This window comes from Babylonia areolata, chromosome 13 (assembly GCF_041734735.1).
Source record: "Babylonia areolata isolate BAREFJ2019XMU chromosome 13, ASM4173473v1, whole genome shotgun sequence".
NCBI lineage: Eukaryota > Metazoa > Mollusca > Gastropoda > Neogastropoda > Buccinidae > Babylonia > Babylonia areolata.
The window spans coordinates 15,964,069-16,036,157 of record NC_134888.1 but is presented as its reverse complement, the minus strand read 5'-3'; the positions used below and the strand labels follow the sequence as shown (position 1 = coordinate 16,036,157).

Sequence of the window (72,089 nt, the reverse complement as noted above, 5' to 3'; positions counted from 1 at the left end):
TAATGAAGTTTATGAAACCCTTGTTTTCGATTGTTGACAACACACCTTTAACATTTTTGTTTAGAAAATTAATCTGAAGGGAATTTGAGTCATGTACATAGCATTGTCTGTCGGTTATCTGGAGTTGATATATCATGCACTTCACCAGACCCACCCTTTTCAAAGGACCGACAAACAGACCCTGAAGCCCAACCGAATCCCTATTTCTTGGTGCCTGGGGCACCACCAGACTTAGAAAACACTCGTTTTACTTTGAGGATCTTTTCTTCTACGCTGTTGTCTGACTTGAACTTAAAACGAGTCTGTAATGCTGCTCTGGCTGTCTGACCTTGCCGGTACTTTCCGAGTTTTCCTGTCTGGACATACTGGTCTAGGAAGCTGTACGTCTGTGTCGTAGGGTGTGGGCTGCAGACACGGACTGTCTGTCCTGATGGGTGGTTTCTCCATGAATGTGGTTTCTGTCATGTGGGTCATTCGGCTCGTCAGCACTACTGCCGTGTTTCGTGATATCAGGACTGTCAGTATTTGGTTCGATTTCAGTGTGTTCATAATTTTTTTTCTGGGATTTCAGTTTCGTCATTGCTGCCGACAACGTCCGCTTCTTTGTCATTTGCGTTTGTATTTACTGTCATCAGCTTCATGGTTGTTGCGGTCTTTTTTTTCTTTCTTTTCTTTTTAACCATTTTGTCATATTTAGCTTTGTCAGGTGTGGTATCTTCACCGTCTTCACTTTCATCATCTCTAGTCTCTTGTCTTGTGCTGTAACAATCTGTAAGTGGATCGCATCATTGTCGTTTCCACTTGTTTGAATGGGTATGTCAAGCCTGTCCTCTGTCGTGGTCAGTGAAGTGAAGTGCCCCAGGACACAGACTGTCATTCTTTGATTGTTGGCCACCTGTTTGGTTGGGGTCCTTCCTGTTTTGACCAGATGGTTCACGGGACGTTCTTTGGGTGCTAACCTTTGTAAAGACAGTTATGTCGCCGGCTGCAGGCTTTCCCCCATGCCTTACCACATCACCAGGCTGTTTTCTATACCGACAGAATGCTGGAAGAACCCCTGTTGAATTTGAGAAAACCGCCAGTCAATGAGCTGCCTTTGGGACGACATCGCATCATGATGAGACATCTTTTCACTTTTCGTGGTCAGACCTGTTAAACATGTACTGCAAATTGGATGTAAACCAGAGTGTCACGTGAAAACCGAATGCTGGTTTGAACATGTTCAAGTGCCGACATTAAGAGGGGCCAACAAGGCGTAGTGTGAATGTCCTCAAACACTAAGCGAAATGCACGTGCTACCGACAGCGATAAGACCAGTACGTTTGCCTTGAACAGAGTTAATATTTTACGCCTTTGAAAATGCTCTTCTATACTACTAGTAATTAATATTTTTTTTAAAGTTAATTTCGGTCCAGCCACTAACCTGTTCGACCATCACATAACACAGAGTCCGTGTAAACGTCTGCAAAACACCACAATGAACGGTGCACTGTAACTGTCTGTACTATAAAATAATGAAATGTACAGTTGACACACGTCCGTCTCACACCGCCACCGCTGAGAGAGCCAGAGACAGCAAGAGAGAGAGAGAGAGAGAGATGTATATATATATATATGGGTGGATGGGCATACGGACGGCAAAGTCAGTCACATTTATGGAGGGAGAGAGAGAGAGAGAGAATTTGAGAAAGTTGGGGAGGGGGGGGGAGAGGCAGTGGATAGATGGATGGAAAAGTAAGTATCAACTTTTGAATATATTCAGTCATGGAGAGAGAGAGAAAAGAGTGGGGGAGGGGGTGGGGGTAGTGAAGAAGGTGATGGATAGATGGATGGGTGTATGGACGGGTAGATGGGTGTATCAAGGACAGTGAAAGGGGCGACAAAGATGAAAGGGAAACAGGTGGTGTGGTATACCTGATGGTGACCAGGTTAAAAAAAAAAAAAAGAAGGAAAAGTCTGGATGGAACTTGGAACTGCACTTGAATGTGGATACCTTTTTTTCCGTCTGCTTTCTTGAGGGTTTTGACCAAAGTGAATACCACCTCGTCCAGCTAAAGTGAATACCACATCGTCCAGCTAAAGTGAATACCACCTCCTCTAGCTAAAGTGAATACCACCTCATTCAGCTAAAGTGAATACCACCTTCTCTAGTTAAAGTGAATACCACCTCGTCCAGCTAAAGTGAATACCACCACCTCGTCCAGCTAAAGTGAATACCACCTCGTTCAGCTAAAGTGAATACCACCTCGTCCAGCTAAAGTGAATACCACCACCTCGTCCAGCTAAAGTGAATACCACCTCGTCCAGCTAAAGTGAATACCACCTCCTCTAGCTAAAGTGAATACCACCTCCTCTAGCTAAAGTGAATACCACCTCATTCAGCTAAAGTGAATACCACCTCGTTCAGCTAAAGTGAATACCACCTCGTTCAACTAAAGTGAATACCACCTCCTCTAGCTAAAGTGAATACCACCTCGTCCAGCTAAAGTGAATACCACCTCCTCTAGTTAAAGTGAATACCACCTCGTTCAGCTAAAGTGAATACCACCTCCTCTAGCTAAAGTGAATACCACCTCCTCTAGCTAAAGTGAATACCATCTCGTTCAGCTAAAGTGAATACCACCTTGTTCAGCTAAAGTGAATACCACCTCCTCTAGCTAAAGTGAATACCACCTCGTCCAGCTAAAGTGAATACCACCTCGTTCAGCTAAAGTGAATACCACCTCCTCTAGCTAAAGTGAATACCACCTCGTCCAGTTAAAGTGAATACCACCACCTCGTTCCGCTAAAGTGAATACCACCACCTCGTTCAGCTAAAGTGAATACCACCACCTCGTTCAGCTAAAGTGAATACCATCTCGTTCAGCTAAAGTGAATACCACCTCGTGCAGCTAAAGTGAATATCACCTCCTCTAGTTAAAGTGAATACCCACCTCGTCAGCTAAAGTGAATACCACCTCCTCTAGCTAAAGTGAATACCACCTTGTTCAGCTAAAGTGAATACCACCTCCTCTAGCTAAAGTGAATACCACCACCTCGTCCAGCTAAAGTGAATACCACCTCATTCAGCTAAAGTGAATACCACCTCGTTCAGCTAAAGTGAATACCACCTCCTCTAGCTAAAGTGAATACCACCTCCTCTAGCTAAAGTGAATACCATCTCGTTCAGCTAAAGTGAATACCACCTCGTTCAGCTAAAGTGAACACCACCTCGTTCAGCTAAAGTGAACACCACCTCGTTCAGCTAAAGTGAATACCACCTCCTCTAGCTAAAGTGAATACCACCTCGTCCAGCGAAAGTGAATACCACCTCGTCCAGCTAAAGTGAATACCACCTCGTTCAGCTAAAGTGAATACCACCTCGTCCAGCTAAAGTGAATACCACCTCGTTCAGCTAAAGTGAATACCACCTCGTTCAGCTAAAGTGAATACCACCTCGTCCAGCTAAAGTGAATACCACCTTGTCCAGCTAAAGTGAATACCACCTCGTCCAGCTAAAGTGAATACCACCTCGTTCAGCTAACAAACAAGGCTCATGAGCATGAACTGCCAGCGAAATCTTCACCGTGCATGATTTATTTTGGCCTTCAGTGAGTGTACACAAAGAGGGCTCTGGCACCCTGAGGTCAGAATTCTTGGATGAGAGATCAACTACATCATGAATAAAGGGCAACTCCAACACGTTTCGTTTCTTTCTGGTTTTGCTTTCTGGGGAATTATATGACTTCAGCAATCGACATTCCGGATTGATGAGAATCTCATAAAAACACCTTGAATATCACCTTCTCTTACACTCACATCTATTCCCCTGTTCTTATTTTGATTTGAGGATAGGACAATTATGTTTCATGCATTCAGGCGTAGTTTATTGAACATAATGATCTTTTTTTTGCGGACAAGAGGACAAAAGTCTGTCTGGTGGCAAATGGTACCCCCCGGTGGTGTGTGTGTGAGAGAGGTGGGGGGGGGGGGTGATTTTTCATAGTAAATTTCTTGTGTGTTTTTATGTCTGAATTCATAATTCGCCTGTCTGTCAAGTTAAAATTACAGTATAATTGTAGGGGGTGGGGACGGCGGGGGGTTAGATGTAGGCCATTTTTCCTTATTTGGGCCTTATAAATGACATTTGGGGGGGGTTTGCGCATGAAACGGCACTACATCCGAATATTTCATCACATGTTTACAGAAAGGAATTAGAGTGACCCATTCCATGAATGACTTCAAAGTTGGATCAGTGCAGTAATAGCTTGTCGTGTAATCAAATATTTCCAGTGTACTGAAAATGCTCAAAGGCCAGCAACTTTGCTACTCAGTGTAGGATTTCTTTTATCAGCGTGAGGTACTTGCTGACATGATTAGGCACTGCACTAGAATACATGAGTGTTATATTTGTAGTATTGCATTTAATCAGTCTAATTAACAATGTTTTTGGCCCAGCCGGCCGCAAGGGCCATATTTTAAATGAAACGGGATGGGTTTTCTTTCCTCTTTTTGCAACGCATTTTATATGAATGAAATCTTGCTGTCAGTATGATTGGGGTTATTTTCTGGTTTGAATGCAGGGGGAGCATATATATATATATATATATATATATATGTATATGTATATATATGTATATACATATATGTATATACATATATATATTATTGTGTGTGTGTGTGTGTGTGTGTGTATTTCCTTCTTCCAACTATATAGATGAAATCTGGGGTTTTCCTCGTTTCAGCGGCACAGTACCCACGTAATCCATTTTCTTTGTGTTAGGCAGGAAAGGTAGAAGCGTGGACAAACAAATTCTGCATCATTCACAACAAAAACAACTTCGAGACATACATACGATTGGTGACCGAACACAACCAGGCTCAGACTGAGAAACATAAAATTTGATCACAAAACCTGTACAAATTTTGAAGATCACGCAAAGTTTGCAAAGAGTCTAGATGATACAATGGAAACATTTCACAGAGTGTTCCAAAAACTTTACAAATGTCGACATATTCTTAAATGCAAACAGTGAAACATTGACATTGTGACAGAAAGCCGAAGAGAAGGGAGATACCACAGCCGTACCATCAACTCCCATGGGAAAAAAAAGACAACTTGCGCTGCAAGCTTCAAGTATTGTGGAACCCAGAGCTGTCAAAAGAGGGGAAATGTAGCAAAATTGCTGAAGAATCGATCAAAAAGGCAGCTACTGTAACCGAGAGCATTATTGTTAGCGTCTAAATATATGAAAGATCTTGTGGCATGGGAAGCACACCAACACAAAATCTTTCGGGATTCTGAGGAATGTGGATAGACACGGAAGTAGAGATGAATTATTTACAGAGCAAAAGGAAGCCCACACGGACAATTCTAACCGTGTGTGCGAGTTAAATGGAATAGAGCATCATTGGCGAAGACGAAGGAGAACGTGTATCAATGCTGACAGACGCATCATGCATGCAGAAGAAACACCCCCAGTTTCACAATCCAAACGACAGGACTGAACATTTTCGGACAAACAGGTTTCGTACCTCCAAATATCGAAGTGAGTTACTATACTCATCAGATTGACACACAGGTCGAACCATTAAAAGTGCTTTTGATGCTTCTGCATCAGAGTATAGCCGGTTGGGAGAGGCAGCCCTCACTCTCCGCTGGCCCATTCGGAGTTAAGAGAAGCTCCGGTGAGTCTTTGGCCACCATCAATGGCGTCTTTTTTGATTGAATTCTTAAGACATTGGTTCAACCTGTTACAAATTTTAAAAAATGCCACGCAAAACGTATCAAATTTTACTTGATTTAGACAGAGCTGTGAAATCTTGTTGGGTGTATAAAGTTAAAGAGAAACATGCGCAACAGGATTTAATTTTGTTTGTAGCAACAAGGCGTTAGAGATACGAAAATGTTCATGAACCTATTTAAGCAAAGATTTGGTGATTTCTTTATCCAGGAATGGTCTGGTACACATAGAGATCGTGACAGATACGGAATTCTCATGTCATTAAAAAAACATGTTAATGATATATAGGTACATACTGTTTAAAGAGTTGTTGTGTCGCAATTACGATTCAATGTACTTCCATTTTGTATTTGTATTTGTATTTCTTTTTATCACAACAGATTTATCTGTGTGAAATTCGGGCTGCTCTCCCCTGCGTGCAGTTTTATTTGTTTTTCCTATCGAAGTGGATTTTTCTACAGAATTTTGCCAGGAACAAGCCTTTTGTTGCCGTGGCTTTTACGTGCACTTAATGGGAATGTTCACCGATATGGTGACAGTGTCGTTCAAGACAGAAACTGCCCTTTTTGTTGGTCAGCAACTGAAGACGAAAGCCATTTTCTCTTTGACTGTCTCATTTCCTCAGATATTATGAGCAAATTTCTAAAGAGTTCGGTCCAAACTCCTTCGCCTGTGTTACTCCAAGTAGCAAATGCCAGTCAGATGCCCAGTTTGTCTGTTTTCGTTTTCCATTCACTCTCTGCCCGGACTAGTATTTATCAAATTTAATCATTCAAGAAAGCGGTCATTTGAAGCCTTCTGTTACTAAACGTCTGTAAGTATACAGAATCTACCTTCCTAATTAATGGTGAAACCGTCATGTCATGAATGATCATGTATTTTATCTACAAATGATCGAAGTAGCCATTGATGCAAGCACCAAACGGAATAATACATATAATTCACTTTATAATACCATTTGATGTTATGATAGTACTGGTAACTGGTTGGAATGTTTTTGAATTCCACCACGTCAAAATAACGGCTCCCCCTCTCCCCATCCCCCCCCCACCACACGTTGCCTTTGTATTGTGGCCCAAGGCCGATGTGCAATAAATTTTCGAGTTCGAGTCCTCTCTTTATCTGACTGTACATACACAAAAGTTGATATTTTCTGACTGACTTTCCCGTCCGTACAGCTATGTGTCCATTTATCGATTCACCTCTCTCTCTCTCTCTCTCTCTCTCTCTCTCTCTCACTGACTACATAGACAAAATTTCACACGTAGGTCTACGGATTTTCCCGTACACACACCCATCTATCTACCCATCACCCTCCCCCCTCACACACTCTCCCTCTCTCTCTCTCTCTCTCTCTTTCTCTCTCTCAATGCTTTGTTTGAAAAGCGAATGTATCCAGCAAATTGCTGTCTGAATGGCCAAAATATTTGTTGCAATATTATTCAAATCTATGTTAGCGTTTGTTTATTTTTTGTTGACAATGCCAATGACATTGTGTACCCCCATGTCACAAAAGCATTCTTGCCAATGACACAAGAGTTTCAGTGCTCTCTCTCTCTCTCTCTCTCTCTCTCTCTCTCGGTTCTGCTTTGGGGCCAATCCTTTTCTGCATATACATGACTTACCTTTGTACTTAACACCATTCTGTCAGATGTTTGTCGATGACACCACCATTCATACTAACCACACTAAATTGGATAAAGTAACTTTATCTTTACAAGAGAGTATTGGCCAACTGCTTAAATGGTCTGAATTAAATCAGATAAGAATCCACCCGGAAAAAAAAACCCTAAAAATGTAATAACACCACTAGACTAAAGCGCCAGAATTTCTCTTCATCTCCCCCATCTCTTTATGTCAACAATGAAATAACTGAAGAAGCAGATTGTCATAATATTTTTATTTTATGTTACAATAAATAATTATCCTGCATGGTCTGATCATATAATGATGCTGTGCAAAAATAGACCCCACCCCACCCCCCCCCCCCCCCGCCCCCACCCCCGCCTCCAAAAAAAAAAAAAAATGCCAACTATCTAAAGCAAACCATTTCTTAAACTTACATCGTAGAGAATTACTCTTCTATGCACACACTGAACTGCAAGTCAATTACGCATTAAGTATTTGGGAATCAGCGAGTGACAATGTTCTCAAACCACTACGGAGTCTACATAGGCGAGCCATAAAATTAATCCTTCTTAAATCATCATTATTGTAAACTGATTACACAAATTAAATATTCTTCCAACAAGGTTCTTATGCTTAAAATTATGTTTGGTACTGCTGATCCTTATTTAAGAAGCAAACGTGTAACCAACGCAATCCGTCATCCACCCAAGATAATGGTGCCACTCCCAATAGTCGATATTATCAGAGTTAGTCTAATTCATTCTGGAGGATGCTTACGGAATATGATATCTGCTATTAAAATTATGTAATAAAAAAAAAACCCACAAAAAATGCATGCATAAAGAAAGTTACACGTGAACATCTCATGAAGAACTTAAATACACTGAATGTTGTTAATGATAGTAATCCATTCCCTGTATTGTTAATGATGCTATTAATATAAGATATGCCTCTCTCCTTCTCCCCATTTTACCCACATTTTCTTTCATGTATCTCACACTTGTTTGCATATGTACTGTATTATTGTTCTTGCCTTTCTGTGATAACTTTTGTAATGTAACTTTTGCACCCACGCCCCACCCCCACCTCCGCACCCCCTCCCATATCTGTCTCCTCTGTCTGTCTGTCTCTCATTTCATCTTTCTTCTTTATTCCCTTCACTCTCCCCACCCCCTCTCTCTCCCTCCCTCTCTTCTTATTTCAGTTTTCTCTCTTTATATTTTCATACGCTTTTCTTTTTTTAATTGTGTACCCCACAGGGCTTGTTGGGGGGGCGGGGGGGGGAAGCATTCTTGTCTTGTGCTTTATCTCAATACCCTGGAAAAAAAAAAAATTTCGTTCCTTCGTTCGTACGTTCGTTCGTCCACCCGGACCCCTCTCTCTTTCTCTCTATGACTTGTGTTTCACCCTGTCTATATAACTAATTGTTCCTGTACTCCCAACGTCCCACTCCCCGACCCGCAACCCACCCCAATGACACGGGCAAAATAGAGTTCTCTCTCTCTCTCTCTCTCTCTCTCTCTCTCTCTCTAACTCTCTCTCTCTCTCTCTGACTTTACGGATCTGTCCGATACGTACCGGCGGGCCGCCATCAACGGGTGACTCCCCCCTGGGGAGATCACTCTCCTCGGTGACAACGATCGCCTCCATGGCCACGGGTTCACTGGACTCGCCGATCATCGGGCAGCCGCCTCCCTCGGCCTCGGTGGTGCCAGCGGCATCGGCGCTCTCGGGATTTTGCTCATCATTCTTTCCCTTTTTGCAACAACATATACCTACAGGGGAAGACAATGGTACAGGAGTCATAGTGAAGTATATGCTCTGACAAAAATGTCAACGTAATATTTCCGTGATCCACGCATGGAAAGGGGGGGAGGGTGGGGGGGGGGGGGGAGTCATCACAATCAAATTTATGTGTGACTCGACTCCACTCGATTTCATATATTTATTGTCATGAAATCCTAAAGGGTTAATAGACACAAGAAAAGTACAAAAAGGAACAGAGAAAGAAACGGTCATCTGAGTCGCATGCAATCGAATGCATATTATGCGAGTGGTTTTGTCTTTGTTGTGGTTTTTTTGTTTGTTTGTTTTTGTTTTTGTTTTGTTTTGCTGTTGGTTTTTTTCTTGTTGACAATTATCCCGATCGAATAAGTCATTTGGTTTCTAGATTGTTGTCGCCGCGTATATTTCGATTGATCACATCTGTTATTTGATTCTGTGTGTGTGTGTGTGTGTGTGTGTGTGTGTGTGTTCTAAAAATATTTGATATTTCAAAAACACGTTTCGTCATAATTCTATTTTAACGATTTGATTTTTTCATACAAATTTCTCCTCATGCTTTAAAAAGAATTAAACATGTTTCGTCATATTTTCTATTTTAACGATTTAATCTGTTTCATGCAAATTACCGCTCAGGCTATTTTTTCTGTCATTCGAACGCTTGTTGAGTCAGACTCCTTCACATTATTTTAGCTCAGTCGTGCTTCTTTTGTCAATCAAAATCAGTGCTCTTCTGTGTTTCGTTTTTTTCATAGCTTTTTTTCCTTCTTTTTTTTTTCTTTTCTTTTTTTTTTTTTTTTTTCTTCCTTTTTCTTTTTTTCTTTCTTTTTTCTTTTTTCTTTTTTTCTTTTTCTTTTTTTTCTTTTCTTTCTCTTTTTCTTTCTTTTTCTTTTTTCTTTTCTTTATCTTTTTTTTTTTTTAACATGCGTTCATTTAGGATAAAACGCACGGCTGGCAGCCCGTCCCAAATTTCTGTATCGGTTAGAGATTCCTATAGGATCTTTCGTAACGGATCTGTATAGTTTATGTTGATGTATGTTTTGTTCATTGATTTTTTTGATTTTTTTTTTTTTCACTTGAGGGAAGGTACTGTATTAATTGTTGTATCAAAGCGTGATGATTTGAATATGTCTCGAATTCCTCAGGACCTCTGAAGATCTCCTTAACATAATAATGACACTATGTGTGGTTCGTCCGTCGGGATCGACGAGGACCATCTAGTCATCCTGGGGGTGGGTGGGTTGGGATCTGTGGGTGCGCAGATGACTGGTCAGGCCAATCCGCGCCCGGAAGGTTCTGACGCAGTGTGGACAGGGGATGGTGGCGGCTGTCGGGGACTTGCTGGCACTGCTTTTCCTGGCCTGTCTGCGTTGCTCTGCTGCAGCGATTCTGTTGGCCTCACAGGATTTGGCGCCTTTGTGGACAGCTGAACGCCACTTTGGTCTGTCCACTGCATTCAGCTCCCATGTGTCGTGGCTGATGTTGAAGGCCTTCAGAGAAGCTTTCAGAGTGTCTTTGAAGCGCTTCTTTTGGCCTCCATGGGAGCGCTTGCCATGTTGGAGTTCGCCGTACAGCAGTTTCTTGGGGAGCCGGTGGTCTGGCATGCGAACTACATGGCCTGCCCAGCGCAGCTGGGCCTGCATCAAGATGGTGTAGATGCTGGGCAAGTTTGCACGAGTGAGCACCTCTGTGTCAGGGATCTTCTCTTGCCACTTTATGCCGAGAAGTTTTCTGAGGCCGGTGGTGTGGAAGTGGTTCAGCTTTTTGGCGTGGCGTTTGTAGACCGTCCATGATTCACATCCATACAGCAGTGTGGTGAGAACTATGGCCTTGTATACTTTGAGCTTCGTCTCCAGGGTGATGCCTCTCCTGTTCCAAACGTTCTTATGGAGTCTGCCGAAGGCAGCGCTGGCTTTGGCGAGTCTGGCATTCACCTCGTCGTCGATGACAACTGTGCGAGAGAGTGTACTGCCCAGGTATGTGAACTTGTCCACCGCGTTCAGTCGTTGCCCGTTGATGAAGATGTTTGGTTCAATGTAAGGCTTTCCTGGAGCTGGCTGGTGCATCACCTCAGTCTTCTTTGTGCTGATTGTGAGGCCAAAGTTGTCACAGGCAGCAGAGAACTTGTCGACACTGTGTTGCATGTCAGCTTCGGAGGCAGCGTTGAGAGCGCAGTCATCAGCAAACAGGAAGTCGTTGACGGTGTCTGTCCTCACCTTGGTTTTTGCTTGAAGCCTCCTGAGGTTGAAGAGTGAGCCATCTGTGCGGTACCTGATGCCAATGCCTACGTCAGCGTCTCTGAAGGCATCTGTCAGCATGGCTGAAAACATCAGACTGAACAGTGTGGGGGCAAGAACACACCCTTGCTTGACTCCGTTGGAGACAGGGAATGGTTCTGAAGTCTCTCCGTTGTCTTGGACTCGGGCCAGCATCCCATCGTGTAGTTGCCGTATGATGGTGATGAACTTTCTGGGACATCCGTACTTCGCCATGATTCTCCAAAGGCCATCTCTGCTAACAGTATCGAAGGCCTTGGTCAGATCGACATAGGTGGAGTAAAGGTTGGCGTTCTGTTCCTGACACTTCTGGAGCTGCCTGGCAGCAAACACCATGTCGATAGTCCCGCGTTCTTTCCGGAAGCCACACTGGCTCTCTGGTAGGAGACCTTGCTCAAGGTGCGCTATGAGACGGCTGAGTAGCACTCTGGCCAGAGTCTTGCCTGCGACGGACAGCAGGGATATTCCACGATGGTTGTCACAGGCCTGACGATTTCCTTTGCGCTTGTACAGGTGTATGATGGAAGCGTCTTTGAAGTCCTGTGGAAATGCCTCATGCTGCCAGACGAGCTGGAACAGCTGATGAAGCTTCTCAGTCAGCGCCATACCACCTTCTTTGTAGACCTCAGCTGGAATGGAGTCTGAGCCAGGGGCTTTGCCATTGGATAGCAGACGGATAGCTTTCTGGGTCTCCTCCAAAGTTGGAATGGCATCCAACGACTCACTGACTGGCACCTGGGGGAGTCGGTCGATGGCTTCATCATTGATGGTGGAGGGGCGGTTCAGTACACTGTCAAAGTGTTCAGCCCATCTCTCAAGGATCCCGTCCTTGTCAGTGATCAGAGTAGAACCATCAGCACTGAGGAGTGGAGCAGATCCGGAGGTGGTGGGACCGTAGACTTCTTTCAGGCCGTTATAGAAGTTCTTCATGTCGTTCCTGTCTGCAAAGCCCTGGATCTCATCAGCTTTGTTGCTCAACCAGGAATCCTGCATCTGCCGCAGCTTCAGCTGGATGGTGCTGCGTGCGCTCTTCAGTATGTCTTTCTTTGACTCTGACTTGGGATCTTCAATGTGGGCTCTGAAGGCTTGGCATTTGTCTTCTAGCAGCTGCTTGATCTCAGTGCAGTTCTCATCAAACCAGTCTTTGTGCTTCCTGACAGAAGGCCCCAGGCACTCCATGGCAGTGTTGTACACCGTCTCATGCAGTGCGCCCCATGCTGCCTCCACATTCTGGTTGTCCAGCACGGTGGACTCAAGGCGTTCCTCCAGGATGTCAGCAAAGCTCTGCTTGATGTTGCCTAGCTCCAGCTTGTTGACATTCAGGCGTTTGAGTGCTTTCATGCCCTGAGGCCGTCTCTTGGGCTGGATGCGGAGGTTGAGCTTGGAGACGATAAGGCGGTGGTCTGTCCAGCACTCGGCGCCGCACATGGCCCTCGTGACTCGTACGTCCTGCCTGTCCCTCTTCCTGACGATGACAAAGTCGATGAGATGCCAATGCCCAGAGCGAGGATGCATCCATGACGTCCTGTTACGGGTAGGGAGGCAGAAGATGGTGTTTGTGATAAGAAGGTCGTGCTCAGCACATGTCTGGAGAAGTAGTTGGCCATTGCTGTTACAGTTACCAACCCCATGCTTCCCAATCACTCCTTCCCAGGAGGTGCTGTCACAACCAACTCTCGCGTTAAAGTCACCAAGAATGATGAGTTTGTCTGCGTTGAGAACAGTGGTGATGACAGCGTTCAGGTCCTCGTAGAACTTGTCCTTGATCTCATCTGGGTTGGTCATGGTGGGCGCGTAGGCGCTGACAATGGTGGTAAACTTCTTCCCGTTGCATATAGGGAGTTTCATCGTCATCAGGCGATCGTTCACTCCTTTCGGGGGGCCAGCCAGCTTGCCAACGAGGGTTGTCTTCACTGCAAAGCCAACTCCAGCCTCACGTCTCTCTTCAGGTCCGCGACCACTCCAAAAGAAGGTGTAGCCTGCGCCTCGCTCACAGAGTTCGCCTTCTTCTGCCAGTCTGGTCTCACTTAAGGCAGCGATGTCGATGTTGTACCTGGCTAATTCACTCGCAATTAGTGCTGTGCGTCTCTGTGGTCTGGCTGAGTCGCCTCTGTCCAGAAGCGTACGCACGTTCCATGTGACAATGGTCAGTGGGGTGCTCCTTGTTTTCTTCTTTCTTTCCTTTGTGTGTCGACCGCTTGAGTAGGGTCCCCGTCAGCCGCGGTATGCTGACTAGGGTGGTGTGGAGCAGGCAATGTTTAGGGCACCTTTTCTAGCCCCTTCCTCATGCCATGGAGGTGAGCAGTGCTGTCCTGAAGAGGGCTGCTCAGTCGCTCAGGGGGCTGCCGATCTCCACCGCTGCTCCAGTCGGTGAAAAACGACCCTATGGCCTGAGCCGTCTGTGTGCAGGTCCGCGGCTACGACTGCCAGTGTACCCACACCTGTCGCTTCGTCGCTCGCCTGTCGCCACAGGGCTTGGGGAAAATGATGGTATGGGATGAAGGATGACTGATGACTTGCGCGATGACTTTGTTTATAGTGAGGAGGAGTTGCGCACCGTCGACCTCACTCTCTTGTCCGAGACCATCTGTATCCAGTGGCAAGACGAGGTCAAGACGACTGGAGATGGAAACGGATGCAGTGGATGACCAGGATGTCCTATGTGCCTCATCCTGCCCTCAGCACTCCACAGTGCTCTGCTGCAACCGCCTTCCTCTCCGTTGAACCATGAAGGTTTCTTCCGCAGAGTCCGCCGGATCCAGTCTTCACATGCTTGGGTAGACAAGCCCTAACTCACCGAGGGTTTGAGACCCATCGGCTACCCTCACCTAGTTTAGCCAACCTGTCAAAGCCATTGCCCGGGGGTTGGGCGCTGCCGCATGCTAGCAGCTTCTAGGACCCATAGGTGAGAGCTGGGTGCCGGTGGGGACCAACAGAGGACGAACCACTCCCGGAAGAGCGTGACAAGCCCCCCCCCCCGAGGTACTACCCCTCCCGTGCACCCCCTAACCCCCCTAATGACACTATAATATTATGATAACATACTAATGATAACATCATTTGAATTTTTCTTCTTCTTCTTCTTTTCTTTTTACTATGTACCAGGAATGTCAGTTTATTGAATACTTTATTCAGAGAGCATGTTGTACCTTTGTTGAGGCATTAGACAATTACAGCTCCGTCATCTGTCGCAGGTCCATTGTCGTCTTGTATGTTTGTAGTATTTGTGACACTATCTATCTCTCTGTCACACACACACACACACACACACACACACACACACACACACACACACACACACACAGACTTTTATTTGTGGCTTTCGTGTCTGTGAGACTTATTTTTCCCTCTTGAAAGGGTTGACAAAGCGCGTTGGGTTACGCTGCTGCTCTGGCAATCTGCTTAGCAGATTTGGTCCAGCGTGCATGGATCATTCCGAACGCAGTAAAGCCTCCCAGAGAAACTGAACTCTCTCTCTCTCTCTCTCTCTCTCTCTCTCTCTCCGAATTGAAAAGGAAGCTCTCAACTTTCCAATCGTGGAACTGGTGTTGGTTTTTCCCTCGAATCATAACTTGCTTTCCCTCTTTTCCAAACACTAACGGAAAATAATAATGCTTGTCTGATAATGGGCAAACGGGGGTTGGAATTTTGAACTCAACTCACCAGCGACAATGCATGCTACGCCGACGCCGACAGCGATGGCAGTGCCGATAGTGGCACGGTTGTCTTCATCATGATCATCAGACGTCTGTGGCTTTTCTGAAACATCACGTCACTGACAGCTGTGTATCTGTATGTGTAGATTTGTTTGTTCGTTTTTCTGTGTGTGTGTGTGTGTGTGTGTGTGTGTGTGTGTGTGTGTGTGTTTCTCTGTGTGTGTGTGTGTGTGTGTGTGTGTGTGTGTGTGTGTGTGTGTGTGTGTGTGTGATAGACACAGAGAGTTCGCACGTTTCTCAGATCATGTGTGAAATTAGCAAACTAAATCGCTTTTTCTCACACACACAAACACACACAAGCAAGCAAGCGCGCTGATTTAAAAACCACAGGAATGAAACCGAAAACACAGGTGTGGGGGGCAACTGAAGGCGGGGGGACTGGGCGGGAGTTTCTATTTTGTGAATAAAAATTGTAAACTTGACTGCTGTCAATCAACGTATCAACGTTAGATAAAAGTGTTGTCTTGTGAAAAAGAAATGACATGTAACAGGAACATAACTCATGAAATATTTTTGACTTCTTCAGAATGTTTTGTGCTATTCCCAAAAGTACACTCCCATTAAGATTCTGCCCACAGATGATTTGAATCTTCTGTTTGTGTTTGAGAACAACAAAATTCCACACTATATGACGCACGAAAACCAAGAGGGTACAAACTGTCCCCCCAGACGGGAGTTTGAATTCAATCGATACATTTGGACAATCTGTGATGGGCATATAAGAACATGTGGACAAGTCTGCGTCAGTGTTGTGCCTGTTGATGCTATTTTCAAGTATGTGTCATTTCCACTGTAAATAGCTTTCAGGGAAAAAAAATGAAGTAAAATTTCCTTATTGAAATCAACATTTAATTCACGAACTCTTACAAAAGAGGCTCTCACATAACCTTTTGCTGGATTCCTTTTCACTGCGGTTTTTTTTTCTACAATGGAAAAAGTTGACATTTCGGCTAAAAAAAATAAATTATGGAGCTCCAAGTTCAATGAAGGTGTTTGATTTTAATATTCCGCTTTCACTACAGGAATCTTACACTATGGTAGAAAAAGTTCAATTGTCAAAATTTCAGCTTGAAGGGGGGAAAAAAGACCGGCCACGTGAAGTTACATAAAGATATAAAGAAAATGTATGGTTTCATGGGAAAACATTGCCAAAATGATTTCCATAAGCAGCAAATTATTTCTGTGAAATATGGACGATGAATTTTTTCCAGACCAACGATGTCAGTAATGCTTTTTGCATCTGCGGTGCTCACATAACAGCCGATCATATCCTAATTTGTCATATGTTAAAGTGCTACATCCCTGACCTGAAATCATATTCAGTGCTGAGAATTTTTTGTAGTCGTTTCCTAATGTGCGATTCTATTTTCATTATCTAACACACACACACACACACACACACACACACACACACACACACACACACCTAATGTGCGATTCTATTTTCATTATCTAACACACACACACACACACACACACACACACACACACACACACACACCTAATGTGCGATTCTATTTTCATTATCTAACACACACACACACACACACACACACACACACACACACACACACATTCTCATACTTGTCAGCGTATAGTTTCTTTTCCCTCCTTCGATTTTTCTCTACCCTCGTCTAATATAACTAAGTGAAAAGACGTTAAACTAAAGAACGAACACACACACACACACACACACACACACACACACACACACAACGTCAATGCGTTTGCTGCGATTCCTATAATACTGATTTATAACAATTATGATGAATAGTGTACAGACTATTTCGACCCACTTGATGCCATTGACTCTTAAGTTACTACATGTTTCGCCAGTTCTAGATCTAAATAACGGCATATTTTTTCCGATTTTGAAAATAATTATGTTCATGGTGCGAGGCTTTTCATAACATCCAAAATGACTGGCAGAACCTTATATGTTCTGTTAATAAATCTTCACAGATTGTTACACTGGTCTCTATTTTGTGTTGCTCAAAGTGACTAATGTACAGTGACTGACTTATTCCTAGCTTTTTAATGAATGAACAGTGATTCGTGTTTCGCCCGTTCTTTATTCCCAAAGACATAAATATATGTTAAATAGATCTGGAAACGAAAAATGTCGTCTTGATCAAAACGCGCTTGCTGTGAAAAGAATATGTTTTGGTTTGATCGAAACAATGTATTTCGCTCCCAGATCTAAATAATCATAGATCTAATATTTCGAATAGAAATTATAACACAGTTAGTGGTATTAGCCGGGGGGAGAAAACAATATGTGATACCGATAACAACATTTATTTGCATCGAGATGATGGTAACAAAACAACAATGAGAGGGGAGAGGTGGGGGGGAGACCATGAGATTTTTTTTGTTTTTTTTAATCCTTACTTTTATTATACCGGTATGCTCAGCGAATGAAAACTTTTTGCTTGTCGATCTCAATATGCAAAAGCTCTCGATAGTCCTGAATTCGAGAACCAATTTTACCGGCAACTGTTGTGCATTTATGAAACGATATTACTATTGGTTGATGTTGTAACCCATTTTCAGTTAATTTCGACTTATTTTTTACGTTATTTTACTCAGTTTTGATGCGGATTCAGCCACTAACGTGCCACCATCTTGCTTTTTCCGGTTTTTTTGTCCTACAAACCATGAAAATGTTACCAATGTGTGTAATAATTTAGGACGCTAAAACAGGATTATGTACTTAACATGTATGTTAATGAGAAATGGTCCAAATTTATTATTAAGAAAAATGAAATCGCGACTGTTAGAAGAGTTCGTCTGCTACGGTCGACGTCAGCTCTCGCAGGACTAAAGCTAAGCGGATGACGCAAAACGGCTATTGTGATCGCACCGCGTCAGCCTTGTAAACTGGTTAAAGTAGTACATTTTTAAAAACCAAGTAACGCGATTTTGCAGAAACCTTCATCATTCGAATTTTGGTCGACATATTAACCACTATTTATTTTGTTTGCCTACCTTTTATTATTAGTTTTACCAATTCATTCTGTGTGCACTTATGTATTATGAGTTTCGCCAACTTACCCAAGTAAGCAGCACTAACGCCGGCCAGCAGACAGATTGCAAACTTGAATCGACTCATATTCAGTGCAGAACACAACTTATCCCCAAACAACAACCCATCTAAATGCTTTAGCATTTGACGTAGCCAGATAAGTTCTTTTGTTTGGTTGTTGTGGCTGCGTGATCACAAGCTTGCAAGTTTGGCGACGAGACTTGCGTTTCGCCGTTTTATGATGTCATTAATGTGACTTTAGAACATGGTTCTCCAAAATGGTCAAGTTTACGTCACAATAAAGTTCGTCTGCATAACGTGAAACAGGTTTGCAGAATGTCAAACCTAACTTGTAGACTCGAGTTCCAGATCTAAGAGCCTGAAGCCACAATGTGGAAGGGAACATGTAGAATGGTTCTTAGTTGCTTGTAGGCCAGGGAATTTAGATTGAAATTTGCGTTAGGTCAAAACGTGTGCAACAAAACCGTTCTTTTTACGATAAAATAGAATAAATCATACTGATCACACTGATATAAAGTTGACCACTATAGGGGGGCGAGAACAGAAGTAGATTTTGATTTTTAATGTCCGGAATCGAACGTTTTGTATTACTTCTGCATGTGTGAGAGCGCCTTTCAAAGAGTCGCAAGGCAAGAACATGCGAAGGTTACGCAAGCGCGGTGTAAGGGGTCGCCATGCAGAGGATAGCGTTCAGCGCGGTACAGTACATGTGACTGACTGCTGCCTTCTTGATATGTCATGAATGGTAAGAAACTGGAAAACGTTCATAAAAGCTGATTTGTGTCTTCTACCAATTTTGTATAAAATACATGAAATTGAAAATGTTGACCCCAAAGAGCTCTGTTCCTAGCTTTCTGTTCAGAATCAGTTGTCTGCCGCAGTGACCTGCTCATTGATCAGCATCAGCATGGCAGCAGGCAGTCACATGTGCTGTACCGCGCTGAACGCTTTCCTATGGCGACCCGCTTGCGTAACCTTCGCATGTTCTTGCCTTGCGACTTTGTTTTTTTGTGGGACCTCCAACCTCCTTTGTCCTAGGTAATTTGTCCCACTTTTTTTTCCTGTCACACACACACACACACACACACACACACGCTGACGCTGTGTGTTGTTTTTTTGTGTGTCTGTTGTGGGGCCTCCAAACTATTTTTCCGACTTTTTTTTTTCCTCAACTTTGTTTTCTGTTTTTCTTTTTCTTCTTTAATTTCGTTTTCTTTTCTTTTCTTTTTTCCTTTTCTTTTCTGGCTTTTTTTCTTCTTTAAGTCTTCTTTTATTTTCCTTCCTCCTACACCCATTCATGCTCAGTTCTTTGTCTGCTTGTCTTTCTATTAATGGACAACATTTGTGGACTAAAGTGTACGATTTGCTACATGAACTTCATCTAAGACAAAGGTCACACACACACACACACACACACACACACACACACGTGTGTGTGGGTGTGTGAGGTGGTTTTTTTCGGTTTTGTTGTTGTTGTTTGTTTTGTTTTGTTTTGTTTTTTAATTCTTTCATCTATTTATTTCATTTCATTCTATTTCATCCTTAGTTGTTGTTGTTGTTTTTTTATTATCATCATTATTATTATTATTATGTTCCATTTCATTTTCATTTTTATTTGCTATTTTCTGTTTCTTTTTCTTTTTCTTTCTTTTTTTTTTAATATTCATTTACTTCTCTCTCTTTTTTCTCAAGGCCTGACTAAGCGCGTTTGGTTACGGTGCTGGTCAGGCATCAGCTCAGCAGGTGTGATGTAGCCTATATGAATTTGTCCGAACGCAGTGACGCCTCCTTGAGCTACTGATACTATGTATTTGTTGCTTTATTCATCATCATCATCATTATTATTATTAGCATCATTATTATCTTCTTTTCTGTTACTATGATTATTATCAGTAGTAGTAGAAGTAGTATCAATTGTTGTTTTTATCATTATCACCATCGTTAATATTACTGATGATTAGTATTATCATGGAGAGAGATGTCAAAAATAAAAGATCGATTGTCTGCTCTTTTTTTTTCTTTTTCTTTTTTTTTCTTCTTTTTTTGTTGCTTTTTTTTTTTTTTTTTTGTTTGTTTTGTTTTAAACAAATAGTACTGTTTCTCATACCTATTGTCGCAGTTTACTGCCGAACAATCATCAGGTGTTTTGCTGAAAATGTCTACACTCTACTAATGTCCAGCAGTGAAATGTACACGAGTAAGAGGGAGAGCCGGCTGCCGCGTGCGGCGGCCCGTTTATTATACCGTGGCTGCCTCTCCGTCCAGCACGGTGCTTTGAAGCGACGAGAATATCGACCATTTGCGTAATACATTATTCTTGGGGTCAAGATCCAACCCTGAATACTGAAATGTTAATGAAAGGTAATGACATTAAAAAATTTCAGTGTTAAAAAAAAAAGAAAAAAAGGGGGGGGTCCAACTCTGGCGGAACAGTTTCATTGGCCAATCGTTACATGCATGTCATCATTATTTTTAGACCAGTGGTCATCACATGTTCTCTCCACAGAGTGGTTCTCTCTCATTACTGTGTTTCGACCAGTAGCTCTCAGAACCGTATGCACTTGTGATCAGTTTTCATGTGAGAAAGTACTAGAAGTTTACAAACACATACCCTTGCTATCCATTGTTCCGTGGACTACCGTATCAAGCTTGTCACAGGTAAGTATAACAAATCTTTATTTTCAGGTAGTAGTCGTGCAGGGACTGGCATGTCATCTGCCTAGACCTCTCGGCCTTTTTTATGTCCCCCATCGAAATCTTCATCTTCACTACTTTCTTTTTATTTATTTATTTTCTTCTTTGTTTGTTGTTGTTCGGAGGGATACGCAAGTACGCTTCTGCAAGAACTTTGTTTTCATTCATCCTTTTTTTTTTCTTCTTTTATCATAAGATGGTATTGGTTCAAGGAGATTTTTGAACGTGTTAGTATTTTGTGCAAGTTTAACTTCGGTTGGTAGTGCATCCCATATTTGTGCATGAATGTTTTCTAGGGTTGGTGTTGCAGTGTTCTATACAAATTTTCATGACTGAGTTTCTTGTACTATGATAATCTGACATTCTAAAGATATGGTTTGCATTTACATCATTTATGTTATTTGATATCTTAAGTTTCGATCAAATCTCCTCGTTATCTTCTACCTTTTAGTGAGCGTAGACTTAAGTATGTAAGTCTTTGTTGATAACTCATTTTGTTGCATTCTTTTAATAATTGCCCCTCTTTGGACCCTTTCTGTTGGTATAGATTGTCTCTTAAGGTATAAGTGCCACACAGTATTACCATATTCTACATGTGATCTAACTAATGCTTTATATAGTTTGAGAAATATATCTTTGTAGAGGAAATTGAAGGTTCTCTTGATTACACCAGTCATTTGATTGGCTTTATCTATAATATTATCTATATATGTATCAAAGGATAGCTTATTGTCAGACACTATTCCTAGGTCTTTCTCACTACTCTGGCATTTCTCAGTATTCTGTGTCATGTTTTCTATGTTCATATGGTAATTCTTATTTGGATTTTGTCTTCATATGCATTATTAAAATAAAGGTTCCTTTTGTCAGACCATTCTTGTAGTTTATATGAATTTGTTTGCAATGTGAGATTGTTGTGTGCAATACCATATATTTTAGTGTCATCTGCAAACATTTTACACATACTTTGTATACCATACAATCAGGAAGGCCATTTATATATATTGTGAAAAGTACTGGTTCAAGAATACTGCCCCGTGGAATTACCTTTGCACAAGTTGACTTATTTTCTCCTGTTTTAACTAATTGTGTTCTATCTGTTAAGAAGCTTCTTGTCCAGTTCAGTAAATTACCAGTAATACCATATGATGCTAACTTTGATAAGTCTTTTGTGTGGGACAGAATCAAATGTGTTTGTTTTTTTTAACTCTAAATAAATTATGTGGATAGGTTTACCGCTACCTGTCATTTTAGTCAGATCTTCAATTACTTCTAGTAGTAGTTGTATTATGTGTCATCTACTGTCGAAAGCCATGTTGGCATTCTACATAAAGGTTATTTACTTTCATATGTGAAACTATTGCATCTCTAATAAAAGATTCTAAAATTTTGCACACAATACACGTTAGGCTCACTGGTCTATAATTGCCTGGTTCTTGTTTTGACCCTTTTTGTAAACTGCTGTTATTTCAGCCATCTTCCAGTCATTTGGTATGGAAGCACTTTAAAGTGACTTATTACAGATGATACTCAGTGGAATAGCCAACTCTCTGCTCAATTCTTTTAGAATCCTTGAAGGTATTTGGTCTGCTTCTTGTGCTTTATATGGGTCTAAGGCTTTTAGTTTATTTTCTACTGCCATAGGGGTGACCCTTATATCGCATACATTAATGTTTCCTGATCTGGAGCTTTCTCCAAGGTTAGGTAAATTTGTTACAGTCTCTTTTGTAAAAACATTTGCAAAGAATTTATTTAACTTTCTGCTTTTCCTGTATATCTGTTTCTGCTAAACTGCCATCTTCTTTTTTCAGTACCTCCTATTCCCTTCTTAGTTTTGTTTTTTCCTGTACATTCTTCCAAAACATTCTTGGGCTATATTTACAGTTGTTGTTGTTTTTTTGCTACATTTCTTTCGTACTGTTATATATATATATATATATATATATATATATATATATATATAGCGTTTTTAATGAATTTTCAGCATTTATTCCTTTCTGTTACATAACATAAATAGGAGTAACCTGTTTTTGTTCTTGAGAAACGCTTATATTTTTTTTTGTTCATCCGTAAGGGTTTTAATTTCTTTTCATGTTTACCTGTAATTTTAGATGTAAATGTACCCATAGATTTAAGTATTAGTGTCTTTAAATCATTCCAGTATTTGTTAACATCTTGTTCATCCATTAGTGTCTTTAAATCATTCCAGTATTTGTTAACATCTTGTTCATCCATGTAAGTCCGATCCATTTTATTTGGTGTTTCTCTTTTTTTCTTTTCTTTTTTTTTATAGTTCCCCTTCTTTAGTTCAAATTTATACTTAAATTCTGCTTCTGTATTATCCAAAATATAGTCTTAAAGTTCACTTTCTAATTGACTCGATGTTGTTTCCTTGTCTGTCTGTGTCTCAAGAGTTTTGAATTATTATTTTGTTTCTTTGTAATTGTATAGATATTATTTTTGCAGGTGTGCAAGCATAGTTCTAAGTGTGTGCATTGTATATGCAAATGTGACAGTGATGAGCAGTGTGTATTTTTGTGCAGGAGTGGTGGATTGGGCAGTAACGTATCAACCATCTGGTATTCCTGCAGAACAAAGTTTGACTGGGGATCCTTATTTTGAGTCAGCAAGACACCCAAGCATGTCCCAGCAGCAGATGCCGTTATCTTCAGAAGCTTTGACCCAGTTAGGGTACCCTCAAGAACTGGTCCAGCAGACCTCTTTGGACCTTAATGGCTCAGAAGGAAGTGGCACATCCTCATCCGCATCAACAACCCTGCCCACACCTGTTTCAAGTACCTCTGCCACTTTGGTTCCAGGGAATCTGGTAACCACAGCTACGCTGTCTGGACAGGAAGGGCACCTTCATGTTACCCTGGACCTTTCTGCATCACGATCAGCAGTGGGCACCACCAACGCTCCACAGCTCCCTCAAACTGCTTCTGCTACACCATCAGCAGCAGCAGCACCAAGTGCCCAAGGTGATGTGGAAAGGGACAGAAGTTCACTTCATGAACAATCAAGTCAGAGAAGTGAGCTGCTGCAAAGATTGCAAGCTTTGAGAGAGGAGAACCAACGGCTGAAAAGGCGACAAAGGTGTCAGAAATGTGGCCTGGCACCACCTGGTCATGTCTTCCTTCCATGTGGTCATTTCATTGCCTGTAAGGAGTGTAGCAGGACTTTCGTCAATTGCCCTCTGTGTGGTAAAGTAATTCTTGCTGATCTGAAGACTTTCCTTGCATAGATAGTCAATCATTGATCAATCTTTCAGAAATATAAAGAATATCCATCTTTTTTGTTACAGAATAGTAGTGGCTTGTGCCCAAGCTGAAGATTTTTTTTCCCCATAGGACTGAGATAAGTAAATGCTTTCTGGTTGTATGTTCTGTTCATCCGAACTGATAGTGATAGTGCTTTACACTTTGCTTTATCTTATGGCGATTCCTTCAGTTTCCTTTAGTGGTTTGGATGGTTTGGTATTCCCTATGTTACTATCAATGGCTCAATTTAAAAGGTAAATAGAAAATGTTCTTCAGCTTAAATGTTTCGGAGATCTCTCATTTTTATTCAGTTTAACAAAACACCTCTTTAAAATAATATGTGGATTCCGTGCATTCCAACTGCCAGATTTTAGAAAAAGGCAGAGAGGTGGAGAAATTAGGATGGTGGGATATGACAGTCACTTGTAATAAGCAAAGGAGGGTTGGGGTTGGGTGTCGGGGACCAACCTCAACTCATATTTATTCAAGTTATTAAACAGCGCTGGGGGAAAAAAAACAGCTGTTTGATTTTTTCTTCAGGACAATGTGTGTGTATAAATTGCCATGTGCATTTTAAGATAATGAATATGACAAATAGTTTCGTATTCTTGTTTTCAAGTTCAGTTGTGCATAACATTACATGTTAATCAAAGATGGACAGGACAACAATGCACAGAGACAGAACAGAGGGAAATTGAGTGTAGATTTCAAGACACATGACAGACAGAAGTGGGATCATCCTCCAGAACAAACAGTGGAAACGTGACGAGTGTGTTCATTTTATTAGGCAATGGAACTGTTACACTCTTTGCCAGAGCTCAGCCCAGCAGAGCAGACCTGTACACAGTGGCTGTCCTGGCAACAGAGAATGAAATTGCCATGTACATGTATGGGATAATGCTCTGCAACAGCACCATCCTCTTCAATAGAATTTATTTTGTAGTTTATTCCCCTCTTCTGCTATAACACCGAGTGGAGGTTATTCCAACATTGAGTTAGCTAATCACAGATTGGGCACGCCTGATGCTAAGCTCCTTAGGCTTAGCTGGGCGCTTTGAGGATACATGATAAAAATGACAAATCCATTTTGCATTACATTGCTTTATCTTACAGTGTGTGCACAAAATCGCACTTTCGAACTTGTTGGAATAACCTCCACTGTGAAAGAAATGAATATCAAACACAGGAAGAAATACAAACAGGGGTGTGTGGGTGGCACGATGCCAACCACACACATACATATTACACGACATGTGGACCACTTCAAGGCAATGTGAGCCAGTCTGCCCTAACCAAGCCAACTGGTCTGGCACCAAAGAACCCTCACAATGGGGCCTTCAATTTCTACAGACATTTTCTCAAATAAACCCTTCCAGTTCCACTCTGTGGAATTCATTTATGCATAGCTAGAAGTGAGTTGAAGTTGATCAGCCTGGGTTCAAACTGTACATGTGTTCATATCCGCAGTACAACATGTACATCTTGTTTCTCCTGGAAGTGGCTTCAACTTTTAACCAGGACCAGTTGTAGTCCTGTCATCAATACAACTTGGTAGTGGCTCAGTTTGTCCTTGAAATGGCCCTGTTCATTGATCAATTATAAAATAATCAAGAGTGACAAGGGGGCATATGGTCAAATGCAAATCAATGACAGTATGAAATCGGAACAGTTTAGTCATCATCCTCCCTACAAACATGCCCTGCAACCTAACTTGACTGGAAGCAGCAACTCGGTTCCAGGGCTAAGGACAACACATTAGCATCATTTCGCTTGGACATATTTTGTTTTATCTACTATGGGACTTACAAGAATGATAATCCTAACAACGATGAAGGCGAAAATAAAAAGCTAACTGTGGTTGCATAGAATCATGAACAGTTTCCCCTTTGACAGCTATTGATGTGGAATAATTACTTGGGAGCAGGAAGCTGAAATGGAATAAAATAAAAGTAGGCAAGCGGGCGAAGAGAATGGGCAGTCACATACTTCAGCGATCTGAAAGGAACTACAAAGTTACATATTCATGTTACCCTGGTTTTATTTAATGTGTTTTACTAATAATAAAAACAAATATGAGCAAAATCTGAGGCTGAACACCAAGAAAAATAATTTTTAAAATTTGTGGCCTTTCATGCCCTGCTCTCAAGGTGACCTGTGTTTCGATCCCCTCCAATTCTGTGCTTGGGGCACGTCCTTTCAAGGTCTTTGGTGTTGACAGATTCATGGGGGACTTGTTAGAGGTACATGGTGGCATTCTCCACTCTCGGAGGGCGCACACTCGGTCTGGCTCCATGACTAAAGTAATTGTCATTAGTAAGGGGCATTGAAGGTGTAGTCCTAAATCTGTTAGAACAGGCAATACTGAACATAATCGAAGTGACTCAGCAGTAGTGCAATCTCCTCTGGTGTTTGGCCTCCTAGCAACCAAACATCAATAGTACCCTTGGATTGCCCATGCTGGGTCAGCAACAGGCAACCCAGGTATGGCTGTGCATAGGAAACTGGGAATGAGCAGTGCGGGAGTAATGCCACTAGGACAGTGAAAATAACAGAGCAGCCAAAAACAACAAAAAATTGGCTAAAACTGGCTTTTGACGTACCACTCATCCCAGAAAATATATAAAATAGTCCTTGAAATTGAAAATGTTCACATGTTAAGAATGACAAAATAACCCAGTACAAAAAGGATACCATAGGAATGTGAACTGATTTTTCATGAAGCATTTTTTTGGAGAAGGGAGCGCAACTTTTTTTTAGCATTTGTTACTGTGCTCAGCTGTTAGAAAAAAGGAAAATTTAGAGCATAGCAAAGACTGAGCAATACAGGCCCACTACAATAAATCTGGTTTTGACTTCTAAAAAATTCTAAGAACTGTTATACAGCAGTATAAATACATAACATACCCCATACATGTACACCAAGTATACATATTCTGTGAGGTGTGTAATGTGTGAACCACTACCTTCCTCAACAGCCAACCTCCAGTAGTGAGCACAACTTGTGGAAGAAAAGCTGAACTGTGAACACAACAAAATGGCAATGAATTTTTTAATATTTAAAAAAAATCACCAGGTGCTCATGCTCTGACAAGTCAACAAGATATTCATGTTTGTGGGGTTATTTTCAGCTGTTACCACTCTGGTTTGTGTCTGAACTTGGCTGCAGAAAAATATTGCTCAGCATGCCACCTTCCCCTTTTCTGAACTTAAACGGCTCAGTACAGAACAGTGCGATATTTGAATGGGTTGAAGTCCTGCAACTTAGCGTTATGTAACTAGCCCTACCCAAGCAGTTGTGCCTCCATTACTCAAGACATACAATCAAGACTGGGTGATTACATAACCCACTGTGTTCACCCTTTTCAAGTCAATAAAATGTTGAGATGTTTCTACACTCTATTTTGGTTCCCCCTAATAAAGAACATGCTGGTTTACTACTGATCAAATACTAACTGACCAACTATAAATTGTATAGTTTAAAAACAAATTTTTTTTGTTTAGTTCCTCTGGTGTATTAAGTCCGAAGCCACTGTGGTATTCACGGAGTTTTGCTCAGCGCAAATTCCAGAGACAAGGGAAATCTGTAGTTGTAACAAATACTTGTATTCAGAAAAAATCAAACGCAAAACATCTGCATAAACCAGGTTACTGTTTTGTCCACACCTGTGTTAACTGGACTTCACTAATTATTACCAAATCGTACTAGAACCATGGATGAGCTCACACTGGTGCAAGTGCTGCCACTGAACAAGACACCCTGAATCCAAAAACGTAAAACCAAAATCACACAAGACCACTGATCCAAACGTGTGTCATTTTTCATTCACAACGCAGGGGCTTGAGAGGCTGCTGACTGACCAGTCCAGTACACTTAACACAAGCTGCTTTCAATTATGTCTACCTCACACCACTCTACAGGCAAACAGGCTGCCTACACCATGTCCTGGATTCCATGCAATACTAAAACAGACTTCCCAAAAACTTCCTTGTCCTCTTCAGATGGCTGACGTTACACACTTCTGGAGGTGAGGTACTATTTTATACTTGGATGACTGAGACTGGTTCATACCCAATATCATTATTCAAAGCTCAAATCACAGCATTAATTATTAATAAGTTCCAGGTTTTGTAATCCAACACTAATCAATCCTCACTCATAAGACACCTGTGCTGCATTTACATTAGGTCCAACATTGAATTGCAACCTATTTCCCCCCTTCAATTTCAAAAAGAAAATGCAATTAGAAAACTCACATTACTGTGATAATGGCAGGTATACTTGATAAAAGGAGGGTTTAACAAACTTGCGACAATCTGAACACATAAGCAAAAGACAATGTATTCTTTCATAAACATAATTACAGTAAGTAGTACAAATACCATTAAACATTTTGCTTTTGAATTCCATTAAAATTTATAATGAAGATAACGGTGCTGAATACTTTCAACAACTTGTCATCTCACCCATTATATAGCATGGCACAGGACTGCCTATTTATGATAATGGCATGAGAGGAGCCACCTCCAATCCAACTCACACAATTGTCTTTCATTGATTCAGCAAGTACAGAACTTGTGCATGTAACTTGTAAGTTGAATCAAAGCATACTGCAGAAGCTATTAAAAATTGTGAAGAAAGTTGAGAACTGTTCACTGAACAATGAATTAGATCCATTTTAACTATACAAAAAACTACTCTAAGAAATTATTATGCCTGATGCAAACAAGCCTGGACGCAGGAATCCACGGACAAAACCCAAGATTTGAAGGCAACTCACTCCAGTCTTTGTACCTTAAAGTGCATTTGCATGTGGTACCATACTATTAGCTTCCAGTCATGTTCAAGTTCAAAAGGGGATTTTCAGAAACAAAAAAAGTTACTGGCCAAAGAAAAAAAGACAATAAAATGTAATGTCCTAGAGTAAGGGAAAGGTGCTTCGCTCCTAATCTTTACTGACATAAAAAGGCAAATTTTCACAAACATTACTATCAAATCCTCTGTGTATGTTGAGGTATTTCTTCTACCAATACTTCGTGATAAGTATTAAGCATTAACACTTCAAAAATGAAATGACAAGGGGGAAAAATCCACATAACATGGAGAGGTAGGGCATGTATTGCAATTCCGTAACACCACAGCAGATAGTTCGTGCCTCCTGAACTTTCCTGTATACAATTTCAGACACGAGACAGTGTCTTGTACTGATACACCTCAAGTTTATTTTATGAAGCATGGAACATGGCCTGAATCTGTGTTTTACACCTTGTGACTGGAAAATGACCAGCTGTTCATCTGATCATCACCAGAAAATAGATGATTTTTCTTTCATCCCCACCACTTTTTCTCTTCTATTGGTGATGAACAGAAGGAAGCTCTTTTTTTCTTTTTTTTTTAAATGACTTTCCAGTATGTTTGTGAAATATTCATTTTTATGTTTGTACATGATAAGCTCAATTTGATTTGTATTATATACTGTTACAGTTACACACACACTCACACACAAACCTTGTGAGAAACTTCATCAGTCTTGCACCATTAATAAACTGACTGCGATGACATAGTTGAGTGATCCAAATCACCATTTAATACTTGTGTTGCCACATACACTTCTTTCTTTTTTTAAGTTTCAGTCCAGGATTTTGATTGTTCACCCCCAACTATTATCATATTACATGGTTAAGAAATATCTTTAAACACAAATTTTAACACCAGATTTTCCCCTAATTGTATCTTCTCGCTGAAACTGAACTTTCGACTGACCCAATTCTTACTGCACAACTCAAGACAGTAACCTTTTAATTTATCAATGTCCAGTCATTATTTTGCCTTGGCTGTGACCAGCCTTCATACACACACAGACATGCGGAACTGTTATCACTGACTATAAATTCTACAATGCCATTACATCCAGCCCAAATGCCTTTTGCTAGTTCCATACAATTTCTATATGCCATGTCAGTTTGGTTTTGAAATCATAAATTATGCTGCACACTAGCACATTTGGAAGGTCAAAATATTACAGGGGAAAAAAAAACAAAGAGCAATTACTAAGACTCACTTTGTTTACACATGCAGCTTTCAAGTCAAAACATTAACAACCATCTCTGACAGTAACGCTTGTGTAATGATTAAACAATAAAAGAAGTATGGTGATATTACTATTAACCTTGAAGGTCAGCTGATTTCATGTTGTAGAAAAGAAAAGATTAAATGTAAAGAGTAACGTTACAGACTGAAGACCAGAAACTCTAAAGAAATAGTACAACTGCATGAAGAAAGACAGTGGTATAGATTGAAAAATTTCTCTTGAAAGGCTGACAGTTCATACAATTCAAAGACGATGCCCAAACTGCCCCTCAGATAAAGAGGTAAAGACCATTTAAAACAAGGCCAAATTATAAAAACCAGATTTTTCAAACCATAACAAAAAGAGAAAAAAAGTAGCATAAAAAGTACTAGTACACAACCTTGCACAAAGACCTGCTGTTTGGAGTGACAGGGAGCTAGAGGAGAAAGAAGGTCCCTCTGTCTGTCTACTGCCTGGGGGGACAGCAGCGCACCAGTCTGCCCACTCCCCACAACATGCAAGGGGCGGGTCACCTCTTGACAATGCAACATGAACACCCTTTACACAGAGCCGCTTGGGATCCTGCCCACCCATCACTACAACCAATTGTCCATTAAATTAAAAAATAAATTAAAATGGGAGGAGGTGTAAAAGTGAGGGATGGGGGAGGAGGGGGGTGGATGAGAGATGGAACAAAGGGAATCAATTCCACAGGTAAAAATGAATGGCCAGTGGCAACTTCGCCACCGCTGGTATGCCCTCACGGCGCAATAAAGCAAAACCCAGCTAGAAGCCATGTCGGTACAAAGAAAGGGCATCCGCAGGGGCAGGCCAAGGTTGCTTCCTCCTGTCGTCAACCAGCCACCGGTCAGCAAACACACCTCCGCACTGAGTTTCTTGGTCATCAACATCTACACCAGTGACAGTTCCATTGACGTGCTGCACTTCTGTCCCTCCAGCAGCTCCTCCTCCAATCTCTTGTGTGTCTTTTGTCTGACAGGTGAAGGCGAGCCTTTCACCAGTTTCCCATCAATGGACTGTCTCGAAGTTCATGTGGAAGGGAGATGTATTTACGAACCAGCAGCAAACACATCACGACAGGTTTCAACAGCTTGCACCTCTGAATGTTTTCAGGTCAGTCAGTCTATTGGCGGTCAGTCGGTCAGTCAATCAGGCAGCCCCTCCGCTACAGGCAGAGGACTGGGGGCGTTGGACACAGAATGAAAGAAGCACGATTCAAGGTGTGCACACATGCCTTCAGGAAGCTAGCCTCTTGTACTTGTACATGCTGTATGTACACACTGTTTGTCGTTAGCATGGGAGCTGACATCAAAACTTGAAGCCTTCATTAGGGACCATGCCATGGGGGTCAAACTGGAATCCATCATTGCTTTGGGTGGGCAGCAGCTCCTCCTCCTCTGGCTGCAGAGAAAAAGGCAAAACAAAAACATCAGTATATGCTTCATGAACTTTATATATCCAACAATAATTCTTTGGAATGATACACCCACAACTCAAACTGCCTGCACTGCTTTCCCATTAACTTCCATTTGCCTAGAAACCACAAACAGCAGAAATGTTTTACTTGACATACTGTGATACCCAATTCTTCCAAAACCTCATTGGTTTTACACAAACTGTGATATCACCCAGACTGTCGAATGTTCACAATGTCAGGTAGCATTTTAGTCTCAACATTTTAGTCTCAAAACTGTCTTCATCCCAAGAATGGATCACTTCCCCTAATCAGGCACCCAGAAACAATACTTTCCTGATCACGCCTCCAAATAAAAACATATAAATAAGCAATTACATACACGTTTATTCTTGTCTTCTAACCATACATACATTCACGCTTAGCAAGTTTGGAAAGAACTTAAACGTACCTCATCAGAAAAGTAGTGATCAATGATATCATAGGCTAATTTGTAGATCTCCTCATTTTCGTGGGTCTGCAAGCTCTCAATCTTGTCCAACCCTGCACAAACAGGAAGCAGCATACGTAAGAAGTCATCTCCAACATTTATTGGTAATTAATCTTTGTTCCCTAAAGCCAAGCCAATCATACAGTGCCATAGTTGGGCAGATTAACTGTATATATTGATCCACAGAACCTGGGCAAGAAAAAACAACTGGAAACGAAAATTAGGCACGAGTATGATCACATTCATGCACAAAAACCTTGGACATGCCTGTGATGCTGACCACACAAACACACCGCACACCCGACAGGCAAACCAATACAAAGTGTTCATTGTACTGCACCACAAGCAGACACTGTACACACACAGACCGAGGGAAGGAAGCCAGCAACGCCCCACCCCCCATCCTCTCACCTCCACACTCCTCAATGGCCTGGCAGATAGGCTCCAGGTCCTCATTGGCCATCTTGAGGATGTTGTTGATGCCGTCCAGAACCACGTTCACCACCTGTGTGTCCTTCACCCCCAGCAGATTGCAGAAGGGGCTGATCACTCCACGACTCACTACGTATGCCACCTACAACCAAAAACCCAACATACTTTATATAACAGGTATGTGACATGACACACACACACACAACAAGAAGGAAAAACAGAAGTGTGGGCAAACATGTAGTCAAATACGAATTAATGAGTAGACTTTAGAACACAGGAAACACAAAGAACTGAGAGGACATTTACTGTTTCACTTACAACTCAGTGTGAATGATGACAAAGTGTAATGCGCAAAATAATCTATATCTGCCACCAAGAAAACCAATTCAAAGTTGTTTTTTTCAAGAAAATATTTTCCCAAATAAAGAAATTCAAATTAAGCTTTTCATAACAGATTTGTAACAGGCAAGCTGGCTTGCATGACCAATATATTTCCTCTGGTAATGGTGATAAGTCAGGGGTATAAAAAGAAGCTGAACAAGTTACAGTATCACTGTTGCAACTGCTGCAGCAAAGGGAAAAAAATTCAGAAAACCTGTGCACACATGCTATAAGTGATCAAGGAATGATTAACTCAGCAAATCTGGTGGCCATCGTTGTAAACCAGATAAATCCACTGAAAGCAGCACAGTAAGTTGAGTAAGCCATCCATTTTACTTTTTTTTTTGTTGGTTTATTGGAATACCAAATAGGAAATTTTCCTCTTTTTTCTTCATATTTTACCCTTTATACAGGATTTCAGCTGCTCAAGCATGAAGTAAAAAAATTAAAAAATAAATAAAAAAAACCAACAGCTGCTCATGTACAAAGTTTCAAAAAATCTTTTTGTGTGAGTAGGTACTTCATTTGGTACAGAAGCAAATTTGATTTCCAATAATCTAAGATTTTCCCCCGCAGTAAAATCGTCCCTGAACCCACAGTAATATGATGAAAACCACATGCCAGAAACAACCAAAAAAAAACATGTGAAGGAAATGAGGGTATTTTCTCTCAACCAAATTGTCATGTAGTTAACTGAGCAGGCTGTAACGACTAACCCCCACCTGCTCTTTTTTCCCACTGATGGTAAGGTTGCTGATGGCCCATGCCGCTTCCTTCTGTGTCTGGAAATCTCCCTGCACATAAGCAAGGCAGCAGCAGCATTAGGATAGGACACATGGTTAAAAATTTCATATATAACTCACACACTTTGCATCTGTATTAGTTCTAAACGAAACTCATGACACATCCTCAGTACAAAACTGTTCATTTCAATCATAGCAATCTAACACTTTGAGGCTCAACTCCAACTACTAGTCTGCACACAGCAAATGGGAAGCATGAAAAACAATGACGGAAACTCACCCCTTGCAAGTGGTGGATGATTAGTGGTATCAGGTCAGCATCTATCACAGCTTGCACTTGAAGCTGGTTTCCTGCTGTGATGTTGGACAAAAACCACACTGCTTCCTGAAACCATTCAAAGTGATAGAATAAGTCACAAAACTTTCAACATGAAGGACATCAGCTTGCTCGCTCACTCACTCGCTCTCTCTTGTCTAGCTATGGGTGTGTGCGTATGCATGCATGTACACCTATGAGTCTGGGAGGAATGGGGGTGGGGGGGGAGTAGAGACTCAAGCAATACTTATTCAAAGCATCAATTTTGTTCTGAATAAAAATTTACACAACAGTTTAGTTCCAAAAATCAGATCAGACAGCAAGGGGAGAACATCAAAAGCAAAAAATTGTTCATCAACCCTTGTTGAGACCCAGGGAAATCTGGCAACAAAACAAAGGCCATTTGGTCTTCATCATGGACACGTACATCTTCTCACGCATGCATGCTCTCTCTTCATCTCCCTTACAAACACACACACACACACACACACACACCCCACATGCTTACTGACTAGCCTTCAGCCAAACCTTCATTTACACTGTGTCTCAGATGCACTCCATTGACCTCAGTGATCTCTCAGACCTCCATTTTGTGCCCAAACCAGTCACACAACAAGCATATTGCATCCACACCTGCGCCCTTGCATGTCCACTGGGTCTCAAATGTCATCATCTCTGACAGTATGTTGAAGTCTGTGTGATGTCCAAGACCCTCAGTCTTTCACAGCTGCTCCAGTCTTTGCTTTAATCAATGCCTTCTACATTTTAAGCACATCAGCTGAACAAATTCACTCCTGCAGAATAACTGCACTCCCCAAAATTACTACCATACACCAGAAACCTGCTCCAATGTTCAAAATCTTGTGAACAATAATTTTACAGACAACAAATAAAAATTATTCTTCAAGTTTAAATCTTCTCAAATACTTTTTTTTTTCAAAGTCAAATACTTTGTTTTCTAAGTAGAAAAAGAAAAGGACTGAAAAAGTAACTTGAATGCAAGAAAGAAAAAGAAAAAAAAATTGTGAGCAAGATGGCAGACACAGACTACAACCAACAAGGGATAATATCAACACTCACAATGCAAAAATAATATAAAAATAAAAAATCCAATTAACAAGATTGTGACGTGTCTAAATGTCAGCCAACCCACAAGACAGACACAGCCAGAAGTGAGGCCCTGCTGCCAGCTGCTCACCTTATTAATTTTCTCTTTAGGATGTGTAAGCAGGGCCTGGAAGTGGCTGAGTGCGCCGCAGTTCAACACAATCTGTGTCTGCTCATCTGTACCCGTCACAATGTTGCCAACAGCTCTCAAAGCAGCAGTCTGAAACACACAAAAAAAACAGCACCCCATAGAGTCCTGACTCAAACTTTAACCTGAAAACATTAATACTTCTCTTACCTCCTCCCCCCTATTCATTCTCCCCCCCAACCCATCCCAATCCTCCACTACCTCTACCTTTATTATGAAAGGGTCACAACTGAGACAACAGTGGTAAAAACCTTGACCTCTGAAAAAATCAATTCCAAGGCTAAAACCTAGCCACAGAGGCATTAAATAGTTATTTTATCTATTCAAACAAAAAAAACAAAAACAAGTACCAGTCTGGCTGGACATTACAGGAATTCAAGTTTCACAATCACACTTTAGATGCATCTATTTGTGTCTTCTACAAGCTGTTGTGTTACATGCACAACACACGCAATTTTTTAAAAAATTCAGTTTCGCAAGATAAACAAAACTGTGCAATATCATTCAGTGCCACAAATACCACATGACAGATGGGGTAGGGAAAAAAAAGTAATCAGCACTGCACTTGTCAACTGCTACAGCACCTTTTTTCCACCACATATCAATGCAGAAATTTCAATTTGTTATCTGATCTCATCAAGCATTCCTCAATGATAATTTTGGGGTCATACGCAAGCAAATTAATTTAAAACCTATCACACATAAACCTTGTTTTTTTCTTCTTCTTTTTTTAAACCCACACAGATCTCTTGAAAAAACAACAAAAAACATGTTACTGTAAAACACAAAACAGAAAACACTGGCATACACACACATACACGTGCATGCATAAACACACAACAATAACACACTGACCTGAACTTTAACATCCTGATGGCTCAGAAGAGGAACAAGGAACGGAACCACCCCGGAGTCTATGACCATTTGTATCTGCTCATTTCCACCATCTGTCAAATAGGACAAGGCCCACACCGTGTCCACCAAAATCTGAAAAGAAATACAATGAACAAATTAGTGTTCAGGTGATCAAACAAATGAAGCAGGGATTTCAAAATGCTAATCTGCACCACCTCAAACCCCATTCCGAAACAAAAAGAAATTTCTGAAAAGTTAAAAACTTATCATCAAAATAATTCAGCTACTGAATGTTCAATTTCTACCAAACTAACCAAAAGGATTAACTTACAAACTCACAATGACAACCTTACAAAACTGTAATATTATCTTTTACAATCTCAATCTCTTAATAATCAACACAAAGTTCTTCAGCCACAAACTTCTCTGCCAACATCTACATATATCACCCATCTGTGATTGCCGCATTTCACAACTGTCTTCTGCGTATGTAAACACCTACAGCCCACCACCACTGACTCCCATTTCATCAACATCATAATATCTCCCAAAAATCAATCAATCAAAAACAATTTATTAATCCACGTGTCCATGTTTACCAACAATTACCTATTTCTCTGAGCATTTACATCCATTCACAGCTCTCAAAAAAGGCCCTGGCGCTTTGTATACCAACAATTACCTATCAGCTGTGCTACCCAATTCTCTTGGCATTTACAGCCATCTCAGAAAGGCCCTGGCACTTCATGTACCAACAATTACCTACCAGCTGTACTGTGCTACCTAATTCTCTTGGCATTTACAGCCATCTCAAAAAAGGCCCTGGCACTTTCAAACAGATGGAATTCCACCACAAAGGTGAAAATATGTCTTGCATGCTGAGACACTGCACAAATTCTCACCTGCCTGAACATGACTCTCTCCTCAATCTTCAAGCTAGCTAAACAACCAATGTCTAATGCCCCTGTTACTTTCAAGCAGTAGTGCACTGACGTACATTGACATCTGTGTGGTGAATGAGCTGACACAAGGCGGGCAGGATCTCCTGGATGGTTTCCGTCGGGGGCGGGGGCTCCTTGTTCCGACACAGGTTGACGACCACCCAAGCCACGTTGCGCAGGAAGGGCAGGGGAATGGTGGGGTTGATGAAGTTGAGCAGGTGCTGCACTGCTCCCAGGCTGATCACATAGTCCCGGCAGATAGGACCGTCACCTGAAACCACCAGCACCAATGTACGACACTGTCAATACTTAACACTAAAAAAAAATAAATAAATAAAAAAAACTTTCTTTTTTTTTAAAGGAGAAAAGTCCCAGCATGAAAATGAAGTTGTCCGTTTTATACTTTTAATCATAAACTATCGCAGACTGTAAATTTAAGTCCAATCATTTCCATACAAGTCTATTCAGATATAACATTTGGGTTTTTCCATTCTTTAAATCTAATCTTTGCTACACTTTGAAATAAATTTTAAAAACCTTTCTAATAAAACATTTTCCAGGCCTTCTTATCACCTGGTTTTGATGTGAAAACCTCTTGTCTACTGCACTTTCTTGTCCTGTAAAATGTATTCAACTTTTACTTTATATCTGAACTGAAAGGCAAAACAAGAAATGATTTTAGTATGAAGGCAATAAAAATTTGACAAGTTTTTTGTTTTTTTTTTGTTGTTTTTTTTAGGAAGACTGATGTTTATAAATTGATCAGGAATTTTTAAAAAATCATGAAAAAATCTGCCCAACAGACTTTTCAACAGCAACTGTTTTTCCTGACACCCACACAATTTCCAACAGTGACTGATTCTATGAACAGTAAGTAACACATTCTTCTTGGCACAAAACAAGAGGAAAGGTAAAGGTAAGTCACTCACCAATAATGTTTCCTAGGGCCCAGACAGCCTGTTCACAGACATTTTGGTGAGGGGACTGCAGCAACCGCAGGAAATAAGGCACAGCCTCTGCAATAGATGTCAGTGTTCATTATTTAAATTCCATCACAATGCTAATAGTGTCATCCTTCCATAGCTGTCTGAACACCTGGTATTCAAAGATTAACAGATATATGTGCAGTAACGTATATCAAAAAAAGAGTCTGTGTCCAAGCAGCCATGTTGTGAATTGTGTGTGAATGTATATGTTAGTGTATACACCCACATCTTCAAGATAACGTGTGCATGATTATGCGCATATGGTACGTGCATGCATGAAAGTGTTTATGTACTGAGTAGTTTTTTAAACTACATAGAATAACCCTTTTCACTTTTTTATTTGATTAAAACCACCTTCAAACCATTCCCAATAATGCTATTCTTCAGCACAACACAACACAAATTTAAAACCCTGAAAGATGAGTGTTATGCCTGGTAACACTCCACAGGTAAATCATCTTCAAAAGATAAACAAGCATACACAGAGGCAAAGAAGAAATATGAGTTGCACAGCTCAGTGGCAACTATGCTCACTGCAAGGAAAGAAGCCAAATAAGTAACAGCAGGGTAGAATCTAAAGTCTTTCAACAGTACACTGCCACCCAAGCCACAACCATCCTAACCATCAACACTATTTCCATCACCACAAAGTTGTCACCTCTCAAAAACACACCTGCATTAACAACAGCTTGTGTCTGAGCCGAAGTGCCAGACGCAATGTTTGTGAGGGCCCAGGCAGCTTCAAACTGTAACGATGGGCTGTGTTGGCAGGACAGACAAACAATCAAGATTATTCATATCACTTCACAAATAAAATTCATTTGATGTATAATTTTCATTCACACAAATATCAGAGAGAAAGGACAAGGTATCAAGTATTGGGTGACAGCTGAGTTTGATTTCATTCATACAAGCACACAAGTATGACACACAACCAACCTTCCTTGATGTTCTAATTTGCATTCTTTCATAAAGTAAGCATTTTTATCATTTCCAATAACAGTCATAAAGAATATGACCAAATGACATAACAGACAATCAGCTACACAAGCAAACACACAAAAGAAAGCATAAGACCAAATGACATAACAGACTATCTGCTACATAAGCAAACACACAAAAGAAAGCAATTCAAGGACAAACTGAGATATCGCAGTCACCCAATATGGTGACCAGTCAATTTGGTCAGAAATAATTCAAATATTGAACACCTTCAAGCATACTGCACCATGACAATTTTCCTTGTTCATACATGGCATGCATGCACATGTGGTCACATACCCATGTCGGTATGCGTGTGTGTCGATCATGCATGTAGTCTCTTTGTGTGTATGTGTGTGTGTGTCTGTGTGTGTCTGTGTGTGTGTGTCTATGTGTGTACGTGTGTCTGTGTGTGTCTGTGTGTGTGCAAGTGCTTGAGTATGAGCACACCTACCTAGTAACCGACTCAGATCTTAATTAATTAAAACTGTGTAAAGATATCTGTACAAGAAATTAAAGGTATTATGCATGCAAACTTGCACACAGGAAAACCAACCAGTCATCTCTTGCTAAGCATTTGACCAGGATGGGAAGAATTCCTGAGGCAATCAAATCATCAATGGGAGGATTTTTATCACTGGACAGCAATTTCCTGCAACACATAATGCAATACATCATCATTCACATGGCTGGCTAAATCACAGGCAGCAATTGAAAAAATATTCCTTTCAACACTTATTTTAACACCCGCTTTATAATCTATTATCATACTGGGCTTTGGTAAGTTAAAAATCTCGAGGACTCTCAGTTCAACCACCATGCTATGGGATCCAAGACTACCTCGTGAGGATCACATTCTAATCAAGTCTGCATCACCACAAACATACAAAGGCAGGCACATATACCTTCTCGTCATTATCATCAAGGTTTTGGGGCCAAGAAGTGGCCTAGATAGACAACTCTTCTTCATAGCTGACAATCCTAGTATCAAGACTCTCATTCAAACTGAAGCTCCCAAACAGTACACAGGCAATGCATCCTTTCCATGTTCAAAGCATCAGGGACATATTTTCATGTATAATCAGAAGCCCTGATCATGGTATCAATCTATCGAGTGATTCAAATGATTCAGATGTATTCATGTACAGATACATAAATATATTAATATACAACAAAGCATTATTACAACATCCTTGATTCTAACTAAAACAGAAATCAGAATGGAAATAACCAAAAAATAGAGCGCACTAAAATGTACTGATCATACTTACAACCTATTGTTGCAGAACCCAGTGAAACAGTCACAAACTCAAAAATATGTAATTCGAGCTCTAAGTACCTCTGTAAAGATGGCAGACACTGACTGACTGCAAATTAAAAACTTAGTCAAAGAATCTCTGTATACTTAGTATTTACTTTCCATCTGTCATCCCACTCCCTGGTACTGTAGTAGTGTAACTACCCTTAAAGATTTTTCTTTTTCTTTTTGCACAGAAACTGAGTGTTGACTACCACGGGTGCTGCTTCTCAAAAACTGACAGCCCTTACTGTCCACAGTGGTGTGATGGGCATGTGGGTTACAGCAGATTATGGCTGCAACAGCATTCCAGTGTGGGAGGGGGTGGGCATGAGGGTACTTTTAATAGCCAACAATAAAAATAAGGATAACTATTCAAACTTGAAAAATTGGCATGTTTACAGCTAAAAATGTGTTCTATTTCAATGAACCTATCAGGCTGTGGTCATTACATTAGTTTTTTAATTACATTTTAAGTCACCCGACTGTATCATCAATATATCTACATGTCGGTCAAAAGGAAAACCACCAAAAAATGGAAAACCTATAAAAGCTGGTCAAAAACCCTTCTGACAACCCCCTTCTTCTAAAAACTGCAGTTCTTACCTAACAAAACATCTCTAAATCAATGGAGAGAATGTAACTCCTGACATACTAGGAAAGACTGGAGAATGTGCAGCGAAAAAGTTGAACTACCTACCTTGCAGCCTGTACTGCAGAAAGCTGAACTGAAGGTTCGGGACTAGCAGCATTTTGCACAATGCTTTGTAAGGTTTGGTTGGTGGGTTTCTCATTGTCCTCTGAATCTGTGCTGTCTTGTGCCGGAACATTCCTTCGCTTCAGTATATGCTGATCACGTTTGTTCTGGAAAAACACACATTAAGGTAAAAAATAAAAATAAAAAGTGTCAAATTGTAACACTTTCAATGTCTGGAAATTTGGAAATGAATTTTTTTTTTCTGTTTTCAAGAAAACACACAAAATATTAAAATGAAAGGATACAAACTAATTAAAAAAGTAATTTCAAGAGTTGTCGATTACATTCTGAGCCAGTAAGAAAAAGATATCCAAAATATTTCATTCTATATATTATTATAATTCATACAAACTACAGGTCTTCAGAGAGATGATAAAAAATTAAAAAAATTTAAAAAAAGAAGAAAAAAGACATGGGGTATATGTGCAGCTCTTGTGTATCTCAAGCATCAAATGATTAAACACCTTCAAACAAGAAACAAAGAAAACACATTTCCTCCAGAATATGCTGTATTTTCACTACCAACAACATTATCCATCACCAGTGAGCCATTTCAAATTAGGAAGTGAAAGAAGCTGTACTGAAGGAAACAATCTCATCTGGTAGAAGAAAGTGGCACACTGAAATAAGACAAACAAAAGATGATCATTTCAACAAGATGCTTTGCTTCTCATTATCTCCTCACAACACCAAAATATATTATAATTCATTTTCACAGTACCTTTCTTCAAACAAACTGTGACACTAAAATTTAACATTTTCTGATTCTCACGCACGGTCCAGCTATTCACAATCCAGATAAGATAATCTACTATTTCTGTTGTCAAAAAAAAAATCATGCATCTTTACTCACAGCCTCACTGACTTGTACATGTATGTTAAAAATATTACAGTAATTATAGTTATCACAGCAAAAAACAATGTCCAGTTGATGTATGAAGCAATGTACAGTAACAGTGCATGGAAAAATCTCAGAACCCCAAAACTTAAAAAAGACAACTTTTACTACTAATATATTACTAGTACTAGTTTGTTAAGATATAAACTCTTTCACTGGTTTTCTCTGAAATCAACAGTTTCAGCTTCAGTTTCTTTCTCAATGAGTCATCACTACTTTCGGACAAATCCATGCATGCTGCACCACATCTGCTAGGCCAGCAGCAAGCCCCAACGCGATTTGTCAGGTCTTGAGTGCTTGCTATATTTGTGTACCTATCAGAGTAGATTTCTTCTACAGAATGTCATCATGGTTTATTTTTCAGCATGCCATATGTGTGCAGCACACCGGACTTCAGTTTATCATCTCATCCAAGTTACGCACAGTTTAATTTTCCAGTCAAACTTGGGAGAAAGGGCGAGAGTGGGATTCAAACCCAGACCCTCACAGACCCTGTAGTGGCAGATGAGCATCTTTCTTTATATACCATTCTGCCACCTTTCTCCCTTAAAACAACTGGACTGTTCTTAAGTGATTGCTCACAATAGTACTGGTAGACAACCAACATTTCTAAAAATTAATTTACACAACCAAGTAAGGCTTTTGCCCAGTATGTGGTGACTTGTAATTTCTAACATAGCACCTCCTCTTTTCTTTGTCAGTCTGTAAGAATCTATGTAATCCAACATTTTTTTCTTTTTTAAGTTATACATTCTGACCATTCAATGAATGAATAAATGATGCTGCATCATTGAAAGTGACCATAACTGGCAAAAGGAAACAAAAACTTCAATATTTTTACCTTTCTTAACTCCACAGTCACCTCTGTCCTTCGTCTTCGCATTTCCTGAAAAAGTACAGGGTAAATATGTAATACTCACATAATCACATTGATAACCAAAACTAGTATAGTAGTAACTAAGTAAGGGGACTGAACTGAAAAATAGAACAGAATATGAAACTGATAACATCCAAACATTAAAAGTAACAGCACAGACAGACCAGTTCCAATACCACTCCTTGCAATTTTGATGTCCACTTTGCACTGCCAATAACAAAGTCAGTGTAATCAGTAAATGAGAAATACTTCAAGTTCACATGATGATGGGCCAAAAATGTTATCACCAGTTAAACTGAACATATTCATATTCTTTTTGAACAATTTGATCCAGCTGAAGATTCTGCCCACTCAGTGGGATTCCTGCAAGATCAAAATATCAAGGCTAGCCAGTAGATTCAGCAATACGCAGATCTGTGTGGGATCATTGTTAATTGGGGTGTATGGGTGCTGGGTCGAAGGAGGGAGAATGGGTGGGGGCTGGAAGTTTAGATCTGGGATTTTAACTGATTGCACACAGTTATGTGTCATGCAATTTACCTCATTATTAACCTAGCACTGTAGCAGTATTAAATCATAATGTTCTGCATTGCTTACTAGGCATTATACACATGTTACCATATCAGTAGGGTTACTGTTTATCATATAAGTTGACCTTTTTGATATGTACCATAATCTAAATAAAAAGTAAATTACATTATAGATGATTATTGATTATACTAGATTTTCAATAACCGAACAGCTATCACAAGATGAAAATTCACACTGTTTTCTATTCATACTTTATTCTGCCTATTTAACTTTTTTTAAATATATCTTACAATATCATATTTATTTAAATCACAATATTTTGTACTTGTACTTTATTTTACTTTTTTTCTGTTACTTAAGTGTTGTTCAACACAGTCCACTTCATTTCATCATTTCATTGTGATTTCGTTTTCATTATATTTTCAGAACATGAAATCTGAAGGCCAGCCAAATTATTTAATGTAAATATGCATCAAATACATTAGCAGGGACCAACATAATTTGGAACCTACCCACAGAAATTCTTATTCAGAAAGAAGGTCTATCAACATATAGTCTTTGCTACAAGATGAACACACTGCACCCTACATCACAGGTACATCAGTTTCCCAAAGTAACAAAACAAATCATTCAAATAGCATGATACAGCTTGACAATGTATTATGGGTCAGGGTATGACACAGGATTTTAACTTTCATCATCAAAATTTTACCTACACTTTCCCCAAACTACTTAAATTTCAACCCCTTCAGATTGCTTTTATTTTTTCACAAAACGTGTAAGCATTAAGCAGTCATTATATGCACATTATGCTACAATTGTGCCCAATCCTTAAAATGTTAACTCAAATATCTTATATAATGACTGTAAATTGAGTGTAATGAAATGTAAAACTTGTCATGACTTTCGGCACAGACTGATGAAAAGAAAATTACACTACAACCAAAATGCTGAAGCATAAAATTGGTCTTATAATTGCCTCAGATTTTCTGTTTGCAGTACTTTTCTTTTTAAACAAGTACATGTACCATCTTTACAATGTCAAAGAATTCTTAAGCATGTTTACAATGATGATTTATCAAAATTCACAAACTTACCCCACTCAAAATTCTAATTTACATGATATTCATCAGAAAATTGTAAGTCTAAAGACACATGTACTGGCTCAAGGAAAATCAATAGCACCTTTGGAAATCTAAACTAATGGACAAAGTTTCTGGTCATTTATGAAAAATCTTCTTTTTTTTCTTGTTTTCTTTATGTTTGTTTGTTTGGAATTGTTTTTTTAATGATCAGTTTTACAGGTGTACTTTTGTTTGGAAAAAAAAAAAGAATGTAGGTTGTTACTGACAAGTTTTACCAAACTGAAATAATCAAATACACTTTTCCAAGCTAATCAATCATTCAGTGTGATGCCTTGTAGTTGAAACTAAAAGCTTGTCAGTTGATTTGAAACTCATCAAAACCTCACTTTTCTGGCTTGATCATTTGATATCAACTGGCGTTTACATTTATGGTCCAGGATACTGTGCACAAATGATTATTCTCTTTGTCCTGGATTATCACTGTATGTCAAAAACATGGTCTTGATTTACTTGATTTCCACTGTCTAGAGCACACACTACCCACCAATAACTCAACTTTTTTTCTTCAGAATAGATCATCACAGTTCCCTTGAACGGGAGGAAATCACTGTTACAATGCAGAAGTTAACACTGTCAGAATGGGTGACATGCTGCATGCACACTGGTTTACAATCATTTCAGCAGTTCTTTTAAGTCCATAAAAACAGATAATTGGATCCATCGTGGTCATAAACATTAACTCACATGTCCAAAGTGGCAATAAATCATTAGGACTACATGAATTTTGACTGAAAAATGTTAGTTATTTTTCAAAACCTATCAAATTATCAATCCAGTGTCCCTTATTCGATGCACAGATGAATGTCTGTTTCATAACCCAGAAATGCTAAGTACATTGTTTCTCCTAAACTTTTCCTGACTTGGTCACTATACTATACACAAACCCTATGTGTGGAAGGCATAAAATGTATCATATTTATAATAAGGCAGTATGTGGTTCCACATCAGGAATGGCCAACTCCAGATTATCAATGTAATATTGTAATTTATAGTTATACAAATAGTAACTGTAGAAAATACTTCCAATTTGATTTAATCAAAATGATAGACTGGAACTGGAACACTTTTACTATTCAAAATCTCCTGAGAATTTTATTCCCAATAACTGTCAGAGAAAAAATACAGAAACCTGTCCCCCCGCCCCCCCTCCCCTGCCATACCCCCTGCCATCCTTCCCAAACCCAACATCTATACTAACTAGTCTATGCAGAATATTTTCAAAAGATTTCTTTGAGGTTTTCTTGATCTCAATCTCATGTGATCTGAGATTTTTCCAATCAAATGTGTGCAGACCCCCCCTTCCATGTGTATACGCACACATTAAAGATCCTGTAATCCATGTCAGCATTCAGTGGATTATGGAAACATGAACATACCCAGCATGCACACGGCAAAAAACGGAGTACGGCTGCCTACATGCCAGGGTATATACACAAAACAATCATACAAGTAAAATGTTACATGTCTGTCTAAATGTGAATGTGTGCATGCCTGAAATCTAATTGAATGAATGACACTGGAAATGAATGATGAGCACCCAATGGCAGCCGTCAGTCAGCTCTACCCAGGTAGGCAGCCTGTTGTGCAAATGACCAAATTTGTAAAGCGTTTAGAGCTTGGTCTCCGAGGATCAGCGCTATATATAAGTATCCATATCATCCATCACTCATAATACACTGTAATTAACTGACCATGGAATAGTCTGAGTTAGTTTATTAAATATCAATAACAGCAATTATAATAAAAGCTGACAATGACAAAATCAAAATGCCATCTTCTCCATCAGAGTCCATGCACTTTTCACACAGAATCAATGGTACATGTTTTAAATGTCTCTGGCTGGACAAATCTATAAAAGTTTGACTAGAAGTAGTAGAACATGGCAGTCTTCAGCAAATTTACACCTGTCCAGGACAATGTACAATCACAGTTATACTGATACTGTGATAGCCTGCACAAACTCACTAAAACTTTCCCACCATGAACTACCAAATATATCTTTTTATGAATAAAGGCAGCAACAAGTGGAGCACTGACTGGAAGTTTGACTGCAAAAAATGTTTTCTCACTGAATGATTGATATTTGATGACTGCAAATGTCTGCCCTTCAAAACAACTAGACCAGGAATATAACTCGTTCATATGACTGTACAGTGAACTACAGATCTATGCTGAACAACTTACAAGTACTCCTTGACATGAACGAGTTAATGAACAAAGTACACAATGTGAAAAACGCCTGATTAATTCTAAACTGACAATGCTCACGTAGAGTCTAGGTGAATATTGGTAATCAAATTCCTTGACTGATAATGTTTACTGTGGTGGCAATGGCACTTCATACTCAAAATGTGACATGGCAAGAACAGACGCGAGACAGTCGATGATTCATTCAATTCTACGTCTAGTTCTAACCAAGTTATTCGGTCATTTCCTTTATCATTATCTTAGACCCCTCTTTCCCCAACGGGATAAACGGTACCTAATCATGAGTCTTATCAACACAAAAATCGGTGAAGAATAACAAAACCTGCTCAATATATTAAAAATCAGAGCAAGAAAAGTCTACTCGGTCATCGCAGACAGACCACATGTTCCGACGCAAAAATGAAATCGAACCTCATTTTCGTGCCGATATCTCAACTTTTGAAGAGAAATTTTTAACACCAAAGTCCTTACCTCCGCATCTTTTCCTTTATTTTTGAATAGATGATTTCTTGATTTCCCAAGCGGATCTGTCGACATGGTGCCAAAATGTCAGAAAATGTCAAATAACGCGTCTTTTCTTTATCACTCAGTGTGGTTTCACCTCAGTCAATATGCCGGACATTTACTGTTCACGATGTCTGCCAAAGTCAAAAAGAAGCAATCTGATTGGTCCATGCCTTTCTGCATTACAAAATCATGTAAACTACTTTTAATGATAAGAAAACGGCCTAGAAAATCACAAAATATGATCAAACAGTCTAAAAATAAGTATACAATAATTTTTAATTCTTATAACGACAATCTAGTGAACGTATACCCGACAGAAAACATCAAATTTCGGTCAGGCTCCAGTTCTATTAGCCAATCACAATATATCTTACTTTCTGACAAATATCAAGCAGACTCGTGCGTTTGTTTTCGAAAAAAAAGCTCAGTGGCGAAGTACCACCAAAACAAACTTTATGGCTTTGTATAAAGATCCAGTTATTGCGTACTGACAATTTGCTTGAGCCCTGGGTGAAGGAATATTTTCTGCGATGCTTCTGTTGTTCACATTTTCCACATATATGCAAATTGTTTCATAGCTCTGTTTCTAAAAGAAGGCAGTGCGCATGCCTGATTATACCTGACCAATAATAAGGCTTGTGGTTATAATTATGTTACAACACTGAGTGCCAGGAGGTGGGAAGTAAAAATGGGAATCAGCCATGTGAAAACAGGCAGACAGAGAAGCGTGAGGAGACAATCTGCATTGGAGGGACAAAAAATGTAAACGTCACACCGTGGTTGATAATAATAAAAACAAAACAAAAAAACAACCAGCAAGAACATAGCCATGTTATGTAATGCAAAGGAGAACAGAGCATTTAGCCTAACAATGTGATCGCATGGTAGGACTGCCAGTTCAAATGCAAGAGTTGCTTGAATGAGCATAAGTAACTTGTCATCTTTATTATTTACCTTTGAACGCAACTGGCATTTGGACTGGGGAATGCCAGTGCTGTCACACACACACACACACACACACAGAGGGACGGAGCGAGAGGGAGAAAATCGTGTGCCAGAATACACCCGCGAACACTCGAAACCTGACCCATGCACCCACCCGGCCATGACGCCCCTTGAGAACACATCCCTCCAACACGTACTTACACACACACGAATGCACGGACACCCGCAAGCACCTCGCGGCAAAAGGCAAACAGCTTCCTCACAACAGAGCATGCACTTGCAACCAGATCATACCAACTTGAAGACCAACATTGGAAAATTACTGTTATTGCTGTTCAGTTGTATTTATAGAATTCAGCGCGACAAAACTGCTGCTGCTGATGGCACAATTTTTTCCGTCTGCGGCAGTTTGTACCACCGTGACAATGAAGGTTTTGGTGTAACTGAAAAAAGAAACGGCCATGTTACCGTGACCCTCTTGTTCAGTTCTCCCCGCGGCCTTGCAACACTGGGGGATTTTTAACTGCATGGAATTCTAAGCCGGGCTCAGTGGCCGTGTCTGTTGAACTGAACAGAACGAACTGAAGGCGGTGACTGACTGACGACTGACGATGAGCATTCAGTTGGAAAACCAGTAATACACTTCAAGGAGGTTAGAGACTGAGGTAGCGAGGGCCAGATATATATATATATATATATATATATATATATATATATATGTGTGTGTGTGTGTGTGTGTGTGTGTGTGTGTGTTTTACGTCCTCCGTCTACTGACCGAAGATGAGCCTAAACCCAGCTACTTATGTGGGATAACTGATCATTTTATCCGGCCATGCCGGCTGGATGATGTTGGGGCTACTAGTACTCAGTGGCAATGATGGATCCCAAATCACACACGTTATTGAACAAGCCAGCACACCTGGATTTCGTGGGTTTGAATTGGAATCAATTCATTGAAAATGTCTTTTGATCAGTCACCCTCTTACATATGATGTTCGGCGCCATCTTCGACCGGGCAATTCATGCATGATGAAGCCTGAGGACACCACGTGACTGATGACGCGGCGTAAACTGAAGATGGATATGAGAGAGAGAAAGAGCTCGGAGAGAGAGACAGAGAGAGAGAGAGAGAGAGAGAGAGAACTTGAAATTGAATGGTTTTTCAAGTTTTTATTGTCATTGCCCGCAGAGGTCTTTTGACAAGAGGGTAACTTTCTCAGTTCACGTCAACAGATTACAATAATCGATGAGCTAACAGTTTTAGACATTGCAGTTAAAGATTGGCCGGTAACACTGCCGCCACTGATATTTATATATGCAATGTACACTGTGATCACTTCGACACTTCAATGAAAAAGAAAAGAGAGACAGAGACGGATAGAAAGACTACACTGAAGACGAAGTTCACTTTGTGTTGAAGTGTCCTGCCCTGAATGATCCCCGTTCGAAACATATTCCAAAGAAGTATCGTGAATATCCATGTTTGTTTAGATATGTTTATTGATGGCATCTACTGATCATAGTACTATTCGAAACCTTGCATGGTATCTATATCAGTCAGTAGAGCCGCTTTTAAGCTCAGAGAGACAGTATTTCTTAGTTTATTTCTTTATTAAGCTGTGAAATCAGTTGTATAAACACTGACAGTTATGATGACATTTACAAATTTTGTTCAGTATTGCCCCTTCAGTTGATATGGGGCTGTGGCCTTAAATGAATAAATAATCTCAGTCTCAGTCTCTGTCTCTCTACTTTTTACAGAGGTGCCTATCACATCACAGTGAATCCAGTATCTCCACCACACGGATTACAATACATATGGGTAGGCACAAAGTTTGATTTTTGTTTTTCTCTCTGCCTGGTGGTAATATACCAGTAAAATTGGATTTTTTTTCAGTGTCCAACTGAAACTGAAACCGTTGTCCAAGCAACGAAATCTGCAGCCCCTGTGGACACACGTGTACACGTCTACCATGTTGTGTTCGTTCAACAGATGCATTTATAGCTTAGTGTCCTTTTTTCTTCTTTTTTTTCTTGTCTTTTTTTTTTTTTTTGGTCTTTTTTTTCAGGTTCAAAGAGGTGTCATAGCGTGCGAACTTATCCATATACGCTACACTACATTTACTAAAGAAAATTTTTTAAATACTAATAATTATTTATTTTAAGTGTCTCTATGTTTCGTTGCTAAACTGTCACATGACATTAGAGTCTGTTCCCTCATTCTCGTCCACTGAATGAAAAAGACATTTTATACAATGCAATTCAGTTTTTTCCCAGTATTTTTCATGCAATAGAGAACTCTTTTTTAACGTCAAATATCACGATGCGCCTACAAAAAAGTTTAAAGGAATTTGTTTGAATTCAAAAGCTATTTTGAAGTATCAATCTATAGAATGAAAAAAAAATTGAACAATAGGCTATTTTTTAGATCATTGGGGAGGACGGGTGTCGATAGCGAGGCCAGGGTCAGGGTTCAAACAGGTTTGTAACGTTTTCAAACAATTGTATTAAAAAATGGACACGTCCTATCTAAGTCCTTAAACGTTGTTTTGAAAAGAAAAGAAAAAATGACCAAAGTTTGTAAAAGTTTTTAATTTTGGCTTCTTAAGACTTAAGAAGAAGAAAAGAAAAGACAAAACATGGTATCTGATGGTGTTTAATTAGCAAAGAACAACAGTAAACTGTTCCACCACAAGCTGATTTAAAACGAAGAGTGAGGGGGAAAGGGCAGGAAGGGGGTGTTGTGGGGTGGGAGGAAGGGGGAGTTGTAAAGCTGAAGGACTTTCCAGAAATTTCCAGTTAGGAACAGACAGTAACAAGTATGAACTGAACCCTCTTTCATAACCCCTGGGCAAGTTTGGGCCGAGAGGAGAAAGAAGTGTCCAATTTGCAAGGAACAGTAGTAAACCTTTCTACCACAAGTTGATCAAAAGGAAAGGGGAGAGGGGTGGGCGGGGGGGGGGGGGGGGGACGAGGGGGGGGAGTATTCAGGGCAGACATCGAGAAGGCATGGGGAGGGGGTGAGGGGGGGGGGGGGGTTGTAAAGCTGAAGGGCTTCACCGGAATTTCCAACAGACCCGCAGGAGAGCTCCGTGCTTATATACGTGACTTATATAGGCGCGTCACATGATCTGTGCTCTTGAAGTTGAATAGCTCTCGTATTCTTCTGCTGTCAAAATGCCATTTACAACAGCATTCTGTCCACAACGTCTTTTAAAAGCTCCGTTTTTGATCATCTTTATCTGCTATATAGAGTACGAAGTACACTCGGGACAATTATTTATTCGGATACACTGACAACTACTAAACGTGAACGTTCACATGTAAATGATAATAATGCCTACAGTTGCAGACAGACTGAAACTGAGAGACAGAGCAAGACGATGAGAGAATTTCGAACAAAATTATTCAGTGAAGGTGTCGACAGCTTCTTTCATTAAAAGAGGGGGGGGGGGGGGAGAGAGAGAGAGAGAGAAAGAGAGAGTCAAAAGTCAAAAATATTTTAATGTCAGGCATCTGGCCCTAACATGAGTGATGACATGTTCTGTGTACAGGGGAATGTTTACATTTTTGCATATTGCATCCACACATTCATTGCTTTGTGAACAAAACTAGACAGCCGGCTTGAATAAAACAGATTCAGTAGTACTAGACATAAGTAAGTAGAATTTAAACATACATGGATTTTGAGAATACTTTGGCGGAATAAATTCATTTCTTATTTCACCATACTTGGGGCATATAAGTAAAAGCGAAGTTCTGATTCTAATGTGTTCTTGCAAAAAGGGCACCATTTGTTTCTGTCCTGGCTGGGTTTATATTGTAAAAGATGTGAATTAAGAGGTGACATACCAATTCTAAATCTTGAAAGTGTTTTGCGCTGTTGGACATTCTTAACTGACAAGACACCGTCAGTCAAACAGGTATGTTTGAACTGAGAATAAACATAATAGAAACCATGGGACTGCAGCGAATCATGCCAACGAGAGAGCAAGAGAGAGAGAGAGAGAGAGAGAGAGAGAGAGAGAGAGAGAGAGATTTGTTGTGCTATTGATTTAAAAAATTAAAAAAATTATATTGAAGAAATGACACACCATGCATTTCCTCCTGACCCAATTCTCTCGCTGTTTTGTCCTTGGCAGCGGAGAGAATTATAATTAGGTCTCGGTTTGAATGTTTATCTTGTTACCACTGTTTGTGAGTCTTGCAAAGGCAAACAGTGCATTCGGCAGGCTGTACAAGAGAGTGTGGAACAACAAACACCTGAAGAAAGACACAAAGATCAGCGTGTACAGAGCTGTTGTACTGCCCACCCTGTTGTATGGTTCCGAAACCTGGGTCACCTACCGGCACCACATACGACTGCTTGATCGCTTCCACCAGCGCTGCCTTCGCACCATCCTCAGCATCCACTGGAGTGACTACATCACAAATGTCGAGGTCCTGGAGCAGGCAAAGACTATCAGCATCGAGGCAGTGCTGCTAAAGACCCAGCTACGTTGGGCAGGGCACGTGTCCAGGATGGAGGACCACCGCCTGCCCAAGATCGCGCTGTATGGCGAACTGTCCACTGGCCACCGTGACAGAGGAGCACCCAAGAAGAGATACAAAGACTCCTTGAAGAAAGCTCTCGGTGCCTGTCACATTGACCATCGCCAGTGGTCCGCAGTAGCCGCTGATCGAGAGACCTGGCGACGCACCATCCACCAAGCTGTCTCCTCCTTCGAAAACAACCGCAGGGCCAGCCTTGAGGACAAACGCAGAAGGAGGAAGAACCACGACGCTGCAGCCGCGAACCCAGACCAGACTTTCCCTTGCAACCGCTGCGGCCGACTCTGCTTTTCCCGCATTGGCCTTGTCAGCCATGAACGTGCCTGCATCAGACGTGGACAACGCCCTTCCTAGATCTTCGTCAGCGAAGCCAGGCCATGAATGAAAAAATGAACTGTTTGTGATCACAATATAAACGACCTCAAGGATTACAAAAGTTTTTCGTCGTCCATATCAAAAAGATGAAAATGAATAGATAAATGACATAAAAGAGAATAATAATTAAAAAAAAAATGTAAAAAAAATCAACTGAAGGGGGTGGGGGGACCGTCTTGCGGCGAACTTGAAATCAGGAGAAGCGGAGTTCAGACACTTGATACGCGTTAAGTAATTGGGGGGGGAGGGGGGGTTGGGGGGGGGGGGAGATAAAACTGAACAAACAAACAAACAAACCCCCCCCCCCCCCCCCCCCAACCTATTTTTTCGTCATTGAGATCGAGTGGGTTTTTTTGTTTGTTTGTTTGTCACGGTTGTTTTTTTGTGTGTGTTTATTTGTTTGTTTGTTTGTTCTTTGTTTTTTTGTTTTTTTTGTGTTTTTTGTTGTCACTAGTTTTTGTTGTTTTCTTCTTTCCCGTCCGTCGCTTAACCCGGACAGACTGCCGGGAAAAATACGGTTTTCACAGAAATCACAGCTCTGAAAAGACCGGCCGGCCAGCCGGGTCCACTGGGCATTGCTTGGACCCTCTCCAGGGAGAACTTGAAAAGGGATTCGCCCGTGCAGTTTGTTTTCTGCCGGACGGGCGACTCTGCATGATCCACATCATACGCATGCGCATTTGGTGTAACCAGGAACGCGGTGTGTTCAACGTTCATGATTTTTATCTCGATCACACCACTCAAAGGTTATCTGTCTGCTGATCTGTGTCAAGCTTAGCGAGTGACACGACAAGGTGTTTTCAAAATGGTAGAACTGCTTACGTTGACAACGGTGGTATCTCTTGCAGTGACAGCTGTCTATGCGATCGGCAGCATCGTTGGCGGGTTTCGTCTTGGCAGAAAACTGCCCAACGTGGAAAAATGGATCCTTGCCTGGCTCTTGTTCGACGCTTTGATTCATTTTACTTTGGTAGACATTTATATTTTACTCGTCAGTCTTGTACACATTTTAAGATTTTGCTTTATTGTAGATCTGCATCTTATATGTATTTTACTTTGGCTAAAGATAAAGAATTTTGTTTTGTTGGCTCCAGATAAAAGAAGGTATTTTTTGCGGAAGATTTTCATTCAGGTTCAGGTTCAGGTTAGGGGCTGTTGTTGATCATTGTAGCCTCACGGATTTTTACGCCCCGTCTCATTTATGATTAGCACAAGGCCTCACGGCTTTCTTTGTGCTATGTCGTTATCGGTCTTGTCTCAGTCTAAGTAGACCCAGTTACAATTATCTTGGACCATCAAAGTCAAACCAGATGTCTTTTAAAATTTTGTGATTATCGATAAGGTTCTTGAAGTTGCTGGTATTGGAAGCATACTTGATGTTAGTGGTTAGTTTGTTCCAGTCGTTAGTAACCCTATAACTGAAAGCAAATTTCCTTGTGTTATTGTTATGTCTCTGTTTATAAATTTTATCAACACTGTTTCTTGTTTCCATATTAGTATCTGGCGGTGAATCAAAGAAGTGATCTTTTTTCATGCACAACTGTCATCCTCTTTGCCGGGAATGCCCGCTCTGAGAAACAGTATGCGATTTTTGCCATAATTTAAGTGTGATTTTTTAATTAATTAATTTATTTTATAAATAGAATGCAGGGACCCGTTTGTTCGATGAATATGCAGTGATTCCTTTCCATTTTCAAAACGTCAGGGAGGCATACTGATGTTATCGAAAGTGCATAGGAACACAAAGTGCTGTTTCACCAGTACTTGATAATATTGAAAGATGAAGAATGGTTTGAAAAAAAAAGAAGAAAAAAAAAAGGTTAGATACTGTGGCATTATTTTTGCACTATCTTACGGTTACACATCTCTCTTGCCACCAAACTTAAGATTTCTTTGCACTATTGTAGACAGCACTTATTATGATTGTGGTATGCCAGATCTATCTATATATAACTAGTGTATTTTATTACTTTCACGTTACAACAGATATTTATTCTGTCAAAGATGGCCATAGTTCTTTCTGTATTAATGAGTATGTGTGTGGATGCGTGTGAATGTGTGTGTGTGTGTGTGTTAACTATAATACTAATAATTGTGTTCTTTGTTTTTTAGGAGGGACCATTTGTGTATTTCTCTGTGGTAGGCACAGTGGCAAGTTCAACACATTTTACTGCTGAGCTGTGTGAGTACAATGTTGAAGTAGATCACCTTTTTCTTTGTGAAATTGTTGTATTTTGTTCCTTTGCATATATGGTATTGCTCTGCATAATTGACCACTGTAAGTTAGATTCAAACAGAAAGGGAGTTTTGTCAAACCAGAAAAAAAAATTGTAAAGGAAAACAAAATCAGAAGAAAAATGTATCAACATGTTTTATTGAAATATTATGCAAGATAGTTGTACTTGACTAATGAACATTGAAAGTATATAACTTGTAAGGTACCAGTTTAGTAATCAATAGGTGGGTTTTTTTTGTTGTTGTTTTTTTTGTTTTTTGCTTAGATGTGTAATTGTCCATCTGTGTTTTTGTATGCGTTTGCTGTCATCCCCTTTATTATGATGGAGAAAGCAGTGTGAGAGATCAAAAGTTAAGGTCATCAGCTGTCAGAATAGAAATCATGTCCTCTGTGTAATATACACACACTAACACTCAGTGAAATCAAAATTTGCATATTTAAAACTTACAGTTGTGCACAAGCATTGTTTTTATTTACCTTTGTCGTTGGTCCTGAAACCTGGTTTGGTCATGGGGGGTGCTGCACTGCTGAACACATCGCCAACAGGTTTTATTTTTGGCAGTCGCAAGATAGGTTTATATTTTCCCCCTTTGTTTTTGTTAATGGGATGTCGTGAGATAAATTTTTATTTAGTGGTCATTTATTTTCCCCTTTCATTTTTGTGCAGAGAAGGGAAATGGGACGTCATGAGTCAGATTTTTTATTTAGTGGTTATTTATTTTTCTCTTTGTTTTTGCGCAGGGAAGGAATATGGGACGTCATGAGACAGATTTATATTTAGCGGTAATTTATTTTCCCCGTGGAAGGAATATGGGACGCCATGAGTCAGATTTTTATTTAGTGGTTATTTATTTTTCTTTTTGTTTTTACGCAGGGAAGGAATATGGGACGTCATGAGATAGATTTATATTTTGCGGTAATTTATTTTCGCCTTGGAAGGAATATGGGACATCATGAGTCAGATTTATATTTAGTGGTTATTTATTTTTCCCTTTGTTTTTGTGCAGGGAAGGAATATGGGACGTCGTGAGATAGATTTATATTTAGTGGTCATTTATTTTCCCCTTGGAAGGAATATGGGACGTCATGAGATAGATTTATATTTAGTGGTCATTTATTTTCCCCTTTGGTTTTGCGCAGGGAAAGAATATGGGAAAGCTGACAGCCGCTGGCTGTACTCTGACCCCACCATTGTCTCCCTTGAGATCCTGACTGTAGTCGTGGATGGGACACTGGCTTTGGTACTGATCTATGCCATCTTGGCCAAGCGTTTTTATCGACACTATGTGCAGCTCACGCTCTGCATCTGCGAACTGTATGGAGGTAAGTACGTGGAATATCGCACCTCTTTTTTTTTTGTCTCACTTGTGAAAACTTTAAGTGAGTCTGTGTAATAACCATTTCAGTTCTCCATGCTCTGTTTGTGGTGTGCTTGCGGACGTGTGTGCGTGCATGCGTTTGTATGTGAGGTTAACTTTATCATTGCCATTTTTCTCTTGAAATACTTTTCTTTCTTTCCACATATTTTAATCACACTCAGTGACACAGGGCACAGGAAACAATGAATGTTTCAAGAATCATTTTACAGATAGATTTGTATTTTTTCTTTTTCATAGAATGTTTGCAATTTTATCTTAAAGAATTGACTCTGCCATGTAATATGTATATCTATTATATGTTTTTGTATAATCGACATGATGATATATATATTGATAAATCTCATTCATCCTAAACATCAGTCTTAGAAAATGACCTAAAGCTTTAAATGTCTGCTGTGTTTTATGCTTACTGTACTAGCTTACATTATATAAATCAGCCTGAGATGTTAAAACAGCGTATTTGATCACAGTTGCCATGCATATCTGCTTGTGCAGGTTTTTTTTTTGTTTTTTTTTAGCATATGGAACGATAGAGTGCTTTCTTTCCAATAAAATTAATTTGAACCACAACACAACAATACATAGTTGATAGTTATTGGAAAATCCTGTGTGCAAAGGTCTCATAACTTTCAAAATGTTGACAACCATCTACATAAACAGACCTCCTTGCCTTTTTGTCAAAGGTTTATCACAATTAAATATAACACAAACTGCGATGTGTTTGTGATGCAGACTTGTGACTTTGTAGGCCCGTAATCAGTTTTTTAAGAAGAAAGGTGAGAATACAGAATGTTCACTGAAATCTAGTTATTTCAAGAAAACTGATTATTTTCAAAAGAAATGAATGAATATGAAAATATTGATCTTTACTCCTTATATCAGCTTTTTGTAACATCTTGCCAGTGAAGCAGACGTCTTTATTATAAAATAGCAATATCACTGAAGTGAAAAATAAAAGAATTCCAGTCAAGACTACATTGTGTGACTGGTTCAGTATTTCCTATGCAGCTGTGATCCTCTCTGGCAATGTTTTGATTAAAGCTAGAATTCTCAAACTAGCCTACAGAAATACATGTGTACCTAAGATCAGTTCTTGGCATTGGACTATTGTGTCATAAAATATTCCCCTGGAAGTAAAAAAAAAAAGTTTTTAAGAAAAAAAAGGTAATGGACACCCCACATGTTTTGTCATCCACCAGGTTGAAGTTCAGTGGTCTGTTATATGTTAATATTGCCCTGGAAGTTAAAGAAAAAAAAAAGGAAAAGAAATATCATGGTGAAGGCCAGTTCACCAGTTTTATCATCTGTCAGAATGTTCATAAATGTAAAAGCCCACTTGTGTACATACGAGTGAACGTGGGAGTTGCAGCCCATGAACAAAGAAGAAGATCATCCATCAGGTTGAATCCCCATGGTGCTTTCTGTGTTCAGGCTGGATGACCTTCTGCCCAGAGTGGCTGACCGGCAGCAAAGCTTTGGTGACTGACAACGTCCTCTACCTGTGGGTCTACCTCTTCTTTTTCAACATGCTGTGGGTGGTCATCCCTCTGGCCCTCATGTACCACTCCTGGGTGGACATCCGTGACAATGGCATCGCCCCAGACTTTGACTCCCGCCGCTCTTCGAAAATCTCCAGGAAGCAGGAAGGTTATGCCAAGCAAGGGGGTGGGGAGGGTGTGCATGTTGGGTCCTCCTCCAGCCGATACAACCTACGGGCCCGCAAGGACCAGTAAAGGTGAAATTCCATAGACCCTTCCAAAAGAAAATGATGCAAAATTTGTGTGAGAAGAGTTCATATACAATTTGCATGCAAAGAGAAAAGAACCATCCATTCATAGAAACAAAATTTATCTGTCAGTTTTGACTGAAATCATAGTGCCAGTACAATCAAAGGAAGCAATCTGTGTCGAAAATAAGAGAATTTGAATGTGATTTTTTTGCCATGGAAAAAGAGATGTGAAGCAAAGAGGAAGCTTGGAATCCAGGTGAACAGCACTTTGAAGCTGAGGGAGCAACCAGCAGGGTGCTTACAGCAGTCTTATCAAAGAGCTTGGTTTTGATGGACGTCTGTGCAAGAAATAACAGGGAGCAGCATGCTCAAGTAGCTAATAGACCTGGCAAGGGATGTGATCAAACACATATTCAGCTGAGAAGTCATCTGCCCAAAAAGTTTGCATGCAAAATCAAGTTTCGCTCCCTTGTGCGAAAGAAAAGTTTCGCAGTGAAATTTGTGCAAAGTTCCTGTGAAATTCAGGTCTATGAATGTATACAATTATAAAAAGGTTGGTAAGATTTTTTCTTTCAGTACAAAGCTCACATGGTAATTTTGTATTGTTTTTTTTGGTCAATGGAATTTCACCTCAAGCCTGCTGGATTGTGCATTATGTTTACTGAAGGCCACTTTCCACTTGACGTGGATGTGTTCCAGGGACAAAGTGAAACCATGTTGCTCAACATCAGCAAACAATGTCTTTGAGAAACATCATCTCAGCCTGTCTGATAACATGAGCAGTTGGATCTGGCATTGGAGTTCCACTGGAACAGAGTATGACTAGTCTTTAGAAAATGGTAATGATCTGAATCTGTTATTACTGGGCACATCAATATGACATGGAAACAGCATTTGTCAAGACCTCAGTGTTGAACTTAAGGCAGTCTTCCATCTATTGTTCATGCTTGAAAACATATTTTTAATGACATAAAGTAATCCATTTCTTGTCAAATCAGAGTGGATATTATCAACTGCACAAAGTTTGTTTTCTGGAAGGGAAAAAAACGTTTTTCGTCTCATGAATCTTAAAGTTCTGTCTGAAAAAAGTGTTATTGTCTGCAAGTCTATCTAAACATGAGAGCTGTCTAGATGTTTGCATGTATCCCTGTGGGATATGTTATGCATTTGTAGAGTGAATGTGATTTGTTGTCAGTTAAAGACTGCATTTATGTTCATTGAATATGTTGAAACTTTGTCTTGTTTTACACAATAGATTTGCCATGTTAAGAAAATACAGCAGTGTGCAATTCATTAAGCTCGTTTGGAATCTTCATGCATAAAATCAAACTCCTGAGAGCTTTCACTCTCATTTCTGAGAAGGGATTTGCAGATACCATACAATACAGAAATTTGAAGGAATAAATAGGGGAGATTTTTATAAGAAACATTGGACAGGGAGTGGACATGAAGATGTGAATGGATCGTGCGAATATTGGAACCCAAATCAGGCTGAAGAAGACAAAACAACATTTGTTCTAATGTAGATATGACTAACTAAAATGAAAATGTGTGTAATATGTGTTTTGTATATTCATGTATATATTAATCATCCTAATGTATGTGTGTGTGTGTGTGTTTGTTCATGCATGCAGTATGCAGGAGCACACATTTGAACCAATAACATTCACATTCTAGTACATACATGCACAGACAGCGAGACAGAGAATTAAAAAGTATAACACTTAATGAATTACACTTGTACGGCTGTAGCTTCTGCACAGACCAAAATAGTTTTGCTTCCCCCCCCACCTCCCTCTTTCTTTTTCTTTTTCTTAAAAACAATTTTTTTTTTGCTGCCCCATCATCTGCACCGTTTCAGTGGCATTACTCCCATGCCGCTCATTTAGATTCCCCTATACACGGCCACACCCGGGTTCGTCCGTCACAGTTCTAGCGTCGGCTCACCTCCCTCTTTTAGAACTGTCCTTCATATTGCTTTGCCTCTGTGTTGAGGATACTCAAATGAACCTTCCATGGGAAAGCAGTGCACAGATACTTTGTCATTTGCAGTTTCTTTTTAATCATTACTATATAATGCTTAAAAAAATTTGGGGGGATGTTTTGTTTTTCTAAAAAGATCCGTTTTACACAGCCCCAAAACAATATCACTTGTCTTTGTGGGTCAAAATAGACTACTGGTGCTATGTTCCAAAGAGACAATACCCAGTCAGCCCAAGTATGTAAATGGTTGAAAAGAAAAAAATGTTTATGCAGAAAAAAATGTTTTTCAAAACATATTGATTCTTGCACACATTATGTCAGCTTTTTGTTTCCTTATCCTTATCAAGTTATCTCTTGTTGATTGAATTAACTTTTGTACACTTTTAAAAATTTTTTTTTTTCCTTTCATACTACAGTCTATTTCCTTCTGTCATTTCTAGATTGTTTGATTTCAATCATTTGCATTCAGAGTATCTTTCTTTCTTTCTTTTCTTTTTATTTTATTGTATTTGGTTGTATTTATTCATTTATTTTGTTATTTGTTTCATTTTAGGTTAATGTTTTATCCCTGCCTTGGGTAGGCTCTCAAGGCATGACCAGAGTTGGGTTAATGCACGTCAGGTACCTGATTCAATCCACATGCTTTTGCACCTCTGCAGAACTGATCTTCTTTCATTTATCAGTTTATTTATATTGTTTTATTATTATTTTAAAAGAAATCTTAGGGTGAGTTTTTAAGTGTTGATTGCAATGTTTATTTTTTGTGAAATTTTGCTAACAGCTTTATGTTGACAGGAGAAACTGAGACATTTTGTCCATTTCATCCCATCAGCTTAAAACCATACTGGCTATGGCTGTACCTGTGACCTTTTTCTGCATGCAGGTCTTGCTTTAAAAAAAATTTTTTCTCATGACAAAAATGTGTTTGATCTGTTTATAAAGATCAAATTTTCAAAAAAATCCTAATTCACCACATATTTGACTTTTGCTAGCCTTTTCTAGTCAGGAAATTAGGAAGGTTGACATTAAATAATAAACATAGTCTGCATGGTAAAAGTACCGGCAGATTTGATTTGTTGAATACTCACAGTCGTGTTTAATTTTGTTACAGTTTTTTTAATTTTTATCTGAAATTTGTAAAGGAAACACTTCTTTCAGAATATTTTCCTCTATATGTGCAGCTGTAGTGACTATGTTGCTGCATCACTTAGACATAAGCAACTGGGGCAGTTTTCAGAGGATTTTATGTTGTTCACTTACCATGAATGATTGACTGAAAAAAATGAAAAGAAGATTTGCTTTATTTGCAATTTTACTGTCAAGTGACATTGTTAATTGCTTGCATCATTCGACCCTGAAGCATTGCTCAGTCTTTGGGACTCATTTTTATCCCAGACACTTATTCACCTGTTCTTCAAAAGCTGTATTTTTCATCTCTGCATATCGGACACATGTATACTAACAGACGGGCGTGAATTCTTACAAACAGATGTGAACACATTTGTTACGTGTCATATTTTCATTTTAGTTGCTGGATTTTTATATAGATTTATATCAGTCATGTGCATGTTTCGACCACCTGTGTGCAGAGTCTAAAATGCTATGTCTGGGTATCTTTTATATCACAATGATGAAACTGCTAAACTAATTGCTGCAACATACGGCAAATAAGTATGTCAATAAAACTGTCCACAACTGTTCATACTGTCATGTCTGTCTTTAACCTTCGGTGGCTATCGTGGGTCATACACGACCCAGAAAGGGTACAAAAACACAAATATCTCAGCCAGTTCTTAATATTTTTCTACAAAATTTCAGAAATGCTTCCTACACCTAAAAGGCCAACTTTTGCCAAAAAATGAAAAAAATTCATTTACTACACACGGACGCTTGTGTGGGTCGTGTATGACCCATGCTTTTTAAAGAGGAAAAAACGTGGTCACCCCTCGAAAGCTTGTGTGGGTCATGCATGACCCATACCTTTTTAATAGTGATTTCAGGTTTAATTTGCAATTAGTGAAGGAAAATAAAGAAGTTTTACTTTCAATAGCCTCACTACCCCACTACTCTTCCACTAACCCTCTCCCCCCCTCCCCCCCAGCCCCTTTCACCTGTCTTCAGCTATAACCCCCTTCCATCCCTTTCTCTAACAGCATGTACCTGTGTGACTGAATATCTTTGATTGTGCGTGTATAGGATGCTATGAGTCATCTCTCTCTCTCTCTCTGTGTCTCGCTGTCTGTCTCTCTCTGTGTCTCAGTCTCTCTCTATCTGTGTGTGCGTAAGTAGGGTTTGTATGTATATGTGGTGTTATGCCGGCGTTTGTGTGTGTGATCAGTTGTGTGTGCGCGTGTGTGTGTGTTTATGTGCGTGTGTGAATGCATGAGCATGTGTTTCTTCTGAGTGTATGTGTTTGTGTGGGTCTGTGTGTGCGTGTGCGAGTGCATGTGTGTGTAATCAGTTGTCACGATATGTTTTCCTTTTCTATATTTTGTTATAAGCTTTGGAGGAATATACAGGTTTTTGTCTCTTTACAAAGTATGGGTCGTGCACGAATTAAGAATTGGCTGAGATATTTGCGTTTTTGTACCCTTCTGGGTTGTGTACGACCCACGATAGCCAGCGAAGGTTAATGTTCCTCATTCATTGTATTTCGGTATGCATGGCAAGCTGATCTGGCACCAACTGAACTTTGCTCAGACACACTGTTCTTCATGATATGTATATATTATATATATTCCTGGCAAGGTTACAAAAGAACAAGACTAAAGAAAGCCCGCAGGCATGCACAGCCAACAGCCACAAGGAGACTCAAGACAGACGTAGTGTGGAAAATCCAAGTTGGTATTTATTAATAAGAGATCAACAGGGGCTATCTCATTGCATAGGTTCTTGTGTCTCAAAATCAGAATAATCCACTGTCCTTGGAAAAGGAAATTTGTCCTGCTGTGATATCATTTTTAAACATCATGAAATAACATGTAAAATGAAACAACAGTATACAGTTTCACATACATGCATGCATGAACTTCTTAAATAAAAAATACATGAATTACATCATAAAATAATGGCCTGTATGATGTGTGACATAATTTACTTTTACAACTTAAATTAAACAAATATTGATCAAATATTGAAAAATATCAATCAAATATTGCTTCACACAGTGTGACACACACATACATATAGATAAGTGTTATCCACAAACATGCACACACTTCTTAGAATGCAATAATCACATAATAAAATAATGATCTTTGAATTTTAAAGTGTAGACACAGCTTTTGCTTTGAAATATATTGTTTCATTCACACACATTCAGCATTTTCAGTTTACCACTTACATAATAAAATAATGACCTGTTGAATAATATAAAGCATGCAACAAAACACTGGAAACAATGCTTCCTCACACACATTCCTGTACAAAGATCAAATTAAAAGCACACAGTCATTTGAAAGCAAATTTTCTGTGTCACCTCAGTCTCACAATGCTTGTAAACCATTTTGCCCCAACACACCCCAACCTGTCTGTCTCTGCAATCACCCTGACTTCAATGGGGGAAAAACAGCATTCAAAGTAAAACTGCACTGCATTATGATATGGATAGTTATATATAGCACCTATCCTCGACTGGAGACCAAGCTATAGAAGCGCTTTACAACTTTGGGTCATCTGCACATTACACCAAACAAATCATGTGAACAAAACAAAGGGAGCTTGGAATGTTCACTACTCCACCAGTTCATATATATATATATAGAGAGAGAGAGAGAGAGAGAAAGAGAGAGAAAATATATAGAAAATATATCCACACAATCTTCTTCTCTCACATGTATGTCTGCACTCTCCTTGACCACACACAAATAAATAATGCCATCATCCTTCAGCTTAAACAAAATAATATTGCAACAAAACCATTGAACACTTGCACACTGAAACTCGAATGGGTGTAAATTTTACCTGATTTTATCTTGTCAGAAAAACCATCCTTTAGTATCAATGTCCACATAGGGATGTTCCATTGGTGAGATATGGATACTGAAATACAATTTTTAAAAATGCTGTGCTTCTGATGTGATAATAGAATATGCTTACATTCTGCTAATTTACTTGTAGTCTACACTACAATAACAAAATGCAACATTAAATAATCAATCTGTAATGATTTTTTAAATGAAATTATTGTAAACCAGTACTGTATATGTGTGTGTGTGTGTGTGTGACGAGTCACTTGTGTGTGACTCTGTGTGTCTGCCTGTTGAATGTGTCTGGAAAGTAATAATTTCACCCCCTCCCCCGCCTCCCCATTCATTAACAGTTAAGATGCTTGGAGGAACATTCAAGTTTGGATCAGTTTCATTCAAATGCCACAGAAACATTAACACATGTCTCTAATTTCTAAGCACTTTCTGTGACATTGAATTCTTGACATTAAAATATTTTTTATACTAACAATGACTTTTTTTTTCTCAAGTTTTCAAGCATATTGTGGACAAACATAAGATGTGTGTAGTATTATTTTCCCCCCAAACATTAAACCAACAAAACAATATACTTCATAATATACTGTGCAAAAAATTCTGATTACATAATAAATATAAAATCAAATATGTGTATGGACCCTGCATTTAATCAATGTGATGGCAATTTGTACATGGTTGACTTGATTTTCTTTATGAATTTAATAACAAATCCCCTATCCCCATTCCCACACAACAGATAGATTTTTTACCAATATTGTTTACAGATTATTTATTAACACTTTCCCAATTTTGTTTTGCAGTCCATAATCATAATGAAATCACACTCAGTAGTCTTTGTCCATGTCACTCAATTACATTTGCAATTTAACTTTTGATGATTATCAAATCTGGCCATATCACTTTCAAATCAAATTGAGGCGACAATTTCTTTTAAGTCCTTAACAACTACATCAATATCAGCCTTGGTTGTTTCTCGTCCAACAGAAAGACGCAAAGCATTCCAAGCCAGATGTTTTGGCACTCCCATGGCCAACAGAATGTGAGATGGTTGGTTCTGTGCGTGGCAAGCTGCACCCACACTTGCCTGTAAATATTTAGCCTTTGAGAGAATGATGTGCCCATAGAGCCCCTTCTTGGTGAAAGAAACGTTGCAAGTATTTGGGAGCCTTTCACTGCATGCAAACTTCCCATTAAAGCAGATTTGGTCACCAAATTCTTCTTGGAGTTGTGTTTCCAAGTAATCCCGAACCTCTCTCATGTTGGATTCAAATTCTTTAATGTTCTTGTGAACAAGTTCTGCTGCCGTTCCCAGACCTGCTATCATGGGTGTGTTTTCTGTCCCAGGACGAAAGTTTCTCTCTTGTCCACCCCCATAAAGCATGGGGTAAACTGGCACATCTTTGTTTGGGCCGTTGACATAGATGGCACCAATACGAGGTCCATAGAACTTATGTCCAACGATAGTGAGAAAGTCCACTCCTAGGTCTGATACATCCACAGGAATTTTTCCCAGGGCCTGGGCTGCATCTGTATGCAGTAACACACGCTGTCGATTTGACATTTTCTGCAATCGTTCCGAGATCTTTGCAACTGGCTGGATAACTCCGCTCTCGTTGTTGGCCAACATGATGCTTATCATGACTGTAGTTGGTCGAAGGGCGGATATGACATCCTCCACCTCCACACGCCCACTTTTTGGTGACACCTGTACGTATGTCACATCAGCTTTACCCTCTGCCTCGAAGTTTTTCAGAACACATTTGACGGAATCATGTTCAACATTTGTGGTGATAATATGCGGGACCGGTGGATCACCTGATTTACTGTGGCAACTGCTTCCCTTCTTTGTCTGTCTTTGTTCATAAAAATACTTGAGGGCCGTTTGAAGGATCCAGTTGTTGCCTTCTGTTCCACCCGATGTGAAAAAGATGTCAGCTGATTTGGCCCCGATCATGAAAGCCACGTTGCTCCGCGCCTCGGCAATGATTTTCTTTGCCTTCACGCCAGGTAGGTAGGAACTAGACGGGTTTCCCCATGCCTCTTTCATGGCTGTCATGACTGATTCCTGCACTTCTGGGGCTAGCGGTGTAGTCGCATTATAATCCAGATAAATCGCTTTAACTTCGGCGTTTTCAGATTCTTTTGCCATTTTCCTTCTCTCGGGTCTTGTGAGAGTAGTCTCCCTTGTTTACTCTTGCGTTTCAAAGTTGCAAGATGAATCGTTCAAGCAAGATGGCATCCCACAATCATCCCAAAGAACGCCTTCAAATGTTGGCGAAAATCGAAGGAAATATTGCATCAGCAATGCAGAGTGCAGGTAAGCTTGAATTGAATAGACTGTGGTAAATGAAATGTAGAGGCCAACATGAAAACAAATCAGACAAACTCAGATTAGCTTGTCAGTCTTCTCCCTTCATTCTATCCACCATTGTCTTGTGTTATCATGCGCTGTCACTGAAGACGATTTGATTTACACCAGTTTCGAAAAGGAGGGTGCAAAACACAAACTCGGTACTCCCCACACCCAATTTTGCCTTGACACATGTATGACCCAAATGTTACTAAAATGTACTGACTGCTTTGATGAAACCAGTAAACATTACATGAGTGAATGCTTCACCCGTTTGTGTGGGTGGGTGGGTGGTGCATGTGTACATGTGTGTGGTTGTGATTGTGTGTGTATGCATGTGGGTGCATGTGAATGTGCACATGTGTGTGTGTGTGTGTGAGAGAGAGAGAGAGAGGTATTGTTACATAGGTTGAACTTTTCAGAGAGTGAAATGGGTAAGGGGAGCGAGAGTGAACATGTAGTTGAAGAAAGAGGAGAATGTGACAGATATTCATCCTGATTGTATAAAGCTGTATATAAGTATGTGTGATACTTAAATATATATTATGCAAATACACAGATAGATCATAGATGATAGATGTTAATTATGGTAGCCAGTGGAGTGGTGGCCCTGTGGTATTGTGCACCTGGCTTGGAAGCAGTTATTCTTTGTTTTTTTAGTCCCCCATGTAGACCAGGATTTTTACTGCCTCCTGTTCTAGACCTTAAGTGGTGATCTGGGTATTAGTTTTTTGGATAGGACAATAAACTTAGGTTCCATGTGCAGCCTGCACTTTGCACATATAAAAGAGCTCATAACGTTCAAAGGATTGTCTCTGTAGAAAAAAAATAAACAAACACTTCGACAGTATGATTATCACATACATTTGCAGACAGAAAGAAAAAAGAAAGGTAGCACTGCTGTGTGTTGTTAGGTTCTTCCAGCTGAGAGCAGCCTGAATTTTACACAGAGAAATATGTTGTGACAAAAAACACAAAAACAAATAACAACAGCATTAAACTAGAACAGTGTACTGGGTTGAAAACATTTATTCTCAAATTTAACAATTAAAGTGGATGATGACTGAAAAAAAACAGCAAACTGCTACAGTAGTTAGTACATCTATCATAATCCAAGAGTCATATTGGTAGTGGTACATGTGTCTTGTGGTTGTCAGTCCTAAAACATTTTATCACTAATAAATAAATGATGTATGGTAATGGTGCACAAAACCTATTTTTTTCTTCTTTTTTTTTTTCTTTTTTAGTACTTGCATCCATGGTTGTGTTGTGTGGCATTGCTCAGGTCAAGCCCTGCAGGAGCTGTCGAAGGACAAGCCGGTGCTGAAACACACGGAGGGCCACACCTCCACCTTCATCAAGACCCTTCAGGAGGTGGAGAACGACTTGATGCAGCAGATCAACTACCTCATGCAGGTCACCACAGGTAAAGGTTTAGCAATGACCCATAGATTTTCATTACAGACTCTTCCTTTTTTCCCCCACTTTCCCCTCTTGCCACTTCTATCTTTTTACCTTTCTCCTAATTCCTTGCTTTCCATCTCATTCCTTATCTTTTAGTCTCACCCATAGACACAGACACTCACACACGCACACACACAGACACACACAAAGAGACACAGACACACACACACACACAAATATTTTCCAATGATAAAATACACTTACAGTACAGCCTACTACTGCTGACAATAGTAGTGATGATGATAATTGTGATGATAGTGGTAATATTATTGGGATTGTTATAGAGATGTTTTTTGTTGATGATAATGATGATGACAGTGATGATGTGCAAATGACTCGATGCCCCGTGTTTGTAAGGTGCTCAGAGTTTGGTCTCTGACCGAGGATAGGCCCTGTATAAGTGTCCATATCATCATATCATGATGGATGAATTACATAGTCAGTTTTGGTGGGTATCAAGTATACGTACAGTGCAAGTTGAGATCATAATAGTTTTTCATGCTAGCAGTCGTAACAATAGTAATGGTTATGATAATAGATATATGTGTATTTGACATGCTCTTAGAGCAAGTTTTTTTTAATGCTATTTGTATTCATATTTCTTTAACAAATGTAAGCAGTAATAATAATCATTTAGAGGTGCACAGTTCCTTGGACAATATTGCTCAGAGCAGAATCATTTGATTAGGTGCTTCTGCTACATGAATTTACTTATTACTATTATTGTTTAAAATGGTGCATCTTCCCATTCATACATGTACCGTGACATGTACATGCATACACATGTTTAGACCACTCGCATGCCAGCATAGAATAAATGTAATTGAAATGACATCAGTTTAATTAAAACTGCATGAGATTTTCATTACAGTTTACACACTCTTCCTTTTTTCCCACCACTTTCCCCTCTTGCCACTCTTGTCTTTGCCTTTCTATCTCTTCCTAATATCTTGCTTTCCATCTCTTTCCTCATCTTTTAGTCTCACCTATAGACACAAACAGTCACTCATGCGCATACACACACATAAACACACACACACACACACACACACACACACACACCCCAAGTATTTTCCAGTGATAGAATACACTCACAGTACAGCTTACATAACCTGTACCATATGTATACACTACAGCATCCACAACGTATAGAATTTATTAAATTAAAAACATACCCAGAGAAAACCAAAGCCACTTAGTGCACTAATTCATCACTAAGTGACAGTGCTGAGTGAGTGGATTCTTTCCCCCCTCTTCTCCCACACCCAGTCCCACCCGCACTCCCCTCCCCACAGCTGCCTGAAGGAGGTAAACCTGGCTGACATGCAAGATGAGACTCATTAGTTCAAATTGTATCAATAAAGATGTAATGTATTGCATCATTTGCACCTGTTGCAGCCCAGCCCCACGAAGGGTCATGCTACTCAGCCACCAAGGAACTGCAGATGGCCATGCACCGCAGTGAGCACGTCAAGAGTCGCCTCACAGAGCTGGAGAAGCTCAAGCAGGAGCACCTCCGACTCAAACAGCAGCCTGGTATGATACGGTCCTTCTCCATGCCAGAGCAGCAGCAGCAGCAACAGCAGCAGCAGCAGCAGCAGACGTCACGGTGACACAGCATAGTGCAATGGGAATGGGAACTGTGCAGACATGAGTGAACATGTGTGTGTGTGTGTGTGTGTGTGTGTGTGACGGCTTGTTGGCGATCGTTGCATGTGGTCATGTGCAACTCTTTTCCATCCCTTCTCCCCCATTCTCTCTCCCCTCTCTCCCTCTCCACCTCTCTCCTTCACGTCTCTCTCTCCTTCGTGCGTATGCACATGTATATCTGGGGATATGTGTGTGGCATGTCCTTTCTCCTGATCATTTTTTGAACTCTGAGCCGAGTTCAGAAATCTATCTAGTTAGGAGTCCGAGAGAAAGATTCCCCTGGGCTGTTGATGTCGAGCTTTGAGGAGAGACGGGTCACCGTTCCAGCATGTGTGCTGTTGGGTGCCGTCAGTCAAGTTGTGGGGCGTTTTCCTTGTCACCCCCTTCTTCAGTGTTGGTCTGTGTGGGTCTGTTTCGCCCTGGGCCAGTGGTGTGCCTATTTACCTGGTGACAGGTGAGGGAGTCATGTGTTTGTCTTCGTAATATTAATTTAGTGATGTGACTTGTGACTTTTGTTGATATCAAAGTGAAATGGGTATGGGCGCTTGTAAGGTTGGAGTTATGTTGTTTTTTTTTTATCGGAAATGTTTTAAATCCAGTATTCTTTTACTTCTAAATATTTGGGGGGAATTAGTAAATTTGTTTCCGTTTAGATGTGCTATTTTGCCATATATTCAGCTCGGATGATTGATTCAGATTTGTCTAATTGCAGTCTGTACATTTTCCGAAACATTTTATGTATGGAAATGCAGTATGGTTGTGATAACACTTCACTGGGTGTTTCTATTATTCGAACTAGCATGGTGGAAACTGAAATATTGTTATTGCCATTTGTGGTTAGTCGTAATGGACGCTTTGGGTTGTGTGTTGGTTTAACAATTTTTTTATTTGGGAAAGCGAAAATAAACGGTTCAAATACTTTTCATGGCGATAGTTTTTGTACACTGATGGCTTATGTAAAAGGTTATCAACTTGCTCTCTTGTTTAGTGTACTGTATATTGCTTAAGGAGGGGGGTGTACTCTTTTGTAACCTGTAAAAGGGGCATAGTCTTCAGAGACGTGGGAGTGGGTTGTTACAGATTTTCCTGGGAGTATCCCTGCCTTCCGTGCCTCTGCCTTTGACGGATGTCCAGGACACAACTCTGGAACGGCCCTCTTTCCATAGTGGACCATAGTGGAATTGTGCTTTGGTTAAACGGCGGGGGGGGGGGGGGGGGGGGGGTATTTAAGTGCTCTTATTTGTTATGCATACTCATTTTTTGCATGACCACAGTAAAAAGAAAACAAGCTGAACATTTTTTTGTGTCTTTTTGTTTGTGTTGTCGGGATGTTAACTAGTCTGGGAAGGGGTGGGGGTACATGGCCAACCCCTTTTGGGTTGTGACAGTGTGTGTGAGTGCATGCTCTTCAGATTCACTGGGAATTGGAATGAAGTGTTGCTAGAAAATCAGCACTTTTCTCTCCTGTTGCGTGAGTGAGTGTATGACTTGTAAGTGTGAGCATGCATGAGTGTGTGTGTGTGTGTATTTTTTTGGTATGTCCGTGTGCACATTTTGTACCTTTGCATCTGTGTACTTATGCTTATGCGTGTTCTTGCACTACTGATGCAGATGCACATATATATGCATGTGCACATTTATACCTGGCAGAAGAAGTATGTGCATGTGTGTACTCATGTGTGTTCATGCGCCACTGAGTGATTTGGATGCAAATATGTCCATCAGATGGGCTAAATAACTTGTTTTTTAAAAGTTGTCTGGTGGTAGATGTCATTTGGTTGGTTGGTTGTTGTTTTTTTGTTGTTCTTTTTTTTTTTTTTCGGTCTTCCCACCCCTCAACCACCACACGGAGTGCACACTGGAATCATAATGAGACAGCACGAAATATTCCTTTCAACACTCAACTCACAAGTACCCATGCTGCTAAGGTATGCAGGGATGGGGTAGGCCTTTTGTTTGATAGCTGTCTCTGTATACCGTTCAGATGTATGGTGTATGTATCGCTATGTTTCAGAATAACTAATGGTTCGGTTGGTAAATATTGATGTGTTGTTGCAACCTTTGTTGAACTGATTTCTGCATGCTAATCTCTTAAGAAATATTTTCATTTAACAACCATGACAAGGAGGATACTGAACTTATCTTTGTTGTACAATTGGTTGGAGTCTGTGTGCCAGTCAGACATAAAAGAGACTAAAATAAAACATGAATA

The 72,089-nt window shown here is 40.0% G+C and overlaps 5 protein-coding genes across 5 annotated transcripts in view; 2 read left to right on the top strand and 3 right to left on the bottom strand.

Annotated features, from left to right (window-relative positions):
- LOC143288699 (uncharacterized) overlaps window positions 1–18,238 on the bottom strand; it is a 19,871-nt gene extending 1,633 nt beyond the window's left edge. Inside the window, exons 1-3 of the mRNA XM_076597325.1 lie at window positions 18,181–18,238; window positions 15,074–15,169; window positions 8,931–9,127 (exon numbers count right to left, since the gene is read on the bottom strand). Coding sequence (XP_076453440.1) covers window positions 8,931–9,127; window positions 15,074–15,169; window positions 18,181–18,238 — 351 coding nt within the window. The remainder of the gene's footprint in view (window positions 1–8,930; window positions 9,128–15,073; window positions 15,170–18,180) is intronic.
- Window positions 18,239–24,886: 6,648 nt separating this feature from the next.
- LOC143289095 (importin subunit alpha-4-like) lies at window positions 24,887–47,357 on the bottom strand. The gene is made up of 14 exons (XM_076597943.1): window positions 47,194–47,357; window positions 42,803–42,847; window positions 41,007–41,170; window positions 39,566–39,661; window positions 38,702–38,787; window positions 37,972–38,058; window positions 37,099–37,313; window positions 36,102–36,233; window positions 35,190–35,318; window positions 33,956–34,060; window positions 33,655–33,726; window positions 32,531–32,693; window positions 32,081–32,172; window positions 24,887–31,616 (listed from the first exon to the last, which is right to left on the bottom strand). The coding sequence occupies exons 1-14, from the start codon at window positions 47,257–47,259 to the stop codon at window positions 31,524–31,526; spliced, it is 1,545 nt and encodes a 514-aa protein (XP_076454058.1). The 5' UTR covers window positions 47,260–47,357; the 3' UTR covers window positions 24,887–31,523.
- A 6,412-nt stretch (window positions 47,358–53,769) lies between these two features.
- Window positions 53,770–62,457, top strand: LOC143289093 (emopamil-binding protein-like). The gene is made up of 4 exons (XM_076597941.1): window positions 53,770–54,070; window positions 55,213–55,282; window positions 56,477–56,659; window positions 58,147–62,457. The coding sequence occupies exons 1-4, from the start codon at window positions 53,906–53,908 to the stop codon at window positions 58,446–58,448; spliced, it is 720 nt and encodes a 239-aa protein (XP_076454056.1). The 5' UTR covers window positions 53,770–53,905; the 3' UTR covers window positions 58,449–62,457.
- A 2,275-nt stretch (window positions 62,458–64,732) lies between these two features.
- On the bottom strand, window positions 64,733–66,680 carry LOC143289092 (selenocysteine lyase-like). Its single transcript, XM_076597940.1, has one exon. It carries the CDS (start codon window positions 66,560–66,562, stop codon window positions 65,321–65,323), a length of 1,242 nt encoding a protein of 413 aa, XP_076454055.1. The 5' UTR covers window positions 66,563–66,680; the 3' UTR covers window positions 64,733–65,320.
- On the top strand, window positions 66,626–71,091 carry LOC143289094 (mediator of RNA polymerase II transcription subunit 11-like). Its single transcript, XM_076597942.1, has 3 exons — window positions 66,626–66,730; window positions 68,049–68,189; window positions 69,626–71,091. Exons 1-3 carry the CDS (start codon window positions 66,628–66,630, stop codon window positions 69,838–69,840), a joined length of 459 nt encoding a protein of 152 aa, XP_076454057.1. The 5' UTR covers window positions 66,626–66,627; the 3' UTR covers window positions 69,841–71,091.
- Window positions 71,092–72,089: the final 998 nt, after the last annotated feature.

Bases quoted from the DNA above. Each gene is read 5' to 3' on its own strand.
- LOC143289094 (XM_076597942.1), top strand. From the start codon at position 66,628: ATGAATCGTTCAAGCAAGATGGCATCCCACAATCATCCCAAAGAACGC. The intron at 66,731-68,048 runs GTAAGCTTGAAT...GGCATTGCTCAG, and splicing joins ATCAGCAATGCAGAGTGCAG to GTCAAGCCCTGCAGGAGCTG. The intron at 68,190-69,625 runs GTAAAGGTTTAG...CACCTGTTGCAG, and splicing joins CCTCATGCAGGTCACCACAG to CCCAGCCCCACGAAGGGTCA.
- LOC143289095 (XM_076597943.1), bottom strand. From the start codon at position 47,259: ATGTCGACAGATCCGCTTGGGAAATCAAGAAATCATCTATTCAAAAAT. The intron at 41,171-42,802 runs GTAAAAATATTG...GTGTTTTTCCAG, and splicing joins TGACTGTGGAGTTAAGAAAG to AACAAACGTGATCAGCATAT. The intron at 34,061-35,189 runs GTGAGCAGCTGG...GAATGGTTTCAG, and splicing joins CTAAAGAGAAAATTAATAAG to GAAGCAGTGTGGTTTTTGTC.
- LOC143289092 (XM_076597940.1), bottom strand. From the start codon at position 66,562: ATGGCAAAAGAATCTGAAAACGCCGAAGTTAAAGCGATTTATCTGGAT.
- LOC143289093 (XM_076597941.1), top strand. From the start codon at position 53,906: ATGGTAGAACTGCTTACGTTGACAACGGTGGTATCTCTTGCAGTGACA. The intron at 54,071-55,212 runs GTAGACATTTAT...TTTGTTTTTTAG, and splicing joins CTTTGATTCATTTTACTTTG to GAGGGACCATTTGTGTATTT. The intron at 55,283-56,476 runs GTGAGTACAATG...GGTTTTGCGCAG, and splicing joins ACATTTTACTGCTGAGCTGT to GGAAAGAATATGGGAAAGCT.